General features: G+C 32.4%; 3 protein-coding genes and 3 long non-coding RNA genes across 10 annotated transcripts; 3 read left to right on the top strand and 3 right to left on the bottom strand.

The window, feature by feature from the left end:
- Positions 1-5177: 5177 nt before the first annotated feature.
- LOC149987999 (uncharacterized) lies at positions 5178-10058 on the bottom strand. Of its 5 annotated transcripts, none has more exons than XM_090254633.1 (7): positions 8964-10058; positions 8717-8806; positions 8352-8552; positions 7853-7980; positions 7600-7648; positions 7115-7307; positions 5178-6957 (listed from the first exon to the last, which is right to left on the bottom strand). In XM_090254633.1, the coding sequence occupies exons 1-7, from the start codon at positions 9694-9696 to the stop codon at positions 5625-5627; spliced, it is 2727 nt and encodes a 908-aa protein (XP_090110759.1). In that variant the 5' UTR covers positions 9697-10058; the 3' UTR covers positions 5178-5624. The 5 variants fall into 5 exon arrangements, with proteins under 5 accessions (XP_090110759.1, XP_090110758.1, XP_090110757.1 ...); XM_090254632.1 differs by having other exon boundaries at positions 5178-6969; positions 8964-10057; XM_090254631.1 differs by having other exon boundaries at positions 7559-7648; positions 8964-10056.
- On the bottom strand, positions 10019-11346 carry LOC149988000 (uncharacterized). The gene is made up of 2 exons (XR_016505704.1): positions 11150-11346; positions 10019-10197 (listed from the first exon to the last, which is right to left on the bottom strand). It is a non-coding gene; the product is annotated as an uncharacterized LOC149988000 (long non-coding RNA).
- A 13784-nt stretch (positions 11347-25130) lies between these two features.
- On the top strand, positions 25131-29244 carry LOC112289179 (protein SHOU4). The gene is made up of 4 exons (XM_024534172.3): positions 25131-26901; positions 27456-27611; positions 27888-28099; positions 28395-29244. Exons 1-4 carry the CDS (start codon positions 25831-25833, stop codon positions 28585-28587), a joined length of 1632 nt encoding a protein of 543 aa, XP_024389940.1. The 5' UTR covers positions 25131-25830; the 3' UTR covers positions 28588-29244.
- A 3922-nt stretch (positions 29245-33166) lies between these two features.
- Positions 33167-38931, bottom strand: LOC112289801 (uncharacterized). The gene is made up of 10 exons (XM_024535410.2): positions 38511-38931; positions 37630-37878; positions 37089-37213; positions 36777-36821; positions 36477-36555; positions 36056-36124; positions 35747-35917; positions 35452-35514; positions 35206-35277; positions 33167-34632 (listed from the first exon to the last, which is right to left on the bottom strand). The coding sequence occupies exons 1-10, from the start codon at positions 38724-38726 to the stop codon at positions 33607-33609; spliced, it is 2115 nt and encodes a 704-aa protein (XP_024391178.1). The 5' UTR covers positions 38727-38931; the 3' UTR covers positions 33167-33606.
- A 1368-nt stretch (positions 38932-40299) lies between these two features.
- On the top strand, positions 40300-41916 carry LOC149988001 (uncharacterized). Its single transcript, XR_016505705.1, has 2 exons — positions 40300-40564; positions 41166-41916. It is a non-coding gene; the product is annotated as an uncharacterized LOC149988001 (long non-coding RNA).
- A 414-nt stretch (positions 41917-42330) lies between these two features.
- Positions 42331-43687, top strand: LOC112289802 (uncharacterized). The gene is made up of 3 exons (XR_002971993.3): positions 42331-42473; positions 43147-43223; positions 43543-43687. It is a non-coding gene; the product is annotated as an uncharacterized LOC112289802 (long non-coding RNA).
- Positions 43688-72089: the final 28402 nt, after the last annotated feature.

Genomic DNA, 72089 nt, shown 5'->3' on the forward strand with positions numbered 1-72089 from the left:
TAATTATAAAATTTATATAAAAAAAAGACTTATTATTATTAAAAAAATGTTCTAAAATTGATATTTCTAACTAAAAATAAAATTTTATCTAATTATAATTTATATAAATTACAAGAACCTTAAATATTTCATATCAATATATGTTTTAAATTGTTGCCAAGTCCATTGGAATATTGTTCTTGTCATTATTAATATTTAATATTAAATATTATTTTTTAAGATAATAAGGTTTATTAGATGTCTTCTCTAGATGTTCCTATTTTGTACTAAAAACAATGCTACATAAAATGAATAATTAATCATTAATTTTAAAACAAAGCAATTTTATTTTTAAGCCATTAAGTCAAATAATTCTAGTTTATATTGAAAAAAAATAGTATTTGTTCAAGTAAATTTATAATCATATTTTTTCTTAATATCAATAATAATCTTCATAATATCTTTGCTAAATATGAATTTTAAGAACAACCTTCATTATTATAAAAAAATATTTATATATTCTACAAGATAAAAGCACAACTATGTATACCTCAAGTATGTCATGACTTTCTAATAGTAAGATGTTCTAGATACAAAAAAAATTAGGAGCTAATTTTTAAAGAAATTTAGTGGCATCAAATCCAAAAAATAAAACAAATCATTTGTTCTATCTTGTCACACTTGTTTTAGAGAAAAGACTCCATGTCAATAGTCCTATAGACTTTAACTTCTACCTATTCTAATGCAACATTTGTAATTTATATTAATATATTTTATTATAGATCTTCTAATTCTAAATTCTTATATTTTATTTTTATTTTTATGATGGTATAATTTTTAATCAAAATGGCATACTTTGTACTTTGTAAAAAAAACTATTATCAATGAAGAAACCACCAAACTTTACTTTAAAAATATCTATGATATCATAAATTTTTAAGTCACATTATATTCTATTGAGGGCCTGTAAGTATTTTAAGATTTTACATAGTACTCTTCAATATATTAAAGATTTATATCAAATTATTTTTAGATTTTTATCTCTGAATAAATAGACAAAAAAAAAAGATATAAATAAAGTATTCTAGCAACATTTGCAATATACTATTAACTGTCATCAATACACTTAAATAATTTTCTTCTAAATAGAAAAAATTTCACATAATAATATTGTATAATTTTCTAATAAAAAAAATCTATATTTTAAAATTATAGTTATTATCTAAAATATGACACTTATAACTTTTTAAAGTTTAAAATCCATTAACAAAGTATTTGGCATAGAATATAGTGAATATTTTATATAATAATAAAAATACAATTAAAAGAAGCTTAAAAAAAAAAAAAAAAAAAAAAAAAAAAACTAAATTTTGATACTTTTAGAAAAGAAAAACTTCTATTCAAAGTTAGTAATGAGCTGTGATTACTCTGTTTAATACCAAAACTAATTGACATTGTAAAAAATATAATTATTAAAGTTTTAATCTAATTATGATCCAAAAATATATTTATATAGTTGTATATGAAGAACAATTACTACAATCAATGAACATCCATCATATACTTTACATGCATCTTATTGGGTCTTATATTGAAATCAACATGGCAAAAAGAAAGCAATTAATATCACTTTTTATTAAAATAAATAAAAATCAAGAGTTTAAAGTAGAAGATGTCTTAGATTTAAGACACTACCTAAATAAATTAGAATGTCTTGTACATTGGTGCATATGTGACAACAATGAATGCACATGGGAGTTATATAAGAATCTTGTAAATGCATCAACAATATCTATCAAAACTAAGGATTAACTATTGACAATAAAATAGCATAAATGAAGGAGAAATCAGTTGAGGGATGAATTTGTAGAACTTTGCAACATAAAGAATTAATAACATGCATATTTATTTAAAGTTGTCATTTGTATTATATACAGTCAAATGTAGTATGTTTTGTATCATAATTTTAGAAGAAACTATTGATGCTTAATGATACTATTGGATATAAATACTATATTTAATGAAATATAAAATATATATTTTTAAAGTAACCATGAAAGCATTTATAATGATCAAATAATGGAATAGTCTTTTAAATTTAATATGGAACATTATTAGTGGTTAAAGAGATCCATCAACCACTTTTGTGCAAAACATGGATCAAAATTTGTTGCTAACTTCATTTAATACGTTTTGGACTTCATCAATTTGTAATATAATTTGGCCACTCTTTGTAGAACTTATTGCCTAAAATAAAGAAATAATCTAAAAAAATCCTATATTACTTAAATAATTAGAAGTAAATAGATGTATATATAAGTAAATAGAAACTTGTTGATGAAATATTATTTACCTTAAAAATATTTAAGAAAGATTTTTAGACAAAGATTAGATAATTAGATTTTTATGAACATGTCAAATGGCTTGCAAATGGATTCAAATCTGCAAGTTTCTTGCTTTTAAAAAGTTGTATGAGAAGTATTTTACAATATAACACTTTAGGCCAGAATCCTAATAGCCTCTAAAAAGCTTACATAAGACCTACTCTATATCTAGTATATATAGAGGCATGACTAAGTCCATCCTTAATCTTCTCAACACCTTTCTTGTATTTCAATCTTGGTTTAAGACTTTCTAATCACTTTGTGTTTAGCAATAGCCATTATAATTCTCATCTATTTTATAAATATCTCTTCTTTCTTTTCTTTCTCTCTTTTTGAGTGATACATAAGTGTATTATTTCTTCAAGGTTTTGGCATGATTCATGTTGTTAACAACTAATATGTATGAAGGTAAGAATGAGGCCATTCTACTTTAAGTCAATACCTTTCATATATTTTAGTCTTGGTTGAAGATTCTCAAGTTTCTTTATAATTAGTAAAAGTCATTCCAAATTCTTTTAATTTTAATTTTTTTTAATTTTAACTTTTTTAATTTTTAATTTTGTTTCATTTAGTAATATAAGACTATATTTATTTTCTTAGAATTTTATCATGATTCATGTCCTTAACAATCAAATAATTTCTTCAATTATTCAAGCCAATGTGATGATTCTTTAAATAACCTTAATCTAAAATATAAACTAAATACATATTTCTTAAAAATATAAAATTACCTATTTGGCAATTATTTTCTACTTAGGATATTTTTAAATGTCTTGTATAGAGAAACACCAAAGATTTATTAATATATATATTGAAAATAATAATTCATTAAATTTTATTAATAAACAAGACAACTTAATGTAACATTTATCTATTATAGTAATGAAGTTTTTTTTCAATTAAAGGTAAATGATGTTATTAAGAAATTAAAGATGTAAAAGAGACTAACATATAAACTAAATAAATCTTAATATTAAAAATATCTTGAAATACATTTTTTTTTTTTTGTTGGGATTAATTGAAGGATTTTATTTATTGCCTAGTTGAAAAGTCTTTTCAAAAATAAGTTCCAACCAAAACATATTGACAACATTATTATACAAAACAAATCCTATAAGAGGATCATTAGAGAAGGATCAAATTAATAATTGAAGATTTTACCTTATAACAACACTAATCACTTCTATAAAACAATATGTTAGAATCTACTTAATAACCAAGATAAAAACCACATAAGAAATCCTTTAATAGATGACTCTTGAAAAAATATTTTTACAAATAGGATGCAAAATTCTCCTATACTACTAAACTTTTAACTAACTACTTTGTTTTATTATTTTAAAATTAAATTTAAAAATTAAATAATTCAAAAGCATGCAAGAATATACTTCAAATAAAACAAGAACAATGTTGACTAAAAAAAGAAGTTAAATGACCTCACCTCATCTGATTTTGTTGACATAAAACATTCCTAAATACTGTAGTACATAAATCTCTACATTTTAGATACACCAAACCAGGTTCAATTACATTTTGATTACATTAAAAACAACTTTACTACTAATTCCAAACAAATGGTTGTGCATTTCTACAGAAAGTTTAATTTGCTTTAATGATTAAACGAATAGTAGTTATGTACTTTAAAAACATTTTGGTCATTAAATCATGTATTTCTGACTGGGTTATTTTCTTCTGATGGTAGCACGGGATTCAAATTTTCTACCGTTCTAATTTGACAAGCACAGGAAAGTGCATCATTGGGATTAAATGACCAAAGTAATGGCATCAGAAGCAGGTCAAATGCGTTCATGGGGGCCGCGGTCACAGCTTAAGGAGCAGTCCTGTCCCATAAAGAACCTCGATTGCCATCAGATCCACCCTGCAATAATTTCCCGTCCATGATCAGTGTCCGTTGCGGTGCCAGCAAGAATCACTGATGAGCTTTCAGGGGGTTTGATAGCTTGCTACAGTGTTGCTGTGAGCTGTGAGCTAAAGTTTGGTACGTTGGGTTTTAAGGAGTGCAAGTCGAGGTAGCCTTGCCATATAGAGGAACAGGATCTGAGAGCAAAAGCAGAGGAGAAGATGTTCATGGGTTCACATACGAGTCCTTGGAACCTATCTGTAGACATCCGATTCAATGTCCACTGAAAGGATTCAGAGTAATTGTGAAAAAAAATGGTCGGAAATTTGTCACCCGCTCTGGCTTCGCATAATCAATCTAGGAAGCAGAATAATGCCACAACGTTAGTATTAGATACCGTGCATGGTCAGGTTGTACATGCAGGAGTGAAGCGCAGATAGATTGTGGGAGGGTTTACTACACATTCACGAATGAGCAAACAGTAATTAAAATTTTAAAACTTTAAAAAGTAGCCGAGCGGGACCGAAGGCACGTCCGCTCACAAGCCTCGAATCAGCAACATACATACGGGTAACCGATTGTGGTAAAGGCCAAAACGAACACACCCAGAGTGAGGACTTAAAGACATCAGCGTCCAGAAAAAGAGGACTAGGCTGACAACCAATATTTAAATTATTCCACAAGCAGCCAACCTATATCGGTCCAGGCCTACCGTTGAACAATCTCTAAATATTACATAAAATCTTGAAATCGGATGAATGTTAGAAAAGCATCACTTCAAATAAAAACGTCGGGTAAACAGGCACCAAACATCATCGTCGAAATAATTCTCCAAAAATATAGAGGATAGGTCAACTGACCGGATTGAGATTAGCTTGAAGTCGAACCAAACCAAAGCCAAATTACACATAAACAACCAGCAATGCATAATATGGGTATTCCAGCTACTGATCAGTCATGCAAATCCTCGCAGAAGATCATAACACATCCCTTAAAAGAAAATGCACACGGCGAACAACTCACATTCACCGCAAACACGAAAACTAAATGTATAAACAATCGTAATAAGCTATAACAATAACCCATCCCCAAACAATTAAATTCCAAAACCCCAATGACTTTAGATCAAATCGAAGATCCAACCAACCCGAACTTCGTCAAAGATGCATAACCTTCCGAACTAACCGAGACATTAAAGAAACACCGATCAACACCAACGACACACAGGAAAAATATTACCCAAGAGTATACACATCCGTATAGAAATTTACGGGAGCCTAAACAAAACACTGAGAACAATATCCAAGAAAATGGTCGATTCGATGTGCATTACAGCAGACAAATGCAGTAAGACATCCAAGCCTCCGAACCAGCCTCCTCAGTCCACCAACCGGGGCTGCTCATGGTACGTGAATAACTGCGCCGCCGAAGGCTCGAAGCTCTGCTCCGGTGCTGCCTGCTCCCCCCCAAACTCTTCGCTCCCTCCCCCACCGCCCACGAACCCCGCCTCTGCTGCCGAGTGCAGCACCTCGTTCATCGACCGGTACGCCTTCTCCTTCGGTGGACATGCCGACCCTGACATGCTCTTCACCCCGTCCTTCGCCTGCAGCCGCTCCCGCAGTAACCCCTGCGCCAGCGACGGGAACCCTTCGTTCGCCAAAAACCGCGCATCCGTCGGAGAAAACCCGTGGTCGCTCGACACCAGAATTGGGTTCATCGACACCAGAAACGCGCCCGATGTTGACTCTCGCCCACCCCCCTGCTGCTGCTGCTGCGTCGACACCGTCCCTACCTCCTTCGCTCCCTTCCCGTCCATTCTCGCCATCTCCGCTCCTCCTGAAACTCGTACCCCTTTCTCGTTTGTCCCCGTGCTCGCATTCGTCCGCCTCGCCCCGCCCCTCCCTGTACTCGCTCCGCTCTTCTTCGTCCCAACCACCCTCGCCTTTCCCGATCCCCCCTCCGCCTGCCCTCCACCCCCCTTCCCACCACCGCCTCCGTTCGCCTTGCCTGCCCCGCTGTCGCTGCTCTCTCCTTGTGACCACGCCTCTCCGTTCGCGCGCTTCTGCTGCTGCCCGCTCTTCTCCTTCCCTCCCCCACACGGGCTCGCTCCGCACCCCATCGCCACCTTCCCACTCTCTCCACCTCCCGGTCGTCGCGACCTCAGATGCGGCCTCAACGCCGAATGCTCCGCCAGGTGCCCTTGGAACGGCGGAGCCCCTTGCAGCCACAGCATCGGCGTCAAGCTCGTCCCCGCCTCTGCCAGCGACTCCGCGGGTCTTCCTTCCATGGTCCGAACCAACCGCGCCCCCTGATCCGCCGTCGGAAGCTTGTGCGCGAACATCACCACGTCCTTCCCTTCTCCCATCGCCGTGTACTCCAGCCGGCTTTGTTGCTCGTCCGACGAGCTCGTGTCCCCGCCTGTTCCGTTCGACGGACACGCTCCCTCTCCCTCCTCCCCCTCCTCCTCTTCTTCCTCCTCTTCCGATGCCGACACCGACATCGCCGGCGACCCTCCCTGCCCCTCCACCCGTCTCTGCTCTCCCTCCACTTTCTTCAGCAGCCGCTCGATGCGGCTCAGCTCGAACGCTTCCCTCTCCTTCTCCTCCTCCAGCTCCGCAATTCTGCTCTCCCGAGCTTCCTTCATCGACTCCAGCTTCGACCGCTTCGCCTGCAGCGCAGCTACAACAGCACGTTTCTTCGCCGCTGCCGCGTCCCGCACGTTCGCCCCTGCAACTGACACCAAACCTTCAACAACAAACACCACACCCGAACCAAGTCAACACACACCATCCCGCCTCCTCCAACCTCCACACCATCACCACGCCCATCCCACAACTTGCCCCTCCGCACACACACACTCATCCCACCAAAAAGGTACCCCGGATCTTACCACCCCCGCCGTTGCCCACCACCTTCGCCAGCTTCTTCGTTCCCTTCCCGGACTTGTTGTGCTCCTTCACTATGTGCGCTCGCAGCTTGTACTCCTGGCAGTACCTCTTGTCGCACCCATCGTATGGACACTCGTGGTAGTCGCCCGTGTGCGTCTTCATGTGCGACCGCAAATTGAAATCCAACGAAAACGCCTGCGCTCCACACCACCATCGCGCCAGTCAGTATCATCATACCCCCTTCCGTCCACACCCACACCCACACCCACACCACCTCCAACACCGCACACTCTACCCACCCCGCTTCATGCCGGACCTGCTTCCACCACCCAACATCCACGCATCTCCGGACCACAAACACTCGCACTCTACACATCCCCCCGCCCCCCTCCTACACCCCAAACTCCACCAAAACCAACCACCAACAAACGGAACGAAATCATCACCTTGCCACACCCTTCGTAAACACACAGAAATGGTTTCTCGCCTGTATGAATCAGGAAGTGACGCTTCAACTTCGACCTCTCCGAAAAGCTCTGCCACCACAAAAAAACAGAAAACACCCCGGTAAGCCCACACCGTTCGCCTTCCCATAAACCCCCCACAACCACACGCTCACCCCATCACTCCGCATCCACAGCCTCCGCCGCACCACCACCAAAATCACAACCTGCCCCACCCAACCTCGCATCATCGCAATGCACTTCATACTCAAAAACTCCACAGTCCAAAGTCACCACCTTGATGCAACCGTCGTAATGACACACGTATGGCCGATCCCCGTGCACCCGCGCATGAGCATACAATGAAGCAGCTTCGACGAATCGCTTCTTGCATCCTTCCGCGTTGCACGCAAATATCGGGCCTGCTAACCACTCGCCATGTCATCACGTCAACACTTCCAGCTACGTCACACAAACACCCACACCCCATAAACCAAACATTTCTCACATCCACAACCCTCCTCCTCACCATACCACACGCTGCACCTAACTATCTCCCACCCCTACCATCCCCACACCACCGTCCCCACGCTGCGGGGAACGTCTTCCTACCCCACATTCCACCACCCCCATGGCCTCCATGCATCCCTCCCCTCGACATCCTAATCCATCCCACCACCGACCGACACTGCGCATCCATCGTCATCATCCAGTAACCCTCTTCCATCAGCCATTTTTCCCCACCCATCCACACGCCGCCAACCACAATGCACACTGTCTCCCACGTTTCCAGTACCGTTTCTCCCGTGACAAGCCCACTTCATGCTCTCCGAATCCAGAACCGCCTCGATCGTCTTCCTCTTCCCGCTGCTCGGAACTGCCGATACCTCCGCCTCGTCTGCCTTCGCCACACCCTCCACTCGATTCCCCCTTCTCGGCCTCCCTCGCTTCCTCGCTGGATTCGCCTCCACAGCTTCCTCCACGCTCATATCCTCACCTGCATCCCCACCGCCACACCATCACGTCAGTCCACCACACACCCCCCCCCCTTCCACTCCAAACCGCGCCAGCTCACACCCCGTCACGACCACCACCGACTCACCCTCCGCAAACCCCTACGCCCAACCCCCCCCCCCCCCAATTTCCAGCTCCGTCTCGAACCTTTAATCGGCTGTGCAAAGTCCCCGCATATATTCGTGATGCTCCGCACACGAACCCGTTTCGGCAAACTGTCGTCCTCCGATTCGTCACCTGCGCCATCCCGACACCACACACCGTCACCTCCCGCATCTCACACCCATTGCATTCCATGCTCAACGCTTCCTGCAATTCACCCCATTCCATCTCAACAATGCACGCAAGCCAGCTGTCCACAAACCGCCCACCAGTCCACGAACGGGCCCTATACCAGGATATCGTCGCTTCACCCCACGATTTATCCGCACAGACCTCGGCTCTTCTAGCTTAGGGGTGATAGGACCTGCCCGTATGCTCGTCTGCCTTTCACTCGATTTCAACGGCCGCCCCCTCTTCCGACGCAACGTTGGCCCTCCCTGCACTCCTCCGCCCTCGGGATCGCACTCGCTCTGCGTCACACTCTTCTCCGCTGCGTCCACCCTATCCCTCGTGCCCTCTGCGCTGTCCGTGTTCTCCCTCTCCACCGCCAATCCTTCCACTCCACCCGAGTAGCTCTCGCTGTTCGCCGCCTTCCCCTCATCTCTCTCATCCAGATTTGCGAACCCATTCTCCGCAACGCTCGCGCCACCGTGCCGCTGTTCCCCCTCTTCCCCCTCCTCCTCGTCGTCTCCATCCTCCTCCTCTTCCTCCCCCGAACTCCCCCCACCCTGCTCTTCGTCGCAGCTCTCCCCGGACGCCTCTCTCCTCTCACTCTCGTTCCCGCTGTGCCCCGCACTGTCTCTTACCTCCACGCCCACGCTCTCACCCAATCCATGCCGGCCCCCTCCCCCGTGCCCGCCTGGCGCTGCCGAATCCGCGCCGTTCTCCCTCCCCACGCCTTCCTCCTCGCCGCTGCAGTTCTCGCCGTCTTCTTCCTCCACGTAGTTGCTGGCTATCTGTTTCAAACAGTTCTCCCCCTGCACTGCCAAGTCCGCCCCACCGGACGCTTCATCCAACCGGTCCATCTCGCCGCACTTCCTCTCCGTCGCATCAATCACAACGTCCGCCACATCATCCCTTCCCGCAACCGGGGCCACTACCAACCGCACACCACCCACCTCCGCGAATCCGTCTACTATCCGCCTCGCTCGTACCCCTCATCACACAATCGTGTGTGCCACTCCTCCCACTTCGTACCGCTTGCTCTGAGCTCCCTCACCGGCGCGGCTTCCTCCGCCCACCCGCTCTGCACCCGTCCAGGCTTCCGCTCAATGTGCTCCGTGTGTACTCCGCTCGCTTTCCGTCCACGTTCCGCGCCAACCAGCGCAAACTTCCCAACTTATCCTCTTCGCCTCAATGTGCCCATTGCCTCTCATGCGCGTCCCTCTACTACGTGCACATCTCGCTCACAACTGCGGACGAGCTGCATCGACCACTCTCCCTCATAATCCACCGGGCTCGCGTCCCACGGGTACCGCGCTCCTCCACGCATCCCAGCTGGGCACAAAACGCCCGGACGATGCTGCCTGCACCAACCACCACATACCACCATCGTCAACATCAAGCGACCACCCTCTGCACCACCATTCCCCCTAATTTCCACCTCTGCACACCCCACCCCTGCGCCAAGAATACTCCTCAAAGCTTCTGCTTGCACACAAAACCACGCGCCAGACATCTCCGCATCCCAACACCCCAACCAGGCCCTCAAAATGCCTCCCAGTCCGCGCACCCCATCATGCTAAGCGATGACCGCAACACAGAAACTAAACAGCAAATCGCCTCTTTCTTCCTGCACACATCACCCCCCTGCTCTAGCACCACTGCTGCCGTGTTCCCTCACACGCCTTCCCGCGACATACTCCACCACGTCCAAGCCATCAAACAAGCCTCCAATCAACCATCTCACGATGCTGCAATTCCTCTCACACGCCAACAACGTCACCAGTTTCCGCACATTAGGTCACCGCAACCAATCAGACACTTCGCGTTCCGACTCTCTAGCGCAATCATGCAACCGCACCCACCCACCCGTACCAGCTCCATGCCAAATCGCCACCCTCCCACTCACATGACCATCAAGGACGCGTCCTAAGCTTGCATAACAACGTGCGCTCCTCACACAGCGAAACCGCATGTGCCCACTCACAACCCCTTCTCCGCGTGCTGCTTCGTCGACTGCGCTTTCACCAAATGTACCCGTTTGCCCCCGACTCTCGTCCCATCCTGCGCCTCTCCCACGCTCTCGCCCTCCACCATCCCAAATGCCAACCCCCCCTCGTAGCAATCCCAGCTCACTTCAACTCGCACACAACCGCTCCATCCCCCCTCACCCGTCCTACCCTCACTGCTTGCTCACCCTTCCTCTCAGAAACAGGACGTCCCCCACCACAATCCGTCGCAGGAACTACCAACACCACCCCGCCCTCGGTGCCCCTGGCAACCTTATCTACTCAAATCTCCTCAGCCGAAAATTACCCCCGCCCAGCCGTTGAAGCAGTCGCCCTACTCCCTTCCGTACACTGCCACACGCTAATCCTACTCCCGCAAGCACCCACCACGGCAGCCCTGATCATGGGAATCCGCCCCGCCCATGTAGCCATACAATTGCGCACAGAGCCCAGATCTGCGCGACAGCGGCAGCGACGCCCTGTGCGAGCATCGATGAGGAGTAGTAGTACCTGGCGCGCCGGAGTCGTTCTGGAGAGCAGCCCACACGCGATGCTCCTGCTGGACTCCCCAGCGTCATGCCCGACGGCGAACTCCCTTCTAAACCTGGTCCAGGCTTATGGGTTGGGCGCGCTCCCGAACACTCTGTGGTGCTGCCTACAGGCGACGCTAGGCGAGGCAAGCAGGGGGAGCAGACGGCGAGGAGTATAGATGCAGAGAGAGAGAAGCTCAAGGTCAGGCCCAGGCAGGGTAAGATGGAAGGCGAGGCACTGGGCGTGGAGGAGCATCGTCACTGCGGGTGACAATGCCACAGTGCCTGTGCACTCACTCAGTGTTGCTGTGAGACTGGTCTTCTTCTTCAGTGGACTCTCACTCGTTCTGTCACTTAATGGCCCCGATTCTGATCTTCGTTGGGGCTGGGGCCCTGTAGTACCTTTTCCATCCTGGTGTACGATAATGTCTTTTGATTTCACCTACCTTTCTGAATTCGTCTCTTTGTTGTTCATGCTTTTAATTATTGGTTTTTTAATATTGTTACCATTCATGTATCGATGTACGGATGTTTTTTCTTGTGCGTTTAATGTTTGTGTTCTGGGTAGTGATGATTTTTTATATATTTGATGTATTACTTATGTAAAGTATATTTAATTCTACAACTCAAAGAATTTGTTAAGATACTCTGCTGTAGATTTTTTTTTATAATATTAGATTCTTTAGCAATAATGATCTTTTGAAATTACTGTTATGGTAGTATTTAGGTTCTTTGGTCAAGATAATTTAGGAATGTTTTTTATTTTTTTGAATTTTTGGATCAGCTTATCTCTTTGCTATGGTTTATTTTATTGTTAGTATAGTCTTATCATGTACTTTTCAAATTTTCTAATGATTTTTTTTTAAAAGCTACAAGAATAATTAAATATATAGATTGTTTTATTATTAGCATCTTTTCTAATTATCTATATATATATATATATATATGTATGTGTGTATGTGTGTATGTGTATTTTGGAATTTTTTAAATGTTAATACTTGTAGTGATGCATGAAAAAATATATATATATTTATATATTTTTTCATTCTTCTTTAAGTGTATCATAGACATACATATTTATTTAGATAAGAAGTGCTAAGTAGAAGGTAAATGTAGATAGATTTGATATTATCTTGTGGCAAAGCTTTTTAAAAGATTTATAGTCACATATTTGATTTTATACATAATTATTGTTGATTGATAGATTAGAAACTTAGCCAATAAGTTAATTATGTATTACACATGTAAATAGCTTGTGGTACAAGCTAAAATTGTGGCGTGCAAAGAAGAAACTTGTTTTGTAAGTTAAGACATGTGTCTTGCAAATTGGACATATATTATAGATCTTATAGGACATCTCCACACAATTCTTAGTTGATAGTATATATAGAAGCAAGAGTAAAACCTTCTTCACTTTTGTCAATGCATTTTTAGTCTTTAATCTTTAGTCTTATTTCAAGTCTTTTTAGTCTTTTTGTCTTTGGCAATAGTCATTATAGTTTTAATATTATATTAGTTTTGAGTGAATATCTATTCTTTTAGAATTATACAAGAGTGTATTAAATTTTTGGATCTTCAAGATTCATATCCTTGATAATTTGACAAGAATTCTTATTAATTATTCTTGTCTTGTTTTTAGATGTGAGTGAACTGCCCTACTTCTATTGTTGTATTTTGAAGCTTGTGGACTATCCACCTTTAATTTAATGTTTTAGTTCCATAATAATAATTTTTTTCTAAAAGAGAGTAGATTATCCTTCTTTGTAGAAATTTCATTTTATTTTAGAAATTACGGATTATTTTCTTCTAATTTGACTTATAGATGTATTTAAGTTGTTTATGGAAGAAAACATTATTAATGCTACTCTCAACATAAGTGAAAATAGATCTACAGTTATTGTAGATGTTTACAAGCTTATCAACATTCTTACAATAGAAATCTCACATATCTCTAATGTCAACTATAGAAATAGTATTTTGATATCTATAGGAGAAATCAATAATAAAGTTTAAAATTTATGCCAAGATGTTGTGCAATTCAAAGAAGCAAGTATATCAAGTTGACAATTGAATCCAAGAAGTCTTGCTACCATAAGTATGAAAGAAATAAAGATAATTATGCCAAAGAATTTTGATGGAATAAAATCAAAGTTTTAAAGATTTTGACAATAAGTAAAGCTCAATCTAAGGTGGCAATATTTTTTAATATTCTAATGGATTTACTCAAATTTGATTCATAGTTATAATTTTATCTTAAAATATTTTTTCTTAATTTGCACCTTTGATGAAAAAAGAATTGAGTTTCTTTTATCATCTAAATTAATTCTTAGAAATATTATTGACCTTATTAAGAGAAAGTGATTGAAAAAAAGTAGTAGTGAACAAACTTGTATTTTTATGAGAAAGATCATATTCAACCACCATACATGATGTTGAATTCCAAAATCTTGCTTGCAACTTGGATTGGAATAATAAGAATTTTATCAATTAATTTTGATACATATTAAAAGATAATGTCAAAGATTTATTATTGATAATGCCAAAAGTAAAATCATTGGACTAATTTATTAATCAAGCCTTTGCATGTAATAATTGACTCTTTAAAAGATGCCAAAAATAAAGATTTAATTGGAGTGGTAGAAGTCAAGTCATGGCAATAACTTTTAATTTTTTTGAAGCTTATTCATCAAGGTTTAGAATCTATGCAAATTAACATAGTATATTTCGAATTTCTTTCTCAACAAGAAAAGACTTGATGCTATCAAGAAAGGTAGTGCCTATACTATGGAGAATCTAAACATATTACTCAATATTATCCAAAGAAGCAACACAACTACAAATAAAGAGCATGGTTGCCAAAAAAGATAATATATTAAAAAATTAGTTTCTCCAAGTACAATAGAGATTGTGCAATTGAAATTTTATACAATACCTAATAAAGATCTTATCCTCTCCTCAGATCCTTCACCTTAATTTATAATAGAAATTTATTTAGGACCAAAAAATCAAAAAGACTTAACTTTTTAAGATTCAAAAGTCTCAGCCTATTTTATAAATAAAGATTTTGTAAAAAAATAAGAAATATATTTAATTAAAAAAATCAAACATGTGCTCATAGAAATAATAGATGATCATTTGTTATCTTTTAAAGATGTCATCCATGAAACTATTTTTTTAGATGTAGCAATTAGTAGTCATAATAGCTTAGTAATATTTAATGTGATTAAATTTCCTTCTAATTCAATTATTTTAGGATTATTGTAGCAAAAAAAAATATAATCCTCAAATAAATTGGATTTTTCATAATCTAGATTTTTTTTTAGTTTAACTGAGGATTTTTTTAGTTAAATAAAAATCCATAAGTTTAATATATCCAAACCTTTATTGATAGGTGTGAGAACTTTTATGCATGTTGCAAAAAAAGGGTCAATTCTTGCTATATATGCTATACCTATTTTTGATAGAATTTTTTTTTCAAGTGGCATTCCAAGCCAATACCAAGATTATGAAGATGTTTTTGAGAAAAATAATATAGATATTCTTCCAAAGCATTGTTCTTATGATTGTTCTATTAATCTTTAAGAAAAAACTCAACTACTATTTGAACCAATCTATAGTTTTTCACAAAATAAGTTGACTATACTTAATAAGTATATTGATAAAAACTTAGCTAAAAACTTCATACACCATTCTAAATCTCTAGCATGAGCTTCCACCTTATTTGTAAAAAAAAAAAAAAAAAAGAAAAAAAAAAAGATAAATCTTTGTAAGTGTCTAGACTATCAAAGATTCAATTTGTATCAAGAATTTGGAAAATCCTTTTCAAGTTTTTAAAGATGGACATAAAACTAACTTTGGCATTTCATCTCTAAAATGATAGATAAACAAAGTATATAAACTAAGTTATGGAGCAATATTAGAAGTGGACCATCAATTATTAACAAAATAATTGGATAATTCTTTTATTATTGGCATAGTTTGCTTATAATAATATAGTATATTTTTTATACAAAAAATATATTTTTTTCTAATTATAATTATTATCTATAATTTAATACTTTTTATTTTTTAAAAGTTAATAATCCTTCAATAAAAGTTTTGGCAATTTTTTTATTTGAGCCATATATAATAATGAAGATACAATTAAAAGAAACTCAAAAAATGACAAAAGACCAATGCACATGTCTATTATAAGGAACAACTTTAATTTCATGTTGGTGACAAAGTGTAGATATTTTGTCAAAATATCAAGACTAGTTGCCCTTATGATAAGTTGGATTACCATAATCTTATAATATTTCTTATTTGTGAACAAATCAATCTAATTCCTTATCAAATATACCTATGAAAGTCTATGAAGATCCATCTTATATTCCATTTGCCTTTTTTTGAGTTATATAAGATAGTGAATATCTTGGAAAGAAGAGAAATGTTACCTCTTTTTATAGAAGTGAATAATAATTAAGAGTTTGAAGTCAAAGAAGTCTTAGACTCAAGGTGGCACCAAAATATGTTGAAATATCTTATTTACTAGCATGGATATAATATTAATAAATACACATAGGAGCCAACTAATAATCTTGCAAATATAGCAAAGAAGGTTCATGCTTTTTATTAATAACATCTATCAAAACTAAGATGAAGAATAACAAATCTTTGCTATAAAAGAAATATAATTTAAAAAAGATTACAATTTATCTTATATCTTTGTTTGTGGTTTATGTGTATTTGTAATCCTAAAGAGATAGAGAATGAACAACCAAAAAATTTAATTCAAGAGCTATCATTTGTTGACTTACCAAACAAGACATTTCAATTGTCATAAATTTTAAGATAATATAATCAAAATGAAGATCTTTAAGAGCAATAAAAAAAATCAATTATATAGTGAGATACAATGTATTTGGTATCACAACCTTGGAAGGAATCTCTAATATTTTGTGATTTTATTGGAAGAAAAAACAACTCTTAATGGTCTTAGAAATGTTTTGTTTGAAAGGAGTTATAAAAGCCTCAACAACGGCTAAATAATAATGTAGTCTTGTCATCCTAGAATGAGACATTATTGATGGTTGAGAAGACGAATCAACTATCTTCAAAGAGAACAAAGACTACAATATGTAACAAATACAATTTGCCGCATCTTAGACTTCTTCAATATATGAAAGTCCCTCCTTATAGAACTTGTTTTTAGAAGGGAGGATAATGTCATGGTGTCATATCATATAAAGTCTCGCTTAAAAATACATCAAGCACTTGATTATAGAAGGTAAAAACAATTACAATAATAAGTCTTAACAACTTTAATAGAATCATATATAAATAATAATTAAAGCTTAACAAATATAATCAAATATTGATTAAGTCCAATTAAATTTTCAAATAAATTATAAAAAAATATAAAAAAATCCTAAATAAATCTTTATTAGATTAAAATCAAAATTTAGAAAAATTTTAGAAAAATCCTAATCAAAATTTAAATAAATCCTAAACAATTCTAAACAAACTCTAGACAAATCTTAGAAAAATTCTAGTCAAATCTTAGAAAAACCTTAATCAAATCTTTAAAAAATCCTAAACAAATCCTAATCATATTTTAAATAAATATCATTTAAATCCTAAATAAATCCTATACAAATCCTAGATAAACCTTAATCAATTCCTAAATCTTAAATAAATACTTTATAAATCTTACAACAAATTGAAATATTAATAATTAATAATCAAAGTAAACACCAATATCCAAGCATATTTTAAGAATGCTTCTTTCTTCAATCTTGATGTTGATTTTTAAAGATCAAATCTTGATTTTAAGGCTAGCTTCCTTCTTCAATCTTGATGTTGATTTTTCTAAGCCAAAATTTCTTAATTCTATTATTAAATACCTCTCAGAATTCACATATATGTTGAAAATAAAATCTACTACGTATATATATAAATTTCACTTCAATTCAACTAGTGAATTGATAAAGGTCTTAGAAACCTTTATTAATTCTCAAAATCCTATTTTTAAACTCTTAATATACTTGAACTTCAATAATCTTAAATCTAATTAATTGATTATGCTCAAATTTATAAAACATGATAAGAACAATTATAATCACAAATCTACAAATTTTTACTTATAGATCTATTACCAAACTCACAAAATTCTTTCAAATGTAAATCTTTTTTTATTTCAAAAAAACTAGATTCATTAAAAAAAATCTTACCTTTGTAAAGATTTTATAAAGTCATTTCAAATTCAAATTATCCAAAATCAATGCTCAAAGAAATTATATAAAATCTTCTCTTAAATTTCACTCTTTGATTTGTAAAAGAATCTTGGAGTTTCCATAGGTACATGGTTTTGTTCTTTGGAATCTCATTTCAATCCAAGTTGACAATTGGTCCTCTCTAGATATTAATTTTTGGTAATTTGAGATAATTTTTATTTTAATCAACTCCTAATTCCTTCTTATATATGCTTATATTCTTTATATTTCTAATCTATCTTATTTTATCTTATTTAAGGTTCTATAAAGTAAATAGAATCTATTTTTATAAAAGATAATTTTATTACTAATAGATTTTATTACCTATTCATTATTTATCTATATTTTTATTATATTTTTTTAATTAGGTTCTTTTATAATAAAATATTCTCCTTCTTCTTTCATCTAATATCCATATTATTATATGAAAATGGACAAACATATTTATTTAGATAAGAAGTGTTAATTAGAAGATAAATATTGATAGATTTGATATTATCTTATGGCAAAGCTTCTTAGAAGTTTCATAGACATGTATTTGACTTTATACATATTTATAGTTGATTGGTAGCTTAGAAACTTAATCAATAACTTAGCCATTTATTGCATATGTAGATAGCTTATGCTACAAGCTAACAATGTGGTACATGTTGTCGGGGTAGAGAGAATTTTATCAAAATCCTAAAAATAGCTTCAAATCCTTGTTTACATATACCTATGTATAATTTTCTTTATATCTCACAAATTAAGTATTCAAATACCATAAAATTTTGATATTTTTTATCTAATAATACACACTTTTAAAAATTTTGAGCTAAAAATTCATTCAAAAACTCAAGATATGATTCCAATCATTACTATCAACAAAGTAACTCACTTATTGCTTTTGAACTACATGTGTTGTCTTTAACGCTCTATAACTCCTTCATACAAACTTTAAATGTAGAAATTCTCTCACAAAAGTCATAGATCTTAAAATCCTAAACCTCTTTGTATCTTCAAAAGCATAATAATATGTCTTAAAAAGACACCTTAACTTCAAATGGCTATAACTTCATCATCCTAACTCCAAATTCTCTAAAATTTGTACAAAAAATTTAACTCAAATTCTAAACCTTAAAATCTTTACTTTTGATTCTTAAATATCTCTTTTGAAGTCGCCAAAATTCATATTATCATCATATACAGCCTCCTAAGAGCCTATTATGTATAATTTTTTACCAATAAGGATGAAGATCTTCACTTTTTATCTTTGTCCATCCATACGTTGCTTTCATCCCTCCAAATAAGTTTTTTAGAGGTTTGGATCTTCATCTTTGAGTTCCAATATTTTCATTAAATTTTATATTAAATATCTAAATTTTATATAATTTAATACTATAATAAAAATAGATAAATCTCAAAATAAATTTTCTTACATCAATTCTCTTTAAATTAACTTACTAACCACTCTAATGCACATCAATAATTATAAATATATTATATGTTTTAATTAATTTTTAGATATTATGAATAATTATAATATAATACCATATAAGAAACTTGTCTTGTAAGTTAAGATACAAGTCTTGCAAATTGGACATGTATTAAAGGTCCTGTAGGACATTGCCACATAGTTCCTAATTGATAGTATATATGGAGGCAAGAGTAAAGCCTTCTTCACTCTTGTCAATGCCTTTCTAGTCCTTAGTCTTATTTCAATTTTTTTTTAGTTTTTTTGTCTTTAGCAATAATCATTATAATATCAATATTATACTAATTTTGAATGAGTATCTATTATTTTTGAATTATATAAGAGTGTATTGAATTTTTGGTTCTTTGACATTCATGTCTTTAACAAAGTGATGCATACATTTTATTCTTATGTGCAAACTTTGCTTATAATAATCTATAGTAATTCTAAGTATTACAATAATAGAAAATAATGCCAATACTTTACAAATTAATTTTAAATGAAATAAATGATATGATATAAAATCACAAGATCTATAATCAAAAGATATAATTTTTTTAAAACTTCAGCATTCAAAATTTGTATAACAAACCTAGAACCTCAAATTTAGGGTTTAGAAAAATAATCTTGTTTACATTTAGAAAGATGAAAACATATAAGATATGAACAAATATATGGGATAATTATAAAATTACTTATGAATACATTCATAATTATTATTGCCAAATTCTATGTTATTATATACTTAAAAGTAACACAATTAAATATTTTTTTATGAATCTAAAGATAAGTGGAATTATTTTAAAATAATCACAATTTTAATTTAATAAATTCAATCGGATGTTTCAAATTAAGTATTGCATTTATCAAGACTTAATTATTAGAAGTAATAATTAAATATATCTAAAGCAAAAATTAAAATTCTAAAATAATTTTCTAAAAACATGAAAAGTCTTTAAAATTTTATAAGAAAAGTCTAAATTAAAATTTGACATGATTTAGAATTACTTCGTATAAGGTTATTATTGATTATGATATTTATATTTAAGTATTGTTTATTTCATTGAACTTCACTAGAATATCTTTGAAAAAAACAAATTTTGAAATTTTTGTACCTTTTGTTTGAGAAATAAATTTAATATATATATAGTAAATATTAATGTAGCTTTTAAAAATATAATAATTGATGTTATATCACCTTTTTGATAAATATTTTAATACATATGTATTATTTATAAAAATTTAAAATCTTGGAAGTAAATATTTTTAAAGCATTTTTTGAAAATACTTGATATTAGATAGTATATAAGTATTTGAAAAACATGTGTAATAAGAGATTAAAAAAAAGTTACCATCAGATTTTAATTAAATTATACTTATTTCTTTTATATCAAATCCAATTTTTTTGAATTTATTTCAAATATTAATTTGATATCATAATTTGAATAAGTAATTAAAAAATTATGAATAATTTAAATATATATATATATATATATATATATATATAAACCATATGTAAATAAGATATCAATTCTTACTATTAAATTTGAAATATTTTTGACCAAATTATTTTTTATAAATTTAAGTAGACTTATGATTTTTTATTTAAAAATTATAAATATACACGTAAAAATATATATTTAAATTATTAAAATAATAAATTATCAATATAAAATTGTTTTCTAACATTTAATTATATCAGTTTTTGTAAGTATATTTACTACTTAAATTAATAGAAGTAGATAGAAGTAGGTTTTAATAGATTCGATATGGTAACACTTTATTAAAATAATTTAAAAAAAGCTTCTATGTACAAATTAGATCTATATATGTCCCATAAAGCTATAAAAAACTTTTTAAGAAGTTTTATGTTTCATTGAAGTGACATAAGAAATATCCTTTAACTTGAAAACTTTGCCTACAAGGATTGTTGTTTTTGAAGAAATTCCACGTTATTTTTTTATTATTGTTATTTTTTTTCTATTTAATATATATAGAAGCAACACTCAGGTCATATTTAAACTTATCAATTCATTTTTTGTACTCTAGTATTAATTGAAGTTTCTTTAGACTTTTATACTTGGTAATAGTCATTTCTATATGTTATTTTCTTATAAATATGTTTCCTCTTAGCAATGTATTTGATAAAATTTCTATATATATATATATATATATATATATATATATATATAAATATATATATTTCTTTTTTTCATAAAAATTCATATTTTTGATTAAAATGTGAAAAAAAGAAGATGAAGTATATCATGTTTAGATACCATTAAGTAGAATCTTGTTTTATTGGTATATTTAAATAACTTATTTCTTAAATACCAATCTACTTCCACTCCAAATAATTAGTCTTATATTATAAGCATATCTTGTAAAAAATACTATTAAAAAATATAATTCTATAAATTTTACATATTTAATATTATTCTAATATTTACTCAATTTTTAAGTTCTAAAAATTATTCTTCTTTAAAAGATTGGTATATTCTAAATCATTTTTTGTTTAAGATTTTAAATTATATTTTATTTTATTGTATTTAATATTTTCATTTTTTATTAAGAAGAATAAAATTACATCAATATTTGCAACAAAATTTAAAATAAACTAATAAACAAATCTAATAACTTATTTGTACCATATTTATATCTTACTAACATAATTTGATATTAGTGGAACATTTTTTTGTACTTTTCTTTAAAACATTATCAGATGAATATATAGAAAATGTATATAAAACACATTTCAAAGATATACTTTTTAAACTCAAAAATAATTTTTGGTATTTTAAAAATTTACTTATTTTAGAAAAATATTAAATTAAGCAAATAGTAGATATTATTACTATTGAAAAAATTATTATTAACACTATGTGCCTTATTTGACCAAAAAACATTTGACAACATCCAATTCTAAAAATAACAAACCCACCATGCTTTGGATTAAGTATTGATATTTTTAGCTATGTACATGAGTCAACATAATAAGTTTTGATTGTTAGTATCTATGTTTGAAAAATATCAGTTAAATATAGCATTTACTACTTGATGTCTGTAACTGTTTTAAAGCTTTACAAAAATATTCAAAAACAAAAAAATTGTTTTGTTTAATGTATATATATATACACCTGTCAAACTTCTTGTTAAATTTAATGTGTATTGCATAATTATTTTATATTTATTAGTTTTACTAGGAATGTTTTAGGATAAAATGTAATAATTCAATAAAAAAATAATTGATTTAAAATAAAATAATCCATTGTAATAAGTGATCTGATTTTATTTAGAACAATTAGATAATGGCATCTCCTTATAAAGTGCATGCAATATATATATTTAAAAATTTAATTCACATAAATTTTTATTAAATGAGTTTTTGAAGCCCAAACAAAATCAATAGTAATTTTTTTAAAAAAATATTTTTAATTACAATCATTTAAATTATTTACGTAATTATTAATTATGAAAATATAATCAGTTACTTGTGTATATGAAAACTTGCATATATACAAGAACCATAATTAAAAAATAAAAATTTTATTTAATTATTCATTATCAAATATATTACAAAATATAATTAAGAATATAGTGATTTTAAAACAATCAAAGTTTTCAAAAATAATTATGATTTAAAATTTTAAAATTTTAAAATAATACCCTTTCTCTCATGATTATTTATTTTAAACCTTTATAGTTTTATGGTACATATTTGAGTTTTTTTCCAACAGTTTTAAAATATCTTATAAAATTATTTGTCTAATCTTAACTTCAAAAATATATATCAATAACTTAAATATGTATAAAATATTTCTTAAAATATTTCTAACTATAAAAGAGTAAACCAATTTATATCTAAACCACAATTATAGACTAAGAACAAATAACATAATAAATAGAATAAAATATAATAAAATACTAGATTGGAATCAAGGTTAGGTAATAATAGATGATTGAGGCATTTCTTCGATTGTTCATATTTTGCCTAAGCAAAACAAAATTACATTTATTTTTCCCCTTAATTGTATATAATGACAACCAAGTTCTAAATTTGTTTCAAATGAGATTGCTAAATCCATGGAATGTCCTGTGAGTTTTAAGAATTTCTATGAAAGACTTGGAATAACTACAGGAGAGTATGAAAGTTTCCAAATGAGTAGAAAAGTTATCAGTAGTCTATCAAAAGTCTTGGAATCTTATAGAAATTTTCATCACGTGCAAAATCTTCTAGTTCTAAATTTGTTTTTGTTTTTGTTTTTTTGTTTTTTTTTGTTTTCTTTTTCTTTTTCTTTTTCTAAAAGTAATATGAGCATTTCTGAGGATATATAAGTTTTATTAAACTTTTGATTAAAAAAAGATGATTTAAGTTTTATTTTTTAAAAAAGTTTATAAAAAAAAATCAATTATTTTATTATAGTATAATGTTTCACAGATTATTTATTAATAATCCAATATTAAAACTTTTTATTTATTAAAAAATATGTAATTCTCTTTCAAACTATTAAACACAAACCTATTAGAGATTTTTAAAATTACACATAAGCATTAAAAACATCATTTGATATATATATATATATATATATATTCATACATACATACATACATACATAGTGTTATTATATCATAATTTAAAAAAAAAAAAATTCTGTAATATATTTTAGCATGAAAGATTTAAAAAATATGAACATTTTCTTATAATTTTTAAAGTTCAATACACAATTAGATGTATGAATATATATATATATATATATATATACACATCCATACATACATATATAAAAATATATATAATTATATGTATAAATTTTTAGATTCTACTAATTTTTTTTATGTTTCTCTAATTATAAATATATTGTTTCTAGAGTAATCTCCACTAGTTTAGAATTTCCAGTACATTATTTTAATAATTATTTTATTTTTGTATTGTTTCAGGATATTACAATTCTTTCAGGAGTGCTCTAATAGCAGACATACCAATGTAATAATCTTGTTTAAAATATGCTTTTGAAAAATAATACAATTTGCAATTAAACATGAACATGGTTTCAAAGAAGACTTGTAAAGATTTATGCAAACATAATCCAATTACATTGAATGCATATTGAATTTTAGCTCACATGATAAACTATTGAAATCAAAACCAAGCCACTAAAAACCTTGCTATTAAGTGATTCTTTCGTAATAAACATGATTTAAAAGAAAAACCCATATGCCTAAATGAAAGGTAAATGATTTTATGATAAATCAACGTCATTGTTGAATTTTATGCAATTGTGGAAAAATAATCCTACCCTTTAGGAATCTAGTCAAAGTTTTTGCCCTAAAAAACTCATCAATTCGTATTAATCCACGCAAACAATTTCATTCGAATTTAATTCACCATATTCGAATGCCCCTAACCGCTCTGAAACTAAGCCAGCCAAAGGGGAACACTTGTCCAACCAGAGCATGTACACCCAGCATAGATTCTTCACCGATAGATTCGACTTTGAGAGCCGTGCGCATAGGCGCTATTATTTAGAGGGCCCTTTTGGGAGGGGCGCTGATTGTGTCCGGTGGGGCCGGTGAGGAGGAAGAAATCATTGCCGGGCTAGGGGGAAGCTGCCCGCGTTGATTACCGGCGGGCATGACCCCATGACCGCGGGAACCGCGAAGGATAAAACAGCGGGAATGTCGCTAGATTTAGCGGGAATAAATTCGTGAGGTGACCAGAGCAGATCCTCCGCCAGGCATGCAGCGCTAGACCCCCAGCAGAGATTCGTCACCACCAATAGCGGAGGAGGTGGGTTTCGCAATCCCGTGGAGGCTACCGGCTAAACCAGTCTCCGCAATGCGTCGGCCATCGTTTGTGTCAACTTGGAACGGAAGGGGGGGGGGTGTGTGCGTGTGAGCGAAGATTTTTAAATTTAGCCGAAGGCCAGCGTGCGGAGGAGATCGACGATGCCGAAGGCGGCGATGAAAAGGTGTAGAAAAGGTGTCGCGGCGGAGCATTACCAAATTAAGAGCGAACGAGATCACAGGCGAGGAGAACAATAGACAGGGATAGTGCGCGGCTCATGTCATTATTGCTTGGAGGATGGAGGGATGGCTTAGTGTACAATGTATGTATGTAAGCAAGCTCTGGTGTGTACGATCCGCTTGTTCACTCGCGTCGTCTGCCTCTGCCGTCTGACTTACTTGCGTTCGTCTTGCTTGGTATCATCAGTGCGCCGTTGCGGTGCCGGGAGAGAGCATTTTTGGACGTGGAGGGGGGGAGGGGGCTAGCTGGAGGTGCGATGTGAGGTTACATTTTTGGTTTGGTACGTTGGGCTTCAGAGCGGCGCAGTGCAGAGCGCGGCAGGTTCGCAGCAGGGTAGTGCCAGAGCGAGAGCAGAGGAGAACGTGTGCTCTGTGGGGCGGTCTGTGTGAGGCTCTGCGAGGGCCGTGCCTGTTGCTTGCCCCCCCACCCCTCCTATCGTTCTCTGGCTGGGTTCGTCATGGGTGAGCGAAGTGAGTTGGAGGAATGTTGTCATAGCCATGGTTCCTTCGTCTGCTGTAGGTTTTGATGTGCGTAAAGGAGGGTATGATAGTGGTGGGAATCTGGGAGGTGGGAAACAGCATGGCTTCGCGACAGATCCTGCATTGTTGTTTTGATAGCTACTGAGGGTAAGGGGAGAGTCTAAGAAGGAGGCCTAGGGGGGTTGCGAGTGTGGAAGCGCCTTTTTGTGGATTGTCCGTGGCGGCTCTGAATAACAATCCGACAGGGATGAGGGGGAGCAAGGGGGTGTCCGCGCATCAGCTTAGCAATGGGTTGTTTGTATCGGGGCAGCCGGATCGGGGTAGGGATAAGGGGTCGATCATGGGTGTGCCGCAAATGCCCTACACGGGTGGTGACATCAAGAAGTCGGGGGAGCTAGGAAAAATGCTCAACATTCCGGTGGAATCGACTGCGTCAGCCAAAGCTGGGGGACGGAGGTCTGGCGGGCCGCTCACCGGCTCCTCGTCGCAGCGGTCATCCAACACAGGTGCAGCGTCGTCTACTCATTCTGGCCCGCTTCCTGGTAATGGGACCGCTCGCAATGCATTTTCATCGTCGGGTCCTTTGAACTCATCCGGCACGCCAGCGCCCTGGGTTCCGGGGAAATCTGCGGGCACCTTCTCGGGTCCATTCATGGGAGCTGCTACTCAAGCACAGCAGCAGCATGGTCATGGTAGTACTGGGGGTTCTCAATCCGGGCCATTGGGACGCAGTGCAGACTTGAGCGGCAAAGTTGGTGTAACGGTGGCGAAGCCCGTGTCAGGGCCTTTGCAAGTATCCAATTCTCTGAAAACGTCGGGGCCGCAGCAACAGGCACCAGTGCTTCCAGCTACAGGCCTCATTACTTCGGGTCCTATTATAACGTCTGGCCCATTGACATCCACAGGCGCTCCGCGGAAAGGTCCCTTGTCTGGACCGCAAGACGCTTCGGCGTCGATCTTAGCAGCAGGGGGCGGTTCAGTGAAGGTTGGGGAGAGTGGCCGTCCTAGCGGCAACTCCCTTGCCATTAACAGCTTAAGCAACGCCCATGAGTATTCTTTTCCGAAAAACTTTCCACGAATGATCATATACACCCTCATACCTTTATTCGTCATCGGTTTCATTGCGGGAGCCTTTATATTTGCGGCTGTCAAGAACGCCATTCTTCTCTTTGTAGTGGCTGCGCTGTTTGGCGTGGTGGTAATTCTTCTTGCATGGAACACTTTTTGGGGTAAGCAGGCCATTTACGGATTTATGGCTAAATTTCCCCATTCTGACCTTTCCACAGCTAAAGATGGTCAATTGGTGAAGATAACAGGGGTGAGCCTTTCAACTTAAATCAATGATCCATCTCTTCTTTCATGTATGTACTTTTACCATGTTCTAATCTACAAGTTGGTTTCATTTTCAAAACTTGATCCCGATCTCGATTTTAAAGGAGAGAGGGTTTTCTTTGGCAACCTGCATGTTGGTTTAGTGAATATAGAACCAATTCCTGAAGTCGTGAACAACCTGGAATCTTGATAATCTGAACGAACGTAGTATTTTGAAGCCATATTTTAGCGTTTTCTGTTGATGTTCCTACCTCTCTATGTGAGGATGAGCTCAAGCATGCACCTCGTTCTTATTTTCGTTCGATGTCATGATCAGCTCTTACAGAGCGTAATGTTTGTGGGTTAAGTGTTGATTTTTCCTCCCCATTGGAAACTTAGAATGGAGTTGCGGATAATTGGTCTAATCTGCCCAGGTGGTCGCTCTGGTGTACATTAAACGAATCTCTCTTTGAGGTTAATGATATATGCTGATCAAGACTTTTGAAGCAGGCACAAAGTAGTAGCCAAGAGAGTGGTAATTGACTTTTGTAAGCTTGGCAGGTTGTGACCTGTGGAAGTGTTCCGCTGGAGTCATCTTATCAGAAGATATCCCGATGTGTATATACATCTACGGGTCTCTTCGAGTATCGACATTATTCTTCCAAGAAAGCTAGTGAGAAACATCGGCGGTTTACTTGGGGACTGCGGCATGGAGAGGTATGTCAATTGGATGTGGAATGTACTAGATACGTCAAGGATCACCAGAGGTTAAAGGAGGGTGAATTAATCAAGACTTATTCAACGAGAATTTGCTTAACTCTGCAACTTAGTGGTGGCTGTGAAAGACAGGAAATAAGATAGGATGCTCACTCTTGCAGTCCGACGTCAATTTGAAAGGGAACTAAAGCTTCTTTATTTCTTGAACTGCTCCAATGACTGAACCGTATCCAGATTAGCTGACATTCTTTCAATGTAACAATATCTTGTTCTCAGAGATATGTCGTAGATTTCTACATTTCCGATTTTCAGACAGGTCTTAGAGCCCTGGTGAAAGCTGGCTATGGAGCTCGGGTGATTTCTTATGTTGACGAAAGTCCAATTTTAGATCTCCTTCCATCGATTAAGGAGTTTCCAACTGATTTCTTGCGATGGTTGACTGAGCGAAACCTTTCTGCTGATGGTCGTGTAATGCGACTTAAAGAAGGGTAAGGACGCTTTTTTAAGTTTTAAATTTACTTATTTATTCATTGGATTATGCATGATTCTAACCATTGACAGTTAATTGTTTTCTGACGGGACTGTCGTGTGTTGCTCGTGCTTAGTAATTATGGGTCGCTTATATATATATATATATATTGTTTCACTATATTTTTCTATAATTGGTTTTACTATTTTATTGTAAAGTTCTGCTTCCGCATGTGGTTAATTCGTTATGTAGGGTGCAATGGGATTTGCATTCTATCTAAATTCCCAGTAATTTGGAACTCTTTTATCTGACAGTTATGTTAAGGAAGGGAGCACAGTGACGGTGATGGGTGTTGTTCAAAGGCATGAGAATATTTTGATGTTGGTATCACCCCCTGATCCCATGTCAACGGGTTGCCAGTGGTCAAAATTCATACTACCAGCCACTTTAGAGGGTATTATCTTGAGAAGTGAAGAACCTTCTAAGGCGGATGGGATACCTGTGTAATGAAGTTTTGGTCTTCAAGAGAAAGTTTTTTGTTATTGCTTATCGGACCTTTTGTGAAGTATCGGCAAGAGTATGCGAGGCATGAAGTTTAAGTAGGTTAGATTACCAGCGCACGTGGATCACCTAAGTTAAATACATACCCTGAAAGATATGGGGTCAAGAGTGATCGAATCTACCGATACTGCTCAGTCCTGGAGTAATTCTTTGATCTTTCTGCGGAGCCCAAGCTATGCACTTTCATTCCTCGCGGTAGTGGCACGAAGAGGTACCAGTCATTGTCATTGCATGTTGTTGGAAGTGGATCAATGGTTCCAATTATTTTCTTAGCTGGTGTAGCTTCTAAGCCTATTGCCAAGGTTCTGTGATAAGTCGGGATATGAGTAGCTGTCATGAGCAAGTCGTGACGTTTAGGCAACCTTCATAACGTAGTGGCTACGAACATTGACTAAAATCTAGTTGCACAGAGGGGGAACCTAGTGTTGGTATACACCGTTGATGCAGAACGATGTGTTGCCTTGATCCTGCCTTTGCTGTACATAAGGTAGTAGTGGTAGTAGTACGATGTACTCCATGGCTTCTATTGACTTTTGGACTAACAAGGAGCCTTTGTAGTCTACCTGCAATGTAATTTTTGTTGGCGGCAGTTTGCCATTTGTATTGGATGGTCCAGAGGTCTAGATCAACCTCATCTTTTAGGAGGGATGATCTCGAGTTGGAGACGTTCGGCGAAAGATCTTAACATTTTGGTGTTCATGCTTGCCCTTAGCAAGTCTCAAGTGTGGAGTTTATTTTTGGCATGACATACGTCTATGTTTCACCTTGATATTTCGTAGTTGTATGGACCTCGACTTTAGCCTTGCCTTCAAGCGTCTGAGCGAGTGAATTCATCACGTCCAATCTGGATCAACAACCCATACAGTTAAATGTAACTTCAGTCTCCTTCAAACAGTGATAGTGTGTAGATAATTCTTTGACTAGTGGGATGGTCACTGTAAAAATTTTGTGCATAGTGATTCTGGTCATTTTTACACCAGAATGTGCTCCTGTATCGACGGTTTGTCTTTGCGTTGATGAGCATGAGGTGAGTTGAGTGAGCTCCTTTTATGGGTGTCATGTAGGCCATCCAGGACTTGAATGCTGAGCTACTCGAAAGTCATTTGGATTATGCAATTGAACTTTTGTGAAGGTACACAGCTTCTATTTGGGCCTGTAGGTACTTGCAAAATGTGTTTTTTAATATTTTTGAAAACAAGAGAAATATTCATCTTCATTTCCCTTTTTAAAAAAGAACAATAGTAAATAAATGATCAATCCAAACAAATGTTTATTGTTCTGCTCTCTCAATCAAAGATTTGATAGCTAATATTTACAAAAATAATTTAGGGAATAGTTAGTGCTATATCTCCAATTGATATTGTTGCACTCCACATGACCTCCACACAACTTAAATTGACTACAAAGTGTGCTTCTATGCCTAAGGTGCATTTGGCAGCTTGATATTTAACTCCAATACTAATTCAAAAATAGAGTAAATTATTATTGTTATTTTATTTATTTATTTATTTATTTTTGTGTTTTTGATAGCCAGATATAAAAAAACAAAAAATAACTTGTTTTTCTTCAAAATAGTTTGCAATCAATTATTTCATAAAATATTCATTGTCTTTTTGAACTACCACCCTTTCTTAAAGGAAAAAATGTGCAAAAGAAAGAGGCTATTATTAACTAGTTGTTTATGATGAAGTCAAGTGTAACAATATCATGTGGTATGTAGCAATATCAATTGAGGATGTAGCTTTAACACTTCTAAAAAAATAATGTGAAGATTGTTGTGGTTGTTATAACTTTTGAATTAGTATTGTTAAAATTTATAAAAATAATCTTGCACTTGATTAAAGAATCATCAAATAAATATTGATTCCTATAATCACTTTTAAAGGAATGAAGAAAGATACTTTTGATAGCTTAAAATTTAAATGAAATTAGCAATCTTAAATGTATTTATATAGATATTAGGATTTTTCTTGTGCATAATGCACAAATTCCTAAAAATTAAAAATAAATCCCAAAGAAATTAGTAATGTATTCTTAAACTTGAAAAAACTGTCACTCATGTAGTGATTCTTAGTCTTGTTGCAACCCTTGTGCTTCACTCCAATTGTAACTTCTAGTCTAATCACAACCTATTTTCTTCATTTCTGTAGCCTCTTCTATTCTTGTCATGACTTTTAATCCTAGTGCAAGCCCTTTTCACATTACACACTTTACTAAAGAAACTTGGGACTTGGGACCTAATAAGACCCCTAACCAAGTTTTAGGCGGACAATTGTTCATTGCATTATATATTACAATGCTATAATTTATGTATGTAATTATTTTATTTTATTTTATTTTATTTTAGTAAAAAGACATGATACTAGGTGTAAAAATGTATATTATATTTATAAGCTAGCATTCAAAAATCTCAAAGATTTACAAAATTATTTTGCAATCTATAGATTTTAAATAATAGATTAAAAGTGGAAAATAAATAAATAAATAAATGACAAGAGTTTTGAGGGTCTAGTTTCAAAGAAGAATTTATTTGAGATAAAAAATTAAAATAAATAAACCTTTTAGAAAATTTTGGTTTATATTAAAAATTCTGAGTTTTTAATTTTTACTAAACTTCTAATTATTATTTTCAAAAAAAGAGATAAAAACACCAATTTATTCTAACCTTATAAATAATAGTCAAATCTCTACTTTAAAAAATATTTTATTATATGTGATTAAAAAAAGATATTTAATAAATATTTTAGTGGATTCTTTTAAAATTTTAGAATGTTGGCATTTATTATAAGTTCTTTTTTTACAATTCATTAATATAAAAGAAAATAATGTATATGATGTTAATTAATTGTTCTTTGTAGACAATTTCATTTTCTTCTAGATTCTTTTAGATTTATTTTATATGTAACTGTCTCTTTATTTGGAAAATAATTAGAAATAATCAAAATCAGTCAACTTTTTAATACTAACTTCTAGTTAGTTTAAAAAAGTGAAAATATAAATAAAATCGGAAAATTAAAAACTTAGACACCAAAACTTAAGCTAAACTTAGACAACAAAACAATCCAAAATTTAAGATAGTATGAGGTGAAATTAAGTTAAATTTTAATTTAATAAATGTTTTGGTTGAATATTTTGTATTTTTTGGCTTGCATGTCTTCTTATATTTTACCATGATTATTACATCTTCTTTTCTCTCTCTCTCTCTCTCTCTCTCTCTCTCTATATATATATATATATATAATACATATCTTTTTATCTATTTTAATTTTGTTACATAAAAACATTTATTATATGTGTTCAAACATTAAGTTGTGTCCTCACAAACATTCACCAAAATTCAGTTCAATTTTAAATAAGTTGAATATCAATAATTATACATGTAGTTTTTATGAGTTATAAAAAGAAGAAAAAACAATTTTTTTAAAAAATTTGAATTAGAAATATTTTCAAAACATCAACAACAAAAAATTGAACAATCAAATAAAAACAATCATTTAGTTTATAATAACAATGCAATGTTCTAGAATTACACACATCAATATTTTTCTTAAGTGAAATGTTGGTCACTTGATCTATGTTGCTATTTAAATGCATAGAAATGATCCTGTGAATGTTTTAATGACTTCTATTACAGGTTTGCAAGAGGCAATGAAATTAAAGCTCCAACGTACAGAAGGTCACCTTCAAGAATAAGAGGTAGAGATAGGGACAACTTGCCATCTGATGATGTAGACATGAAGAGTAATGGGCATCTAGCCACTTAGTTCTAACGCTAGCAAAGGAAACGCTTGAATAAGATGATTGAAACAACAGCTTTCCTTAATTAACTTTCTTAGAAGATGAACACATCTCATGGAGCACGAATGTAAGTCTCTGCAGCTGAAGAGCAACTTTCGCAGAAGAAAGAGAGCATCATTTCCCTTTTGCCACATTCTGCAAGATAGTACTGCCAACCCATGCTAGACTGACTGGATTCTCTGGACCAAGTTTGATACGAGTCTTGATACTACATGATCATCACCGTTTCGGGTGGATATTCGTCAAATTCCAAAACCTCAATAGAAAACCTAACCTCGGTACAAACTGGTTTTAAATATTGGGAATCTACTGAGAGCATCGGTTTTTAAGTTAGTAAGATTATATTTTACACAAAGACTCGTATAATCTAACTTATCCAAGAGAATCAACTCAATCTTAGCGAATTTCATTCCCGAGCAGAAGATTCACATTGACCTATACGGATGGACTAGTGCATTGACCTATGCGCATGGACTAGTGTTCCCGTGAGATTGTAAAAAACATGGATTGCATGTTGTGAGATTGATCGGGTATGAAAATTTTAGTGAGAATGAGAGGGTGAGGAGATTTTCATATACAACCACAGAGATCTATAACAAAGAAAAAGAACAAAAAAAGAAAAAAGAAAAAAGAAACCCACTGAATAAGCGGAATTAAGTAGCGAATATTGAAAGCTGTCCCAAAATATTTATCGTCAAACTTTCAAATATTCAACAGAAACATCTCGTTCGTTCAAGGTTTGACACCAATAAAGTGCCACAAATTCAGTATAAAATCAAGCCAGTTGTAATACTCATCCTTCAATTCCAGTAGACAAGACAGGTGAGAAAACACAAAATGCGATCTTCCTATGGTTCAGTTTCGTGCGGACAGGGTTTAACTGGATACTAACTTGTAACTACTTGGAAACAAACACAGTAACTATACAGACTCCAGTGGCTGTGGTATCTCTAGGTCAGGGTCAAATCCATTGCTCTGGAGAACCCAAATGTACATAATCTAATAAGCTTGACACGCTGTCAAGAGTGTGAGGATCCTCGAGCACTAGGCTTGGACCTAATTAAGTTCCACACCTAGTTAAACTGACTAAAAGAGAGATCCAAGATTAACTACAAAGCTCACCAAATGCCATGTGAAAGGTCACAAAAAGTATTTCGCTAGACCAGATTAGCGCAGAGTAACATACCGATTAGTACCATGCTTGGCCCAATGCTCCCTAAGATCGACCGGTAGATTGATGTTGACACCTTCGGACACTAGCTTCTCCAGAAGCTTGTCAAAGGCTCCAGCACTCATCTTCCGCCCTGCCAAGCGTGAGCCTCTCTTCTTGGGGTTCAGAGGCAAGGGAAACATAGAGATTAACGTTGTGCAACAGGCTGATTGCCAGCCACCATTTCCCCACCTATAGCACTGCTGGTTCATACCCGTGCAAGAACAGTACGGAATGGGAGTGGGTACAGTCTGAGATCGAAATATTCTACTGCTTACAAGCTCTGGCTCCCTAATCTGACCTCCCTCTTCTTCATTAGCAACCTGGGCCTGACTCTCCCGTTCTTGCACTGGTTGCTGACCTTGGTGTGTTACAGGCCAATTCCGTGATTTCTTAGGTGCTGCTCGGGGATGTTTACCCCTATGAGTGGCTTCTGCCATTTCGGTCGCCTTCCTTTTCGTTCGTACAAAAATCTCTATTTGTGACTCCTTGTCCCTACTAAATCTGTGTACACCTTGCAAATGTGCAGAATCAGGATCTAAAAGCATGATACCTGAATGTGATGGATTGGCTGCAGTCGGGTGGAATTCAGATGAAAATGCGCTATGTTCTGCAAGGTCCATCCGCTGTAATAGTTTAGATCCGTGCATCGATTCGTCCAATGCCGTCTGGGATGGTCTTCGACCACGTCCAGAAGACTTCCTTTCGAGTCTAGCCAGGGCAGCCAAGGCAGCGTCTCGGGTCAAAATTGCTGCGTCTCTATCTGCAGAAGCGATGTCTCGCTGCAAGATTGCAGCGTCCCGCTCAGCATATGCTGCCATCTTCTCTGCTAAAGCTGTGCTCTTTTCCATTAATGCTGCGTCCCGTTCGGCAATGATGTCCATGATCTCAATGGAGCTGGCGCTCTTGGAATGAAGACAAGAACTTTCCCAATCGACATCCATTTGAGCTGCTAAATCAGCGGGACCTCCTTTGAAAATTGCCTACATCAGAATACCAATACCATGTATATCAAACACAGATGCTGAATAGAGATGAGTGCTACGCTCATTGTGACGAAAGGGAGTAGATATGATTGTGAACCCGTTAAAAGTAGTTCTACAGGATTGCCAAACCTCTATTAAAAAAATAAATTAAAAAACTTTAAAGTTAAGTTCTTAAGATCACGACAGAAATATGATTGGAACATACTAATACCTGCTCAATCAACAAAACCCAAACAGGAACAACACAGAGCCCGTTACAAGAAAACGCTTCAAAGTAAACAGTAACACTGGGTACGGTACCAACTGCTTAAATTAAAAGCCTGACATGTCGGAAGCATGTCCAAAAGTGCAACAGGTTGCAGTACATCTGACAAAAAGTAAATTATAGCCTGATGTCTTACCTTGTGCCCTAATTCTTACATTGGCAATTCTGACCACGAAGTTTAACACACCAAAATTACCCACGAAACCGAATGCTATTGTAATGAAATTTATTATACACAACATGTAACTTTGAATATGTACATACACACACACACATATTAAATCTCCATATATTCACCAACTTACCACTTCAGTCTCTGTCTTTCTGATATCATGTGCATTGCATATCCAATTGTGTAGTCCTCTTAAGTATTCCCCCTGCAAGGTAATATAGCCATAAACCAACATGTAAATCAATTGGAGGAGATTTTATAAGAAAAACACTGTAAAACATTAAAAATAATGTTTATAAATATATTCTAACTTCCTACTACTTAGTAACACGTGCGGGCATCTGACAATTAAAACCAAATTCTTCATCAGCTTACAAACCTGGGATAGTTTTTCTTTACTGTGAGGGCTTTTCTTCAGAGCGAGTTGAGCAGCTTCAATGATCTGTAACACAGGTTTCAAACTTAACTACTACACAAATTAAACATGCCTGCTGTACCTTCAGGATCTTAAGGCCTACGATGTCGCAATGTGAATATTATCCGTAGTGTACTAGCAAGTGGAGACTGCGATTAAGACACAAATAGTTCACCTATGCAAAGAACTCAGCAGAAAAGAAATACTGCTAGGTTTTAGCGGCTGTCAACAAGACCTGTCAGAGAAAGATTGTAAATACCTTGAGATTTTTGGAACGTTCACCTAATGATGACAAGCCATCTAGAACATGTTGGTAGATATACTCAGGACTGCGCGCTTGCTTGAAAAACGGATGTCTCAGCAGCTGTTCTGTTGTTGGACGTCTTGAGGGGTCCTTGGCAAGGCAAATTGCAATCATGTCTTTGAAGGACTGCACATAGTAGATTGAGCTATCAACATACTTGCCAAAACACCCAAAACATTCAACCGATTAAGTACATTAAGTGCAGCGAATCGTTCAAGGTATTGTAGTGAATTGAAAAATATAATGCTGTGTGCATGTGTTTACCTTAGAGAACATTTTGAAGCATGCACAATTCATCTCTGAGATCTTATTCTGTAAAGTATTGAAGAAAACCTGATCCATAACATTGGGATATAATTAAGTTGATAAGACTGACGGCCCTTGGACAATTCATACGTGTAACCTGGTTGAAACATAAAAGAAAATGAAAGTCTCACAACATTTCCTTCAGGTTCAAATGCATATTAATTCTAATGCTCCTGAACAATTTAGCTTAAACCATCTGTTCTATGTATGCTACAGTTTTCAAAGAAAATATCTGAATAAATTACGTCTGTCAGACTAACTTGTGACAATAAACTAGAATGCAATGCGGTATTCGTAATGAACTTTCCATTATATTTCAAGATGTGATGAGTAGACCGATTCCTAAAACGCTGAACGAGTACAATTAATTATGAATCACCTTCATAGGATACTTCGAGAAGGGGACAATCCCATGCACAAGCTCCAATGCCGTAATTCCAAAAGACCATATATCAGCTCTGCAAAGACAAGACAACACCCCCAACAACATAAACACCTTGAACTATCAACACTGGCTTCCAGCTGGCTGCTCCTTCAAATCCACTAAAATTTACACAATGTTGTTCCTCAGTGGTTGCCTTACTGTAGAACCGAGCGCTACTAGGAATAGTTGCGATGATGAAAAATTCAATCTATGGATGTTCACACTTAGGAAATTGAATATGGTTACACAACTTACTTGGAATCGTACAAATGAACTTGCTCAATCATCTCTGGAGCCATCCTGTAAAATACATCCAACAAAGCGATTAGCGTACTTAGCTTAGGGATCATTTCCGAGCATCAATTTAGAAAGACAGAATACAAGACCCTAATCAATCCAAAATAATTATTAAATATCTAATGTGACGTAGCTGCACAAAGTTACAAGTATAAATCAAGGGATCTGACAAGCGACCAGGAGAACTCCATCAAATTAAGCCGCTAAAGAAACTCAATGATATTAACAAATACTATGCTCGAAATCAATGAAAAGGTAAAAAGTGCACACCAGTAACAAGACCTCAGTAAACTGCTTCTTGACTGTTGTTGATCACCTGCATTCAATATACAGGTGGAAATACCAAAATCCGCGAGCTTGACTCGTCCATTCCCATCCACAAAGATATTTCCCGCCTAGCAAACAGAGAAATAAAAGTATGAGGAAGATTGTGATAATCTCAGCGTACTAAACACAAAACAGCTCATACACCGACCAGAGGTGAAGCACTCAGAGCAAGTCCAACTTCTCCAGAAAAATAATGTCATGTTCTCTTTTCTAAGGGGGCCTAGATGGCAAATCAGGAAGCTATAAAAGTTTGAAGAAGCTGAAAACTACTCTAGCCTTTCGAAGGAAGAAGATATGTCCTGCCACTGAAAGAATGTGACTAAGATAAGAACCAGCATGAGCATGAGATCATACAGCTGCAGAGAGCAAAGAAACCTCACATGCCAACAAATTGTGTGCTACCAAAACAACATAACAACATTCTAAACTCCTTACTCATAAAGAGCACACAGTTGAACTGCTCGATGCTTGATCAATGCAATACCTTCACATCCTGATGAATACGGCCATGGTGATGAAGGTAATTGAGACCCATCAACGACTCTTTTAAAAAAGTACACACCACACTCTCGTCAAAACCATTTGAGAAGGCAGCTTTCATAATATCCAAACATGATCCACCAGCCATGAACGGCATCACAACCCAGACATTGTGACTGGTAGTGAAGGAGCAGTAAGCCGTCAGAACATTGGGGTGCTGAATTCGGCTTTTCGACGCCGTCCAGAAGTCGCTCTGCACTCAGAATTTTCGTTTAAAAGATATTCTTATTGAGCATAGAAAACAAGCCAAATGCAGCTAACCAGTTCCTCGAAACCTACAGAAGTCACCAGTGCTAGTATGTCAAGAATAATCAAAGTCCCTACATTCTTCAGCAAGCCCAAATTAAATATATTAAAATTTAAGTGCATTCAATGGACTATAAATTTCTGAACACAAAAAACAACGGCATGTGTTTGGCGAATCCGAAGTGGTATTTTAGGAAGAATCTTCGAATTTCAAAGTACTAGGTTATAAAGCCGTAGATTCAATACGAGATAGGAATGGAGCTGAGTAAATTACTGAAACCCTAATATATTTCTATGTATTTTTTGGTGCAAGTTTCAGTTGACTTGAGGGCATAGGAACTGCACATGGAACTACCCAAACTAACAACATGAAGACATTCATCGCTAACACACAGAGAGTATACTAAAGAGCCAATCAACTTGTGGTTGCTACATATTCCCAACAGCTAAAAGTAGCAAATAGACAACACGGATCCAGAAGAAGGTGGTCTAACAAGAGCAAAACTAAAAAGAATAACAAGAATCACAATAGGCAACCTCAAATGCCTCATAGAATTGAACGACCGAGAACATAAGTACCGAAATTCGGGTGCCCTCGTCAAGCTGCAGCACTTTGATCGCCACCAATTCATTGTAGGGCAAGCACAGAGCACTATACACAGTACAACTAGCGCCACGCCCTAGTTCCTCCATTATCCTGTAATCACTCGCAGACAGAGGATAACCTCTTCTCCCTTCCTCATCACCGCCCTCCTCCCCAACCCCATTCTTCTGCTCCTTCCCCTGCCCCTCCATTGGTGCCCCCAACTTCCAAGAGTAAGCCAATTAACAAACCTACGGCGGTGAGGCCATTTTGCAGCGATACCCCACTAGAGCGTCACGTGACAAGCATCCCTGAAGCTGCTAGACAATCCCTTAAACTCTGAAAATACAAGTTCGTGCAACTAAGAGGGATGTCGTCGACTTGGTGCATGTGTGCAAAGCATTTGCATCAAAGACCAGGCCTTACAGAGCGAGAGCAGGCGCATTAGCCAAGCCTACACGTTCCTCATTCATCCTATTGGCTCATCCATCCATCTTGTCTCGTCCATCTCCTCTGAGAGTCCTTTCGATGAACAGGCTGATTATTGTGTTGCTTCAGTTTGGGGTTTCTGTTTCTCGCTAAATGTGGTAGTAACTGTGAGATGCTGGATATGTTATCGATTATGCTGTGTAACTTTCAACTCTTTTGAAATAGCTTACTATTAAACACTTTTCAAAGATGGCACAACAAATTGTGTGCAAGTGCAGAGAGACTTCCAATTCAAGGAAAATTAGGGTTTGCAGTAAAAGAAGATTGTAGTCGATCGCAATATGGAAGCTGCTCCTTGCAGAGGAATTATTGTTGTCATTGATTGAAGGTTTGGATAACGAAGTTTTAGTAGTTGAGTGGGAGTCTGAGTGGAGCACATTCATGAAGAGCTGGTGTGGAGTCAGTCTGAAAAGCCTGAACGTGACCACCACCACAGTATGGACCTTACCGGCTACAGGTCTTACAAAGTCACTGGACCTCGATGACCAGATAATTTGTCTTCATGCCTACTATCTACGCTAGGAATGGACATGACTGTTGTGAAGATTCAGCTGGACCACATCACCCAGCTAGAGCATATCATTCAGCAAGAACGCAGGGGATTACCAAGGAGCTTGTATGCATCAATCCTGCGTGATGGAGACGGAGTACACTCATCTATGTATCAATACAAATAATTCGCACACACACACAACCTCAGCATTATGCATGTGTTTTATGAACTGATTGTATTTGATGGTTACAAGAGGCCAGAATATTGTTCACCGAAAAAGAAAGAAAAGAAGAAGGAAGGAAGAAAGAAAGACAGAAAGAGAAGAATGAAGACGAATAAGAAGAAGAAGCTAGCAGCGAGAGATACAGATCACCGAGTTCGATCGTGTTTTGACAGGGATTGAGTGCAGATAGAGCTGATCTCTCATTTTTGTCTAGGAAAATCCATCAATTGAAAGTAATTGAAGTAATGGACATGAATGAAAGACTACTTTGTCCACAATTCTGAATGAAAAATCACAATCGGTAAACTCCTTAGCTATTGCGTTTCACAGGATTTTGCAAGTAGGCAGAGGCACAACGCCAAAACCTTTCGACTGTCTGTTGGGTCCTGAAAATCATCGTCCTTGAGACACGCAATTGAATAGTTCTTGATCTCATTACTTCAAAGTTACCGAACACTCAACAATGGTGGATACCTTCACTCTTGTATGTGAATTATCCTCAAAGAAAGAAAACCGAGAAGAGTCAACTGGGACCTTGATCTGAGTAACACTTCTTTCAACTTTTCTTATAAACGGCATGCCACCAAGGTCAACCTACACATCATCCTCTCGTTGCTGCCATTTCTCTCATTCTCGAATTGAAGACACATCACCGAGACTACCTTGCTCATACCGATCATTCCATGTTTCGATGCTTCGATTCCCTTGCCACTTTCTAATGGCTGACTCTCCAGCCACCGCACATTCTGCATCTCCCGTTGAAAGTCTTCGAGCTTTGTGGCAGATTTTGCTTCTGTGGTATATTTTCTGTAACGGTTCGGAGATTTTCCTGGTTTAGTTCATCGGTAGTCACCGATACCTTACTTTCCTCTAGCAAGAGATTGATTAGGAAAATGAATGCGATCAGATTTTCTTTGGAACTAGGAGTACAATGTGAACTGAAGTAGCAGGTTGATAATCTGGCATTCGAGCATAGGATGGTGGGGTGATTCCAACAGTTTCAATCTAAAGCTTTGTTCAAGCTTTTCCTGGAATGCTGTGTTAATTGAAGGGCAATCAGATTGAACACTGCAATCTGCCAGTTGTATTCCCGAATAAATTAGGTTCTCCAGTTTTCATTTAGCTTTCAAAGGTTTTCGAATGCCACTTCAGTTTTAATGAATTCAATGAAGAAGTGTCACATGTTTTCCATGAAGTTAGATTGCAAAGTACAGGTGTCTCAATATTTACTTTGAAGGGTTTCACTCAAGTCTGATTGTCTTGTATTGTTTTGTTGGACACAAATTGTGACTTTCTTTACTAATACTCTGCTCACTGTGCTTGGAAGCATGTTGATTCTGCAGCGAACAATGAGAGCATCATGATAACGGAAACTAATTGCAGTTTTCTGTAGTCGTCCAACCTGTTGAAATGCGATGCTGAGGAATTTTGGTTTCTTGGTTGCAGATTCTTTTCACTGTTGGCTTTGAGTGGGAATTAGTAATGAATGCATGTGGGCGCCAACATCGTAGAATCAGAGCACTATGAAATGATTACGACGTAGTGTCAATGACCTTTCGTCAAGAGCGAGTAGGTCCTGGAAGAAATGAGCTATGGCCAGAGCCAATGGTCCCATTATAACGCGTTCCACCGTTAAGCTTTAGGGAGGTTGCTTGCGACAGGAGAAACTATCCTCTCGAAGGAGACATCGTCCTAGCAATCCAAAGTGCACTTTAGTTTCGACGTTGGACAATTTTTCTTCGTAGTGTTGTGTGGGTTGTGATAGATTTTAACATTACTCAGGTAGGGACAAGATCAGAGAAGTGACAGCAGGTTTTTGCAAATGGTATGAGAGACATGAGTAGAGAAATTAGGTTTTTTCTGAGGCTGAGAATCTCACTAGCCCCAAAAATGAGAACAAATTTGTCGAACACAGTGGAGGACCGAAGAATTGCAGGGAAGGAGATGGGTCAATTACTTGTAGTAACGGGATCAAGCTAGAGCAAGAGGACAGTGACTCTAAGGCGAGGAGCATCATGAGAGTGCTGGGTCCTTGGACAGCCTGGTTTCAACCAATCCTCATCCAGTGACGTTTCTTGTCAGAGGAGTTTGACTTCTGGTGTGCATATTTTACCCCTTGTCAACGTTGACAGAATAGATGAGACGTCGTTTCTCAAGATTTGGCTGTCACGTTGACAGTTACAGAAACCCAATTTAATTTCCTGAACCACAATTTTTGTACGTACGCCATTTAAAGATTAAACAGGGCCTGCTTTTACAAGAACTTCATGCGGCTACTTCAGACTGTGGAGCTGATAACTCATTTTAATGTGCTTCCATTGTTACGGAACACATTTATGAAATGCTGATAATCTTGCTGCTGGTTGCAGTCATTCGTATGCATGAAGGATTTTCTAATTTAACTATTTGGTACCTGCATGTGTAGAAAGATGAGTGACATACGAATCTATGTTTGTTCACTAACAAGCAGGTGGCAACTGGTGGTCTTCAGCGAGAAGAGCATGATGTAGACAAAATGAATAGTGCTGATAGATAATATTATGCTTTCTTTGTGCTTCAGTCAAAGCATGATTACCTTCACTTGTGTCTGAGCTGAAAGCTATTTTTTCAGGATCTTATGTGCGTCATGGACACCCCGGGATACTACTGTTTGAGGGTGAATGACTTTGGTTCGAATGGATTCTGTTTGAGTAGGGGTATTTGAGCAACAATTGCTGTCTTCGTGGACAATGGCTTACTGCCAGCTCCATCCAAGTAAGTGAGATATTACTGTCATATCATAATGGGTGACGGCTCCCTCTTGGCTTGTGTGGCAGCAGTGTTCAGAATTGGCTGTGAGATAATTGAATTGCTTTCGTGAACTCTTAATTACAATGAGTACTGGTGTCGGTATCATCTCAACAGGATTCTGATAAGATATCACCCTGTGTTTTTGGAGAATTATATATGAGATGGCAGCGGGATATCTTGTCTCTTTCTCTTTTTTTGTTTGTTCAGGTCACTGTGATAGAACTCCGTGTTTAAATAAGCATTCTGGAATCAAATACTTACAATCGTTCTTCCATTGGCACCATCATCAAGATTCTGTACACTCAAATTTTGAAGTTTTTTTCTGTCTGCATAACAAAGTTTTGTTCGCATTAAATAGTTTTGAACTAAGTTCTGAACTCGCTGCGTCATACACTCCTCAGTAGTATACTATATTATTCTTTATTTACATTCTCAAACCTGGATTTGATGTGGAGATTGGTCATTGATCTAATTCGACAGAAATCGTCTGCTGTTACCGATATGAACGATTTTCACAGCCTCGGGAAAATTCTGTGACGTTTGATAGAATACAAGATGTTTATCTTCCTCAATGTTCTCTGTTATCTTTGCTTCGTAGACAACTTTTCTAATGTATTTTTCATTGTACATACTCCAGGATGGTGGTGGAAGGTCGTTTTGATTTGCAATCTACACCTACTGTGGATCTTGCAAATTGAATTCTATAATACAAAGGTAGCCTTCTTTTTCCCTACATGGACGACCTCGACAGAACTCCGATGGAATGTGCTGCTGGTTTTTCAATTGTTACATGCTCATGCAAAATGGATACAGTACCTTTTGCCTTTATGAAAGCCATTTGTTTAGATTCCTAGTTGGTAACAAGACATTGGTAGAAGGTTCAATTTAAGAGTTAAAAGTTCTTTACAATTTAATGAGATCCCCGTTTAGTTTGCCTGGTAAGCAGATTGTTGACTCGTCTGTTTCAAAGTTTTTATTTGGTTCATTTCTACAATGGAAAACCCATGTGACAAAATTATGTTGATATATGCAGGAATCTAGGTTTGGATGAAGATAGATATATTTTGACGAAAAGAATCATGCTAAGGTTCCTCCAAGTCTACAAAAGTCCAAAGTTGGTAAAATTATGCAGTGTTTCATTAATTTCACTACGTTTATCTGACAACAACTATTTGTGATGGACATGTGTTGAACACCCACAAGTCAAAAGTATCTTGCTGTTAGGAAAATTGCTCTAGCCACACATGTGTGGCAAATTTGTTCTGTAGTATTTACTGGGAAAGATGATGCAAGGTAGAAAACATTGGGGGCGGTTGGAGTTACTGATTAGGGAATCTCTTGTACAATTTACTTCAGCCTACCAAGACTAGTTATACTCTCTACTATTTTCCAAAATGGTTTGGTGTTAAGGGAGATTTTATATTTAAAATCTGACCTTAAAAGGCCATGGTTTATAAACATTAACAAGGTTTTTTCTTGGTAAAGAAAAGTTCTTCTATAGAAGCCTTGGCCTTTGGATGTAGTATAAAGTGAGAAGAGGTATGAAGTGAACCAAACCATTTTTTCATTACAAGTTATTTTTTTATTTTATTTTGAACTTAAATCTCCATTCTAACAAATATGAGTATAGATTATTATTTTTAATTTTTAAATAATTATTTAAAGCATTTTCTATCACAAATTTTTAATTTCTTTTAAAAAATCTCTTCTTTGAAACAACCTTAATAGAAATTTTGAAAGATAATATTATTTATATAATATAGAAAAAATATATTATTTATTTATTTATTTATTTTTAGGATCTTTGGATTTTTTTTTTTTTTTTTTTTTTTTTTTAAAGTATAAAGCAAATACAAAGAAGCTTCTTGATTCCAACCAACCAAAACATTTAAAAGTAATAGCCTCTCACCCAATCATTTAAATATAAAGTGCCTTTAACTAGTGCTAAAAATTTAAGATGAAAAAAAATTTCTATCAAATACATTTTGTATCTATAGTAAACTAACATTACATGTAATTGGAGGATATATAATCTCTTAGATGCTTTAATTAATAACAAACTTCTATGCAATCGATTTTTTATTTGAATATTTAAAAATCAATTAAAAAAAATATGTAGATTTTTTTTTCTTGCAACAACAATTGAAAGACTTTCATTTATTTATATTTATATTTATATTTATTTATTTATTTATTTATTTATTTATTTTAATACATATATATATATATATATATATATATATATATATATATATATTAATCTTGAAATTTTAGTACTTAGATCAAATAATTTTTAAAAAATAAGAAAGTCCTAAAAAGTCATTGAACAAATAATGTATATAATCAACATAAACAAAATTACACAAACTCATCTCAATATAAGCTAATTCATTTTTTTTTTAATAATTATCAATTTAACTCTTTTTAAAAATTATATCTAATCAAAGTGTATTTTTGAATGAATTATGCTATTGTAATGCCTAATTAAGTATCTCAATTTATCCTAAATAATGTTAGGATTCAAAAAATAAATTGATCTTGAGCAAATGTTACATGATTGTATAAATTCTTTGACTACCTTCTATATTTGAAGCAACCAAAAATATTTGCATATTAGTTTCAAAGTCTTGTTGTATCTAAAATATTATGCTATAAGAAAGTCATGATGAGCTTGAAGAATACATAATTATGTTTTGTCCTTTTGAACATATTGTCATGGAAATACATATTTATTCTGATATTTACCTACATGATTAAGTAGAAGTAGGTAAAAGTAGATTTATTTCATAATATTTCTTATAAAAGCTACCTAACAGCTTCAAAGATGCTGCTTTGACTTTATATGTATTTGTGTCAAGAACAAAAATTCAATGAAAGAAAATAAACAAGTAAGATTCTTTTAAAGAAATAAAAATAAAGAAGTATGTATATTAAAAGAAAAATTAGAATGGCTATTGTCAAAAGACAAGAAAATTAGAGACTCTTGAAACTTCACTAGAAACAGGGAAGAAGTTGACAAGAGTGAAGAAGGCTTTAGTCTTGCCTCTATATATACTATTTATCTAGGATCTATGTGGCGACATTCTATAGAGTCTCTTAAAATAAGTTGACTTTATATTATACATATTTTTATTTGTAAGATAATTTTTTTATAAAGATGCAACATAGTTAGCTTATTCCGCAAGCTACCAATATATGTGGTATATGGATAGCTTATTGACCAAGTTTCTAACCTATCAATCATATACAAAGTCGAAACAATATCTAAGCAGCTTCTAAAAAGCTTTTCTAGAAGTTATAATGAAATTAATCTATTTTTACCTAATTCTACTTATTCATATTATCGAAGTAATAATTATAGTAGATATATCTATGACATTATCCCCATGTCTAAGGACAAGTTCTATGAAGAGTGGTGATCATATGTTGAGGAAGTCTAAGATGTAATGAATTATATTTACTACATACTTTGATCTTTATTACCTTTGAAGGTAATTGATAAGTCTTCTCAGCTATTAGTAATGTCCTATTTTAAAGAAGAAGATTATCCTATAATTTAATTATTGTTGAAACCTTTATAACTTCGTTCAAATAAAATATTTATAATACCATCAAGAGTTGTCTTACTTTCAATAAAATCACCAAACATCAAGAGTCTTTTTTCAAGTTGTGATATTAAATGCGTTGTATCTTGCCATCTATTCAAAGAAGAACATATCGTTCTTAAAGATCTTTATCTCTATTATGTCATCTTAAAGGTTGTGATAATTACAATGTCTAATTTAATAAGTAAGCAAATAATGACTCTTGACTTGAATTTGCCGACAATTGGTTCTCCATCTCCTTAACACTACAATTATTCACAAACTATAAACAAGGATATAACATAGAATGCAATCTTTTTTGAATTTTGTTTCTTTTATATCAAAGGTTTGCTATCCTTCATCTTGATTTTGATGGATGTTGTTGATGAAAAGTCTCTACTATCTTTAATGCATTTGTAAGATTCTTTACTGGCTCTCATGTGCGTTCATTAATATTATATCTGTGCCAATGGACAGGATATTCCAACTTATTTTGGCACTGCCTTTATTCTAGAATTTCTTCTATTTCAAACTCTTCATTGTTATCTACTTCTATAGAAGGAGGTGGAACTTATATTCTTCTTGATATGTTTATAGTCTTGTATAGTTCAAGAAGAGATATGTAGAATACATGATGGATTTTCATTGACTTTCATGGATGTAATTAATAAGCAAGTAGATTGATTTGTCTACAAATAAGAAAAGGTCCAAGCTTGCAATAGTTTAACTTGTTACAAAGATAGGAAGACTTAATACTACAACAAAGTAATTATACCTTATCACCTATATTGAATTATGTTTGTTCTTTTTGATAGTCATCCGAGTTGCTCTTTTGTCCTTCTTGAGCTTCTTTTAATTACACCTTCATTGTTGCATGTAGCTTTGACAAATAATTTGCCAAATCTTTTGTTCCAAGTTTATCAAATTTTAAAAAGTCAAAAATATAATTTATGGATTATAACCATAATTGATAAAAAAAGATATTTTTTGCATAGAAGAATACATCATATTATTATAAGCAAACTCTGCCAATGGCAAGAAGGTTTTTCAATTGTCTTATTGATAATTGATGGTATATCTTAAGTATTACTCAAAAACTTGATTTATGAACTATGTTTATCCATCAATTTAAGGATGAAAGGCCAAAGAAAGTTTTATATCCATCTTTAGAATCTTAAAAAGGATTTTCTAAAATATTAATATAAATTGAGTTGTCCTATCCAATATAATATCTTTCGACAATCTACAATACTGATAGATATTGTTAAAGAAAAGCTTACAAGTTTCTTCACTTGTGATAGAATTTGTGCATAATATAAAATATGTCATTTTGATAAAAAAAATATAATATTATAAATATAAAATCACAAAAACCTAAAACTAAAAGATCCATAATAAAATCAATTGAAATAAAAGACCATGGTTTTTTTGGAATAGGTAATGACTGAAGAAGTCTATAAAGTCGATGACAAGGAGTTTTTGACCTTAAAAAAATGTAACATGATTGAAAAAAGTCTTTTATAGCCTTTTATATTTGTAGCCACTAAACATATTTAGATATTAGCTCTAAAGACTTATTGTATCAAAAATATCTTGCCGCTAGAAAATCATGACGTGCTTGAAAAATATGTAAACATGCTTCTCTTTTTGGAATATATAGGCATCTTTTAAAATAAAGTAGGTTGTTCTTGAACTTAAACTTGGAAGTATTATAAGATTTAGAAGAAGTATTCTTGGTATTATAAACAAGAAGATTTGAAGATATACTTGATTGAATTTGCTTGAAAAAAGTTGAATCAACAATCAATATTAATTTCACTGCTCAAAGATGAAATTATTCTAGCTTCAATAAAATTATTCTTTGTTAATCAAAAGCTACATCTCCTTCTTTTGATACAAGATAAGAATGTCTAAAAAGGACATTAAATAAAATTTATTATATTTCTGGTTGATAAGTAATATTGAACTCAAATCTTGATGAAGATATGCTCCAACAAGCTTAACAACAATTCAAAATACGTACTAATATTAAATATTTGAGGTTTTTTTGATCTATATATATATGATGACTAGACTAAAAGTACCTTCTAATTAATGATGCCATTCTTGATAAGAATCCACAATTATAAAAAATTCTTTGTAGTGGATTTCATAGTTAATCTCAACTGTTGAGGATTTTTTGGAATGGAAAGCTACTAGGTAGAGCTTGTCAACTTCTCCTATTTGTGACAAAACAACACCTATAGTAAAATCTGATGTATATATTTTTATAAAAAAATTACTTTAAAAAGTTGACTTGATACAAGATTGATACAAAAATAAATGTTAATTTTAAAGCTTCAAAAGATTCTTCAGCTTCTTTATTCTAATCAAGTTTGTCTTTGCATGTAAGATATGGATTCATAATTTGAAAAAAATTCTTAATGAAGATTTGATAATAATTTGCAAAGGCCAAAAAAACATTATACATCTCTTACTCTTCTTAGAATCTTTCAATCTATAATAATTCGAACCTTCTTTAGATCCATCATAAATCTTTCATTAGAAATGATATATCTTAGGAAGTCAAGTTGAGTAGTGATAAATACACACTTTTTTAACTTGGCATACAATCTTGCATCTCAAAGTTTTTATAACACACAATACATATAAACTTTATGTTCTTTTATATTCTTAGAATAGATTAAAATATTATATAAATGACAAACAACAAAATCATCTAGAAATTCATAAAAAATAACATTCATAAGATGTTGAAAAATAGCTCGTGTATTTGTAAGTCCGAAAGATATGACATTATATTCAAAGTGCCCACACTTTATTTGAAATGCACTCTTTCATTCATCTCCTTCTTTAATGTGGACCAAATTGTACATTTTTCATAAATCTAGTTTTATATAGATCTTAGCTTGATTTAATTGATCAAAAAGTCTAGATATCAAAGATAAAGAATACCTATTCTTGATGGTCATTTTATAGAGTCCTCAATGATCTATGCACATTTGTAGTGATCTATCTTTTTTCTTTACAAATAAGATAGAAGCTTCAGTAGTAGATTTTGAATGGCATATGAAATTCGTGGCCAAGTTCTTGTCAATATACTTCTTGAGTTTTGTCAATTCATTTTGTGATAAATTATAAATTAGACCAAATGGTAGATGACTTCTCTCTTTAAGATTGATTGACCAATCATATGGACAATGCTCTGAGTGAATATCTACATTTTTTTTTCAAAAATATTTTGAAAATCTTGATATTGACTTGGAATATGACTTGAAGTTTTTTTATCATTAAAAATAGATGTGGCATAAATAACAAAAGGAGATCCTTCTTTTGTAGCATACAAGAAAGCTTTTGCACCTACAAGTATGAATTTGGCTACATTAGACTCATGGCTTTCTTTAAAACTCTTAATAATACTCTAAAAAAAGTTAAGTTTACAAAAAATCCAATCTATTAGAGGATTATACTTTTCTAGCCATGATAAATCTAAAATGACTAAATTAGAGAAAAATCTAATTATATTAAAAATTATATAACTATTATGATCATTTATTGCTATATCTATAAGAAGTATTTTATAAATAATATCTCCAAAAGATAATAGAGAGCTATCTATGATTTTTATGTATATAAATTTAGTTTTTTATACTAACAATATTCTATGGCTTTTAACAAACTCTTCATCTAAGAAATAAGGTGAGACTCTTGAATCTATCAAGGCAAAGGCTTTGTGATTATTAGATACTAAATACATATCTATTATAAAATAAGGAGAAGGTTTTGAAGAGAGGATATGATCTTCATTTATACAAGATTCTAGCCACACGGTCCCTATTATAGCTAAACAAATTTGTTTTCCAACATTTTCTCATCTTTGATAGTTATACTTCTCATTTTGTAGTTGCATCATTTCTTTCTTAGAATAAAAAGCTATGATATGGAACTTATTATTTCATTCCATTCTTGACAAAATTATCACTATAACAAAGTTTGATGTGTTTTCTTTTCTCAAAGAATGCCTTCAAAAAGTTAATATGATACAAAATTGGTGAAGAAATAAATATTATCTTTAATGCTTCTAAAGATGTTTTAGCTTCTTTGCTCTACTCAAATTTGTCTTTACATGTTAGTTATGTAAGCAGAGCCACAACTTAAAAAAAATTCTTAATAAAGATCTAATAGTAATTGGTAAATTTTAAAAATATTAGACATGTTTTATTGTTTTTGGAATCTTTTAATCTATGATAGTAACGACCTTCTTAAGATCCATCATAAGGCTATTATTTGAAATGATATATCATACGAAATCAACTTAAGTAGTGTGAAATATATACTTTTCTATCTTGGCATATAATCTTGTATCTCTAAGTTTTTGTGAGACATGAAGTTCATATTTTTTTGTATTTTTGAAATAAATTAAGATGCCATAAATATAGAAAAAAATAAAATTATTAAAAATCCACAAAAGACATCATTCATTAGATATTGAAAAGCATCTAGTATATTTGTGAATCCAAAAGGCTTGACATTATATTTGAAATATATATATTTGATTCAAAATATAATCTTTTATTTATTTTTTTAATTTTAAATACATACCTAGTTATTACTTTTCATATATTTATATTTATATAGATCTTTGCTTGATTGAATTAATCAAGGAGTCTTAAAATCAAAAATAAAGGATACTTCTTCTTAACAATAATCTTATTGAGCTATCAATAGTCTACACATATTTACAAAGATATATATATATATATATATATATATATATATATATATATATTTTACAAATAAGATAGGAATTCCTATTAAAAATTTAAAATGGCATATGAAGTATTTAGCCAAGTTTTTAGTAATATATTCCTTAAGTATAGCCAACTCATTTTGTATTAAGCTATAGATTGGTCTAAATAATGGTTGAACTTCTTCTTGAAAATAATTGAAATAGTCATAGAAATAATATTTTGAAAGAATATATGCATTTTGTTATCAAATATATCTTGAAAATCTTAATACTAACTTGAAATACCACTTGAAATCTTTTTCTATCAAAAATAGATGTGGTATAAATAGCAGAAGCTTATCTTTCTTTTGTAGCAAGCATGAAAGTTCTTACACTTACTTATAAGGATTTGAATATATTAGACTTATAGATTTTTATTTAATTAGCAGATTTTGGAATAAACTATGAAAAAAATCAAGATTATAAAAAATTCAACTTATTTAAGAATCATACTTTTTTAGCCATGGTAATCCTAAAATAACTATATTAGATAGATATTTATTTATATTAAGTATTATTAAGCTATTATAATCTTTAGTTACTACAACTAAGAGAATTTGTTTATAGATAATTTTTCTACAAGACAATAAACAACCATCTATGACTTCTATATGGATGAGCTTGATTTTCTTATCAAAAAATATTAATTATTTTTTTGATAAAAGCTTTGTTTATAAAATAAGGTGAAGCTCTTGAATCTACATGTCACAAATATATATATATATATATATATATATATATATATATTTATTCTAATATTTTGCTATATGATTAAGTAGAAATAAGTAAAAATAGATTAATTTCATAATATTTTCTAAAATAGCTTCTTAGTAGCTTCATAGACGTGGCTTTGACTTTTTAACTCTTTGTAATTGATTTGTAGGTTAGAAATTTTGTCAATAAGTTAACCATATATTGATAACTTGTAAAATAAGTTAACTATGTAACACACATATAGAAAAATTATCTTCTAAGTTAAAATATGTATCCTACAAAGTCAATATGTTTTGGAGGTCCTATAGAATATCACCATATAATTCCTAATTAAGAATAAATATGGAGGCAAGAATGAAGCCTTCATTCTTATCAACAAATTTTTACTCTTTAATCTTATTTCAAGACTTTTTAGTCTTTTTGTCTTTAGCAATAGTCATTCTAGTTTAATACTACATTATCTTTGAATGATTTTTTAGTCTTTTTAAGTGACACAATATGGTATTAATATTTTAATTATTTGAAGTTTCTATCTTTAATAATTTGATAAGAGTCCTAATTCATTATTTATATCTTATTTTAGAAGTGAGAGGATTATCCCACTTTTATTATTGTATTTTGAAGGTTGTAGATTATCTACCTTAAAATAAATTATTTAATATTCTAAAAATATTTTTTTTCTTAAAGAGAGTAGATTTTCTTTCTTTGAAGAAATTTTTATTTGACATTAGAAGTTGTAGATTATCTTTCTCTAATTTGACTTGTAGATTTTTCAAGTTATTTAAAATGAAAGGATATTATACTTAGCAATAGAATGGATGTTACATTCGACAAAAGTGAGAATAGATTTGTAACTATTGCAAATCTTTATGAACTTGTCAACACTCTTAGGATGAAAACTTCACACATCACCAATGCCAATAAAAAAATTACTAATGCTACACCTATAGAAGAAGTTCAAAATCTATATCAAAAAATTGAATAATTAAAAGAAGCAAGTAAATCAACCTCACAACCAAATCTAAGAAGTTTTGCTTCTATAAGTATAATAGAGACAAAGATTAGTATACCTAAGAAGTTTGATGGAACAAGATAAAAATTTCAAGGATTTTTGCAATAAGTCAAGTTCTAGCTAAAGATGCATTGCTTCCAATATCCTGATGGATTTATTCAAGTTGGATTCATAGGTGCACTTCTATTTGGAAGTACTCTCTCTTAGTTTGTACCTTTGATGAAAAAAGATTCATAATTTCTATATGATTTGGATTCATTCCTAGAAGTGTTTACAGCCACATTTGGAAAAAATAATTGAAAAAGAATAGAAAAAATTAAGATCTTATTTTTACAATAAGAATCACAATTAGCCACCATATATACTATTGAATTCCAAAACCTCACTAACGATATGGATTCGAATGACAAAGCCCTTATCTATCAATTATAACATAGATTGAAGGACAATGTTAAAGTTTTGTTATTGACAATGTTAAAGGCAAGGTCTTTAGAACAATTTATTGCTTAATTCATTGCATACAATAATTGATTATTTAAAACGCATCAAGGATAAAAATTTGGTTAAAGAAGAACAAATCAAATAATGATGATAGTTCCAAAGTTTTTAAAAACTTATTCATTAAGATAAAAATCAATGCAAATTGATATGGTATATGAAAAAAATCACAAATTCTTAGCCTTATTGAATTTAGGAGCCTCAGCTTGTTATATAGACAAAGATTCTGTCAAAAAATAAAATATATCTTTAATTAAGAAAATCAAACCTATACATATAGAAGTAATAGATGGTCATTTATTATCTTTTGAAGATGTTACACATAAAACTATTCTTATAAAAGTAACAACTAGTGGTTATAATAATTTAATAATATTTAATATGATTAAATCTTCTTTTAATCCAATTATTATAAGATTATTGTGGTTAAAAAGGTATAATCTTTAGATAGACTAAATTTCTCACAATCTTGATTTTTTTCATAATTTAATCCAAGATTTTGCTCAATAAGTAAAAATCCATATGATCGATACATCCAAACCATTATTAATAGATGTAAAAACTTTCATTCATGCTTCAAAAAAAGAGTCAATTTTTGTTATATATGCTATATCTATTATTGATAGAGAAAAGATTTCAAGTTGCATTCTAAGCTAATACTTAGATTATTAAGATATCTTTGAAAAGAAGAATGTAAATATTCTTTTAGATTATCATTTTTATAGTTGTTCCATCAATTTTCAAGAAGGACCTCAACCACTATTTGGACCAATCTATAGCCTATTACAAAACGAGTTGGCTGCACTCAAGGAATATATTGATGAAAATTTGGCTAAAAACTTCACACACTATTATAAATCTTAAGTAATGACTCCTATCTTATTTGTGAAAAAAAAATAGATTTCTATGGATATGTGTAGACTATCAAGGATTCAAAATCATCATCAAGAACATGTATCTTCTATCTTTGATTTTAAGACTTCTTGATCAACTAAATCAAGTATAAATCTGTATAAAAATAGATTTATGAAGAACATATAATGTGATATGCAATAAAAAAAGAGACAAATGGAAATTTTGATTTTGAACTAGGTATGGATATTTTGAATATAATGTCGTGCCTTTTAAACTCACAAATGTCCCAATTGCTTTTCAATATTTAATGAATGATATTTTTTGCAAGTTTTTTGATAATTTTATTGTCTGTTATTTTGAAAACATCTTGAACTACTCTAAGAATATAAAAAAGTATGAATTTCATATTTGTTGTATATTAAAAAATTAAAAGATGTAAGATTTCATGCTAAGATAAAAAAGTATATATTTTACACTACTCAAGTTGACTTTTTAGGATACGTTATCGTATTACGTACTTTCCTGCTCAAGAACGCGTCGGGCATCTGGCTATAGAAGGTAGTATGAAGATTCACTAATATTCAAGCAGTCTATCGATTTTTGACTGTTGGAATACAAACGATTGCAAGAATATACCGTAAATCTATACGGATGTCCTTCGACTGATCGCCGAAATCTTTTTTGCCCCAATCGGTAGGTCTCTAGACGTTACAAAGAACCCCGAACAACCCGATCTGCTAATCTCTGATACCACTTTATATTCACGACCTTGTATCCACTGACTGTCTTGTTAGATTAACCCAATAAATTTCATTCACTCCGCATACTCAATCCTATAGATACCTTTTTAATTCTTCAATCATAGACGTAACTTTGATTTCACAAAACAGTCAAGAGTAATTACACCTACTTCATTAAAACTCCAATTCACTAATACAGCACTGACTTCAGCAACGATTGTCTCACTCTTCCCAAAATCCTATGATAAAAAACCCCAATTCTCTGTCTTTTTTTCTTGCCCAAAGCATGAAGCTAGCTCTCCGACTCTTAAAAAACTTATTCTCCCTCCTTCATTTCTTAACCTGTCCTCCCCTTTAACCCTAATTCTCTCCTCTTTCAAATCCTAGCCTCTGAATTTCTTCAATCTTCCGTCTTAGATCCGGAATTGGCTCCGTCGTCAGAGCTTTTTCCTCCGTTTTTACCTTTAAGAGATCCTTTTACTGAAAGGACGTTCCCAAAACGGCACAAAGGACGGAACAACCTGAAACGAAATCGGAGCCTCGTAATCGGGACCACATTGAGTCGCTCGACCAATTCAGGTCTCATATTGGCTAAGAGGCCAGTAGTAAGACTTGGATGTTCCCGTAATTGGACCGCATTGGGTTGCCCGACCAAGTCAAGTCTCATATTGGATAAGAGGCCCGTAATAGGACTTGGATTGGATGTCTTGAAATTGGATCCAATTGGCTCTTCGAACTAGGTTCACCCATCGTTGAATTGGTCCTTTTCCTTTCTGCTGACTCCAGTTATTGGAATCGAACAGAGCATTTCAGTATGCCCCGACTGACTGTAACGGGGTGACTGAACCTGGCCTCTCAGTATTTGCACTGGAATTGGTCGTTGCTCCCAATATTCGAGGTAACTGAAGATTAATAAAAGTCCCATTTCTTTATATTTTCACGGTATACTCGTGTTACAACACGACAACGTCATTTCAAATAATGGTCTTATAATAGATTTTAAAAACATCCAATGTATCATATGTTAGAAGATTCTAAAAATATTTAGAAATGTGCAATTTTTTTTGGAATTTCCTAATTATTATCAAATCTTTATTTAAAACTTTTCTCAAGTTGTAGCTCGTCTTATATGCTTGACATGTAAAGACAAATTTGAGTAGAATAAAAAAGTTAAAGCATCTTTTGAAGCCTTTAAGATAGTATTTATTTTTACACCGATCTTCTATTGTATTGATTTTTGAAGGTATTTTTCATTAAAAAAATACAACTATAATTAACTACTATAAGCAACTATAAGCAACTAAAATTAACTATGAGATCCATAATAAAGAACTTCTTGTAGTCATAGATTAATTTTAAGAATGAGGTTATTATTTAGAAGGCGCTTCAAGTCTAATCACTATATATATAGATTATAAGAACCTCGAGTACTTTATGTTAGCAAGTATTTTGAATCATTACGAAGGCCATTGAAGCATGTCTTTATTAAGATTTGATTTCAAGATTATTTATCAATTCAAAAAATAGCAAGGTTTGTTAGATGTCTTTTCTAAATATTCTTATCTTATACCAAAAGAAAGAGACACAACTTTTAATCATTAAAGAATGATCATCTTGACGCTAGAGCATTTTTATCTTTGAATAATAAAATCAACATTGACTATTTATTCAACCTTTGTCAAGCAAATTCAATCAAGTATGTCTTATGATCTTCTTATTTATGATATCAAGAATAATTCTTCTAAGTCTCCTGATACTTCCAAGTTTGATTTCAAGAATAATCTATTTTATACTGAGGGATAATCATATATTCTAGATGACAAAATACAAATATATGTTCTTCAAGCTTGTAATGATTTTTCAACAATCAGATATTTTAGATACAATTAGACTTTGAAGCTAATATCAAGAGATTTTTGGTGGCTTCAAATAAAAAAGACAATTAAAGACTTTGTATAATCATGTGATATTTATTCAAGATCAAAAATTTCTTATCATCAACCTTATGGACTTCTTTAGCCATTATCTATTTTAGAACAACTATGATCTTTCATTTCTATGGATTTTATTATAGAACTTTTAGTCACAAATTCATATAATTTTTTATTTATGATAATATATTTTTTTATTTAAGATTGCATATTTTATACCATATAAAAAATATACTCCAAGTAAAAACACAGCTAAGCTTTTTTTTTAACAATTTTTATTGCTATTATGGATTGTTTAAAGATATTATATTAAATAGGAGGATTCAATTAAATTAAGATCCTAAAAAATTATTTTTAAGATTCTAAAGATGGATGTAAAGCTCTCTTCAAGTTTTTATCTTTAAATTAATGGACAAATAAAATGAATAAATTAAGTTTTAGAGTAATATTTGAAGTATACTATCAACTATCATAAAGATAATTGAACAATTCTTTTGCTATTGGTAAAGTTTGCATACAATGATTTGGTACACTTTTCTAATCAATAAATACCTTTCTTTACTAATTATATTTATCATTTTTGACTTTATGTTTTTGACTTTTGAAAAGTTGATAATCCTACAGTAAAAGATTTAAAAAATCATATATCAAAGCTACATGCAATAATGAAGGCAAAATTAAAAGAAGCTCAAGAAGAACAAAAGACCAATACAGATACCAACTATAAGAAATAGCTGTAATTCACCATAGATAATAAGATATGGCTGTTTCATTATAAATTCAAGACTATTCATCCTTCTGAAAAGTTAGACTATTATAGGCTTAGATCTTTTTCTATTTGTAAATAAATCAATTTTGTTGCTTATTGATTATATTTATTGGAGTCTATGAAGATCCATCATATATTCTATATATCTCTTTTTGAGCCATATAAAATAATAAATATCTTGGAAAAAAGACAAATTTTACTTCCTGTTATAAAAATGGATAATAATTAAGAATTCAAGATAGAAAAAGTCTTAGATTTAAGGTGGCATCAAAATAGATTAAAATATCTTATTCATTGGTGTAGATATGATATTACTAAATATACATGATAGTCAATAAAGAATCTTACAAATGCAATAAAAAAAGTTAAATGCTGCAAATTATATTTATTACATATTCTAATTTTTATTTTCTTTGAAAATAGTTGATAGGTCCTCTTAGCCATCAATAGTGTCTCATACCAAAGCAAAAAAACCACCTTGTTATTTGATTATTGTTGAGGCCTTTGTAACTCCCTCTAATTAAAATATTTGAAATACCATCAAAAGTCATTCCTACCTTTAATGAAATCATTAAACATTAGAAGTCTCTTCGAAAGTTGTGATACCAAACACATTTTATTTTACCATCTATTCAAGAAAGGACATGTTTTTTTTGAGAATATATATATCTATGACATCACCTTCCCTTCTAGAGAAATATTTTTCTTCAGAATAAATATGTATATCTATGACATCACCTTCCTTTCTAGAGACAAATTTTATGATGAGATATAGAAATTTTTTTATAACTGCTTGTAGAATAGATATTAGTTCGTTTTTGATAGATATTGATAAAATAGACTAATAGTCCATAGAATACTCAGTTTAGGAAGACGGATGGTTAACTTAGTTATTAAAAGTGGTTAATTACAGTATTACAGTTAGAATCTGGGAATATAGAGTAAGTATATAGGAGTTATAGAAGTTAGTCTGAGGGCCAGACTGTGATAGTCATGAGTCGAGGTAAGCTTGGTGCTACCTCTTTGTTTCTTTGTGTTGAAGAGTAATGGATAGTTTTTGAATACTAAGAAGTGAGTCTGTAGAATAAATCAAAGATTGATTTATGAGTTATTGATTATGTAATAGGAATATTGTATGATTGAATTATATGAGAAGTTATTGAAAGATTGATTATGGATGAAAGATTATGATTGTTGTTTATTGAGAGTTGTATGTGTGTTTCGACAGAGGAAATTTGTGATTATAGAAATTGTGTGAATCTAGATTGGTTGGAGTGAAGTCTGTTATTTGTGGTATTAGATGAAATTTATGTGTTTTGAATGGTCTTTTAAGAGTGCAAGTTGCACATTGTGGTTATCAATTGATAAAAGAGTATTATTACTGGAAGAAAGTATTGTAGTGTTTTTTAGTGTTTTAATAGTTTGGATTACGGTTAATTGAGTGATCCTAACTTGTAAGCCCATGCGCTTAGTCTTTCCTTGAGTTCAAATTTCCATCTACAAGTTTATTCTAAAAGAAATTTGTAGAATAAGTAAAATGATAATTACACTGCTCATCATAAAATTTATTCCTAGAAGAAAAGGTGATGTCATATTTTGCTATATGATTAAATAGAAGTAGGTAAAAATAGATTAATTTCATAATATTTTTTAGAAAAGCTTCTTAAAAGCTTCATAGATGTGGTTTTGACTTTAAATGTGTTTGTAGTTGATTGATAGATTAGAAACTTTGTCAACAAGTTAACTACATATTGATAGCTTGGAAAAAAAGCTAACTATGTGGTATACATATTAAAAACTTGCCTTCTAAGTTAAGATATGTGACTTACAAAGTCAACATGTTCTAGAGGTCCTATAGGATATCGCCATGTAGCTCCTAGTTAAGAATATATATGAAGGCAAGAATGAAACCTTCTTCACTCTTGTCAATGTCTTTTTAGTCCTTAATTTTGTTTCAAGATTTTCTAATCTTCTTATCTTTGGTAATAGCTATTTTAATTTAATTCTATATCATCTTTAAGTGATTTTTTAGTCTTATTAAGTAACAAAAGAGTGTGTTAATATTTTAGTTCTTTGAGGTTCATATCTTTGATACTATTATGACAAAGACTTTGTAATTTTTTATTTCTAAATAAACTATTATTATAAATAAGAAAAGAAATTTGATAAAAGAATAAGATCTTTATTAGATGTTACGCAAGACTCTAGCTACACAATTTTTATTGTAACTAGAAAAATTTATTTTTTGACACATCAACTTTTTTTGACAATTATGCTTCATATTTTGTAATTATATTGCTTCTTTGGATAATATTGAGTAATATGCTTAGTTTTTCTACTATATAAGTACAATCTTTTTTAATAACATTGAGTCTTTTCTTGCTCAATAAGAGATTTGAAAGATATTGTGTCAATTTACATAGGTTTCAGCTTTAATGAATAAGTATTTGAAAGTTGATAAGATGTCATCATGACTTGACTTATATCTCTTTAATCAAACCTTTATTCTTTACAATTCTTAATGAATTGATTTTCACATGTAATAGCTTGAGCAAAAACTTAATTCAATGAATTTGCTCTTGGCATGTTTAATAATAAATCTTTAATATTGTCTTTCAATTCATATCAAAATTGATTGATAAGGACTTTTTTCATTAAAATCTATGTTTTAAGTAAGATTTTAGAATTTAACAATATATATATGGTTATTGAACATGATCTTTGTTGTAAAGATAAGAGTTTGGTCTTTACTATCTTTTCTTAATTATTTTTTCAAAAGTATTTGTAAAGACTTCTAAGAATGAATTCAAATCATAAAAAAATCATGAATTCAAATCATAAAAAAATCATGAATTCTTTTCTATTAAAGGTACAAATTAAGAAAGAACACTTTTACATAAAATTATATCTATGAATCTAATTTGAATAAATCCATGAAGATATTGAAAAGAATATAATTTTAGATAGAAATCTACTTGTAAAAAATCTTAAAACTTTGATCTTCTTCCATCAAATTTTTCTAGCATACTTATTTTTGCACCTATTATAATTCTAAAAGCAAGACTTCTTACATTCAATTAATTACTCAATCTACTTGCCTCTCTTAATTACAATTGTTTTGGATTAGAATCTAAAATTTATTATTAACTTCTTTTATAGGCATAGAAATAATACTTTTATGATTGATATTAGAAATATATGAGATTTTGATCATAAGAGTATTAATAAGCTCATGAAGATCTATAATATTTGTAAATCTATTCTCACTTCCACCAAGAATAGAATCCATAATTTTTTCTTGTATAGACAATTCAAATAAATTCACAAGTCAAATTAGAAGAAGATAATCTATAACTTTTAATATCAAATAAAAATTTCTATAAAGAAAGATAGTCTACTCTTTTTAAGAAAAAAATTAATATTAGAAAAATAAATTATTAATTTAAAGATAGGTAGTCTACAATCTTCAAAATACAATAATAGAAGTCGGATAATGCATTCACTTTTTTTTAAAAAAATATTAACAATGAATTAGCATTCTTTTTAAACTAACAAGATATAAATCTCAAAAGACTAAAAGATCAATACACTATTGTGTTACGAAAAAAGACTAGAAATTCACTCAAAGATGGTATGATATTAAGCTAAAATGACTATTGTTAAAAATAAGAAGACTAAAGAGTCTTGAAATAGGAGTAAAGACTAGAGAGACATTCACAAGAGTGATAAAGGCTTTATTCTTGCCTCCATATATATCATTTAACTAGGAGCTATGTAGTGACATTTTGAAAGAACTCAAATATGTATTTAACTTTGTGAGACAAGTACCTTAACTTATAAGGTAAGTTTTTATATGTGCGCTACATATTTACCTTGTATCATAAGCTATTAATATAAACAATATATGATTGATTTGTTGGCCAAGTTTTTAACCTATCAATCAATTATAAACATGTATAAAATCAAAGTTGCATCTACAAAGCTTTTAAAAAATATTTCTATAAGATATTATTAAGTTTATTTATTTTAATTTATTTATATTTATTCAAATTATCTAAATAATTATTGAAATATATATATATATATATATATATATATATATATTGGTGGCATCAAGGTATAAATTTTATAAATAAAATAATCAAATAATTTGTAGATATATTCATCAGCAAGTATTGCACATCGACAACCTACTACTTGCAAGCCAATGGCTTTGCCAAATCTACCATCAAAACTATTTAAATATGTTACAATGCTTTATTTGTGAAAATAAGATTGTTTAGAATGAATATTTACTAGCTTATCTTTAAACTCATTGTATGATTCAAAAAATTGCAACAAACCATTCTTTGTTTGAATCTATATTTGGTTTTTAATTTCTACTATCTATGGAGTACATTGTGCCTATATTTGATGAATTCATACCTTTGTAAGACTTGGTACTAAAGCATTCACAACCTATGTGGAAGATATTAAATAAGTAGATAAATTATAATACCATATCGTGATTAAAATCAAATATAGTAAAGAAAAAATGTTAAATACCACCAAAAAAAAATATAAATCTTGAAAATTCAATAGAAGTGACTTGGTCATTTTGTGCGTTAAAGATCCAAAAATTTGAATTGCCAAATTTGATCCATTATGATATAAGCCATATAGAATTTAGCTTGCACTATCAAACAATATAATTTTATTAATTGATTATGACAACTACAATCTACATACTACTATTGTAAATATAAATAAGCTTTATTAATATAAGCTCATGAGCTCGATTCTTATGTACCTATAGGCTATCTTTTTGAAAGATGTTAATTAGATCTTTGAAACCAATGAAAATTTAGAATCATTATACAATCATAATTTTGAGCCATACTTAATATATCTCTTTAAAATTATTATTACTTATATAACCTTTTCATCTTTTAAGTATAATATAATTATAAAGCAACATGTCTTGTCAATAATAAAAATGAAAACTAATATATTAACATTTGGAAACCTTTACATTAGTGTGGATCTTTATACAATATCTTGCAATGAAAATTTGTTATTCTAGAATATACTTGTCTTACCATCTTACTCCTACATCTTTTTGTTTCTTTATCTTTTTATTTTTTGTCTTTATTTTCAATTTTTTTTCTTTATAATAATATCTTCTTCGTATGTATTTTTTTCTATTACACATAAGATCCAAGTATGGATTGACATGTAATATAACAAAAATATCAATAATTTAGGATTAAGGAGTTACTATCTTCAGTTTTTTACTACCATAGATAAAAATTAGTATTAAAAATTTATTCAAAGCATGGTACAACACAAATCCTTGGACAATCAATATTTGGGCATAATTAAGGCAAAGAGATCTTATGGAATATGAATTATCTTGAGATAATATTTGGATTTGATTGTTTAGGAGTCATTGGCAATCAATCCAAGCATGTGTGGCCATATCCTAATTACAAAATTATTGTCAGCAATAAAATTCATGTAATTGACAAATACAATACATATATTGTAAAGATTAAGTACAACATCAACAAATAGATTTGCATTTGTAGCATAGTATTATTAATATTTTTTTTGCAAGTAAGTCAACATCATATTGGATGTTATTGTGGATATGTATCTTTTAGCAAAGAATGATAAAATAATAGAATCGAGAACAATTATCAACAATGCCTTTACACAAGAACTAAGATATCTTTACAAAAACTAATATTCTTGTATTATCATTGAATTCTTTCTTTTCAATATATATAATCAAATATTGATAATATGTCATCTAATTTGGAGGAATACCACCTCAAAGATCAATCAAGAATATTCAAAGAAAGACAAATGAGGATGCTAAAAGAAAATACATATTAGAATATCATGATGAAAAATTATGCCAAAAGAAATTATATATTGATGTTGACGTCTACATCATTGCAGTACATTTACAATTCCACAATCTAAGGAAAATATCCTGAAAAGTAGTAGCCTAAGAAACCTGATTATAGCACAAAATCTAAGTTGTATATTAAATAAATGCAGTGTCGTGCTGTGGTTCGGCTACTATATGAAAATAATGTAATTATGTACTTAATATATAATTTACTAAGTAACATGGTGAGAGCCATGTTAGTATATTTTAGTTGGTTGTAGAATATAATTTGATTATTACTTTGAGAAGAGGTTATTTAAAAAGATTACTATAGAATTTGTATAACTTTAATTTCTTTTTGATAGTGGCTTTTAAGATTGGTTTTGGTTGATAGTAACTTCTAAATATTTAGAGTCCCCTTTTTTAGACATTGGTGATCTTTAGAAACTTATTTTGGTTCATTTATTTGGTGTTTAGAGCATAAATTATATAAATCTTATAAGAAAAAGGATTGAAGAAGGGTTTTGGTAGCAAAGGGAGTAATTAAGGCACCAATATAGATGAATGGAGATGGATGATGAAAATCTCCATTCCTATTGATCAAAAATCATGACCAATGGGCTTTGAGGAGGCTGCCCGAGGCCATATTAGAGATTAGGGTTAGTTTTTGAGGGCATTCGAGCTTTGAAGGTTAAGATCAAAAAGTTTAGATTTTTGGCTATGGTTTTGGTACAAATCTTGTATGATTTGAAGTTTATATGAAGGAGATATAGGCGCTCAAAGTTAAGGTATTGATTTGGGAGCTACTGTCATTCTTTTTGACACAACGCACGCGTACGGATGGCAATTGAGGATTGGCAACTACGATTGGATAGAACACTTGTGCAGATACACTTTTTACATATTACTTACTGGATTCCAAGTTGAAATAAAGGTGTTATTGAATTTTGAAGTCAGCACATGCAATCTAAAGGTAGTAAGTGACCCGATTTACTAGTGGTTGTGCCTTGAGCTATATCTTGAGCAATTTGACAAGGTTTTGGCTCAAAATTTCAAAAAATGTGTAAAGTCATGTTAATAAGTTTTTTACATAAGTTTGATGACATTTGAGTATTAGATTCTTGAAATATTAATAAAATAGTGCTCGGATACTTGTAAATTAGGATTTAGAGCATGTGCTAGGATTTCTTAGATGCCAAAAGATTGGGATTGAATTTGCAGCTGATTTTTTTGTAGTAAAAGTTAAGGGTGATTTCTACCTATTCTATAAATTTGAAACAAATTGAATAACTAGATCAAAAGTTATGAATTTTTAAAGTTCAGGACAAGAAAACCCTTCCGAGAAAAAATATGTTTTAAAGGGATTTTGTTATATTTTGAGTTTTATGCAAATCAAAGGAGTTTTGGAGGCTAAGATCAGATTCATATAAAGGTTTAAGCTAAATTCTCTATGGCTAGATATCTAGTGTATTTCCAGATAGCAAATCACTCCATATGACAATAGTGACTAACAAAGCAACTATGAGGTTATAGTATTATGAAAACTATGCTTAAGATACAATTCACAAGTATCATAAAGTTAATAAGATTTTGTAATTATAGACTAAGTAGTTGAACCAAGATATAATCTAATTGTATAATATTCTATCAACATCTATAAGTGATATCTAACATAAGTTTAAAAGCTTATAATCTCAACTCAAAAAAAATAATTGTATGATTTTCTAACAATAAGACAAATTCATAGTAAAAAAGTACAATCATACTATAATGCATGACAAGCTATAAGAATTGTGAGACAAAATTCACAAGGCTCAACAAAAACAAGATTTTTTTCAGGCCTTAAAAAATATTGCTTAAATTCGAGTCAAGAAATTGCAAGCTTATAATACCATGCACCAAGAAGCATCATTATTTACGTTCTATAAATTACAAAAGCATCTTAAAGACATAATATAGAAAATAAAGATAGAATGTAAAAAAAATCTACTTCTACCAAAAGAACAAGATCAAGATACATCCATCTTAACTTAGACACACCTATTGAAGATAAAAGAAAATATGGTATTTAAAATATTGGTAGCATTTTTGGTAATTCTATATTCTAAGTAAATAAACAAAGGCACAAATATACCTTGCACATCACTTATATATACAATCAACTATAAGAATTGATTATAATTCTTCAATAGGACATCAAATGACAAGTTTGACATATTTTTTGCTTATAGGTATTGACTAATGCTAGTATTATGATACAAAGTATAACTTGCGGAGCTAGCCATGAAGTATAGATTTAATAACAATGATCCACATAATAGTAGCTTAAATAGTAATAGTCATAAGCTTAAACCGAATGTTGCTACATAGCTTCTAGTTAGATGGTATATATGGAGGCAAAAGTAAAGCCTTCTTCATTCTTGTCAATGTCTTTTTAGACCTTGGTCTTGTTTCAAGACCTTTTAATCTTCTTATCTTTGAAAATATCCATTCTAATTTAATATTATAACATTTTTTAGATAATTTTTAGAATTTTTGAGAGATAAAAGAATATATTGATTTTTTAGTTCTTTAAGACTCATATCTTTGATAATTTGAAAAGAATGCTGACTCATTGTTCTTATTTTGTTTTTAAAATTGAGTAAATTATTCTACTTCTATTGTTGTACTTTAAAGTTTGTAAACTATCCACTTTTAAATCAATAATTTAATTTTCTAACACTATTTTTTTTTTAAAGAGAATAGATTATCTTTTTTATAGAAATTTTTATTTGATATTAGATGTTTTGGATTATCCTCTTTTAATTTGCCTTTTGAATTTATTCTAATTATCTATGAAGGAAAAAATTATGGATATTAAACTTGATAGAAGTGAGAATAGGTTTACAACTATTGCAAATCTTTATGAGCTTAACAATATTCTTAGGATAGAAATCTTATATATTTCCAATATGAATCATAGAGGTACTAATATCTTGATGGGTTTACTCAACTTAGATTCATTGGTGCAATTCTATATAAGAGCATTCTTTCTTAGTTTGCACCTTTGATTGAAAAGAATTCACGATTATTTTATAATTTAAATTTATTCTTCAAAAATTTTAAAGTGACATTTGGAAAAAAAAATTAACAAGAGGTAGAAAAGACAATACTTGTATTTTTACAATAAAGATCATGCTCAGGTACTATATATGTTGCTAAATTCTAAAATCTTATCTATAATGTAGATTGGAATGAAAAAGTCCTTATTAATCAATTTTAATATAGATTAAAAGATTATATTAAGGATTTATCATTGATAATGCAAAGAGTAAATTCATTAGAGTAATTTATTGCTCAAGCCATTGCATGCATAAATTTATTCTTTCAAAGGCACCAAAAATAAAGATTTGATTTGAAATATACAATTCAAGTCATAGTGACACCTTATAAACTTTCAAAAGCTTATTCATCAAGGCCATAACCTATACAAATTGACATGGTATCTTAAAAATTTCTCATTGATTAAGAAAAGATTTAACATTGTCAAAAAGGATTGTGTCTATATTGTAGAAAATCTAAGCACATTACTTAATATTATCCGAAAAAAAACATAATCACAAAATAATGAGCATAATTGCCAAAGAAGATAATGTATCAAAAAATAAATTTTTAGCTACAATAAGGATTGCATGGCTAACACCTTATATAATACCTTATGCATGCCCTATTCTCTCTTTAAATCCTTTATCATGCTTTATAATAGAATTTTTTTAGGACCAAAGAATCACAAAGTCTTTCTCTTGTTAGATTCAATAGTCTTAGAATATTTTTTAGACAAATTTTTTTTCAAAAAATAAAAAAAATTTATCATGTAAAGGTAATTGATGGTCATTTGTTATCTTCTTAAGATGTTATCTATGAAACTATTCTTTTTGATATAACAACTAATGGTTATAATAGCTTAGTAATATTTAATATCAATAGATCTCCTTTCAATGCAATTGTTTTATGATTAATATGGCTAGAAAAATATAATCTTCAAATAGATAAAAAAAAATTATAACCTTGATTTTTCTTGTAATCTAATTTAAAATTTTGCTAAAAAAAAAAAATAAAATAAATAAAAAAAAAAAAAAAAATCTATAAATCCAATTCAACAAAATCTTAATTAATAGATGTATGTCAAAGATAAGAACTTGATGAAAGCAAATAAAAAAGTAAGACCTTTTCAAAAAAAATAGAATAAAATAAAAATAGAGAAGTATATGTATTGAAAAGGAAACTAGAATGGCTATTATCAAAAGACAAAGAAATTAAAGCCTCTTGAAATTAGATTAAAGCAAGAAAGGAGTTGAAAAGAGTAAAGAAAGCTTTACTCTTATCTCTTTATATACTGTTTACTTAGGATCTATATAGCAATATTCTATAAGACTTCCAAAAACGTGTTGACTTTATATGACATATATCTTAACTTGTAAGGTAAGTATTCCTTATAGACACCACATAGCTAACTTCTGTTATAAGCTATCAACATATGTAATACATGGTTAACTTGTTGACCAAGTTTCTAAACTACCAATCAACTACAAATACATGTAAAATCAAAATAATTTTTAGAAGATTTTTTAGAAGATATTATGAAATTAATCTATTTTTATCTATTTCTATTTATTTATATTACTTAGATAAAAATTATAACAAAAATATATCCATGAAATTATCTTCTTTTCTATAGATGAATTCCACAAGGAGTAGTAATTACATGTTGATAAAGTCTAAGATGTGACAATTTTATTTGCCATATATTCTAATCTTTGCTCCCTTTGAAGGTAGTTGATAGGTCCTCTCAGCCATTGATAATGTTCCATTCTAAGATAGAAAGACTACCATATTATTTGAAGTAACAAAGGTTTATAATACTATTAGGAATCATTCTTACTTCTAGTAAAATCACCAAACATTGAGAGTCTCTTTCTAGGTCCTGTTTCCAAATACATTGTATCTTGCCATCTATTAAAGGAAAAACATGTCATTCTTGAAGGTCTTCATTCCTATTATGTTATCTTGAAGGTAGTGATAATTACAATGTCTCATCCATTACATCAAAAAATAATAGTTCTTGGATTGAAACCACTCTTTGTTGATTTTCTATTTATTTAACACCACAATTATATAAAAATTACAAACAAAGATAGAAGGTAGAATGCAAACTTTTTTACATTGTATTTTTTTATAGCAAAGATTTTTTAACCTTTATCTTTATTTTGATAGATTTCATTGATAAAAAATTTAGACCTTCTCACCTATAATTTTAAGATTTTTTGTTGGCTTCCATGTACATTTTCTAATATTATATCCATGCCAATAAATAAGATATTCTAACCAATGTTCTTGCTCCTTTGAGTCTAAGTCTTCTTCCACCTTGAATTCTTGATTATTGTCTACTTCTATAGGAAGTGATGGTATTTGTCTTCTTCCTAGGATATTTACTATCTTATATGGCTTTCAAAGAGATATATTATCATGTGGCATGGTTTTCTATTTGGAAATACTCCAAGTACCTAGTTGTAGAGAATTTAGCTTAAACAACTTATTAGTCAAGTTTCAATAAATAATATTTTTTTATTATAAAATTCAAAGAAATATAATAATATTTAAAAATATTCTATTAATAAAATATTTTTATATTTAAGAAGTATTATACATAAGACTTTCTAAAAATTTTGAAAATTTCTTAATATCCTTTGCCTTACCAAATCAAAACTAACTATTTGTCAGTAAGTTTGATTTTTCATAAGTTTAAAGATAATCCAAAATAATCTCTTAATCCAAATATTCAATTTTTTTCAAATTTTAAGAAAATATATGCTATATCCTTAAGCTTTATTAAAAAAAACTAAACTATAAATCTACTATAAATCGTTTGACATCATAGAAATCCTAGCAAGTACTTTAAATCCTAATTTACAAGTACATGAATATTATTTTCTCTATATCTCAAAATCCAAAATTTAAATACTACAAAATTTATGTATGAAGTTTATTAACAAGATAATATATATTTTAAGAAATTTTTAGCTAAAATCTTAACAAATTACTGAAGATATGGCTAAAAACACAACTATTAGTAAATCAGACAAAAGACATACTCAAGGAAGTTGCTTAAGGCCTTACTAGGAACTAGGGTTATTTATTTGAAGTCATTTAAACTTAAAAGGCTAAGATCAAAGAATATAGATTTTTGGTTATAATTTTGGTACAAATTTTAGATGATTTGGAGTTTTTATGAAAAAGATATAAGTACTTAATGTCACGGACATATGCATGTAAGCCAATAATTACATGTATAAATAGATAGAAGTAAGTAAAAGTAGGTAAAAATAAATTAATTCTATAGTATTTGATATGAAAGCTTCCTAGAAGCTTTATAGATGCTGCTTTGACTTTATAGGTGTGTTTAATTTACTTTTTGGGATTAGAAACGAGATCAACAAGTTGGCCATGTGCCACACATGTTGAAGACCAAGCTAACTATGTGGCCCACACGTAGAAAAACTTGCCTTGTAAGTCAAGACATATGTCCTACAAAGTCAACACATATTGGAGGTCCTATAGAACATCACTACATAGCCCCTAGTTAGATAGTATATATAGAGATAAGAGTGAAGCCTTCTTCACTCTTATCAACTCCTTTCTTCCTTCCACTTTAGTTTCAAGGGTCTCTACTTTTCTTGGCTTTTGAAAATAGCTATTCCAATTTCTTTCTTAATATATATATATATATATATATATATATATATATATATATATATATATCAGGTTATTTCTATTTTTTCATCTTTTTATAAGAGAAGTCTCACTTGTTTATTTGTCTTTATCATGTTCTTGTCCTTGACAGATTGACAAGAGTACACCTACAATATCAAAACTTTGTCTAATCTTGATTAAGACTGGATTACCCTTTTTTCTTGATAAGACACAAGCTTATTAGAAGTTGCGGATTATCCTCTTCTAAACTGATATTGTCCTTAGTATTTTTTTTGTTCTCAAGTCCTTCTTTCTATTTGTCTTGAGCGATATTAGATATCTTCTCTTTTTTAAGTGTTATCATGGCAAAACTTGCTGAAATGAAGAGTGCAATGGTACAAATGCAAGAGCAATTGAGGGAGTTATTGCTTGCGATGAATCAACTCAATTTACCACCACAAGGAGCAACAAGATTGGCAGGAAGTGAAGATATAGAAATGATTGGAGCTGCTTCAACAAGTGTACCAAATCATATCCCTTCTGCTATGGTGGAACGTCCTTCCAATGTTAGAGAACCAAGAATTGCCCTATCCAAGAAGTTTCATAGTATCAGATTCAAGTTTCGAGGATTTCTCAATCAAGTACAACTTGTGATTGAACTTCAACCGCAAAGCTATCCAACTCCAAGATCGCAAGTTAGATTCATTGGTATACTTCTTTCAAGTTCAATACTATCACGGTTTTCATTTTTTTTTGAACGATGAGATCCAATATTGGATAATCTAGAGGCTTTTCTGGCGGAGTTTCGATCCATGTATGGAGAACATGATGTAATTCATGTTACAACCAATAAGATCCATAATTTACAATAAGGCAATTGATCAGTAACGTTGTATGCTTCACAATTTTGACAACTTGTAACTGATATCAAGTGGGATGATGCTGCACTTATTAGCCAATTTTTCTACAGAATAGAATATGAGATAAAAAAAATTAATGCTCAACTTACGTGATCCTCAAACATTGAGTCAAGCAATTGACTTTGTTGTGAAGTATGAAAATTGCCTTTTTGAATTCCGATCTGAGAACCGTATAAGAGAACCTCAACGTTACTATAATTCAATAGCAACACCAAGACTTCTTCAACACATACATTCGGAAGTAGAGGATATGCAAATTGATGCAGTACATTTCAAACTTCTTATTGAGCAATAAAAGACTCGCCATCGTCAAAAAAGATTGTGCTTATATTATAGAGAATCTTAGCACAATGCTCAATATTATCCAAAGAAGCGACGCAACTATAAAATGAAGAATACTTCGATCAAAGAAGATAGCATGTTGGTATTGTAATGTATGAAGTCTTGCTTGAGAATGCTCCGCGCACTTGGCTGTAGAAAGAAGAATAAAAATTGCGATAACAAAATCTTAAATAGAATACTAACAATACTCTAATTAGACTATAATAATAGTAAACAAACGTAATCAAATTCAAAACAACTCAAAAAAATTTCAAACAAACAATAAAATTCTTAAAGAAATATTAGAATGATCACAAATTTTACTCAAATATATGTCAATTCAACCTTAATTTAATTCTAGTTAAAATCCTATTGAATTTCACTCAACTTTAGACCAAACCTAATTAAATCTTAAACCCTAATAATTCCTAAATCCTAAGTCAAATCCTAAACAAATCTTAAATTAAATCCTATTTCAAACCCTAAATCAAACCCTAAACCAAACCCTAATCCAACCTTAAACTCTAATCCAAATCCTAAATTCTAAACCAAACCTTAAATCAAACCCTAACCAAACCCTAGTCCAAACTCTAATCCAAATCCTAATCCAAATCCTAATCCAAATCCTAAACTCTAAACCAAACCTTAAATCAAACCCTAATCAAATCCTAATCCAAACCCTGAATCAAATCATAACCAAACCCTAAATCCTAATCCAAACCCTAAATCAAATCATAACCAAACCCTAAACCCTAATCCAAACCCTAATCCAAACCCTAAACCGAACCCTAGCCAAACCCTAATCCAAATCCTAATAATTCCTATGACAGATTGAAACCTCAA

The sequence above is a fragment of the Physcomitrium patens genome, chromosome 12 (assembly GCF_059467195.1).
Source record: "Physcomitrium patens ecotype Gransden chromosome 12, ASM5946719v1, whole genome shotgun sequence".
In the NCBI taxonomy this organism is placed as follows: Eukaryota; Viridiplantae; Streptophyta; class Bryopsida; order Funariales; family Funariaceae; genus Physcomitrium; species Physcomitrium patens.

What these genes read in the sequence shown, in the direction of transcription:
- LOC149987999 (XM_090254628.1), bottom strand. Translation starts at nt 9,696, where the DNA reads ATGGACCGGTTGGATGAAGCGTCCGGTGGGGCGGACTTGGCAGTGCAG. An exon ending in GGTGAAGCGACGATATCCTG is followed by an intron (nt 8,807 to 8,963) that starts GTATAGGGCCCG and finishes GGGATGGCGCAG; the next exon opens with GTGACGAATCGGAGGACGAC. An exon ending in GGCTTGTCACGGGAGAAACG is followed by an intron (nt 7,981 to 8,351) that starts GTACTGGAAACG and finishes GCGAGTGGTTAG; the next exon opens with CAGGCCCGATATTTGCGTGC.
- LOC112289179 (XM_024534172.3), top strand. Translation starts at nt 25,831, where the DNA reads ATGAGGGGGAGCAAGGGGGTGTCCGCGCATCAGCTTAGCAATGGGTTG. An exon ending in AATTGGTGAAGATAACAGGG is followed by an intron (nt 26,902 to 27,455) that starts GTGAGCCTTTCA and finishes TAAGCTTGGCAG; the next exon opens with GTTGTGACCTGTGGAAGTGT. An exon ending in GGGGACTGCGGCATGGAGAG is followed by an intron (nt 27,612 to 27,887) that starts GTATGTCAATTG and finishes TCTTGTTCTCAG; the next exon opens with AGATATGTCGTAGATTTCTA.
- LOC112289801 (XM_024535410.2), bottom strand. Translation starts at nt 38,726, where the DNA reads ATGGAGGGGCAGGGGAAGGAGCAGAAGAATGGGGTTGGGGAGGAGGGC. An exon ending in GTATTCATCAGGATGTGAAG is followed by an intron (nt 37,214 to 37,629) that starts GTATTGCATTGA and finishes TCTGTTTGCTAG; the next exon opens with GCGGGAAATATCTTTGTGGA. An exon ending in TCTCGAAGTATCCTATGAAG is followed by an intron (nt 36,125 to 36,476) that starts GTGATTCATAAT and finishes GTTATGGATCAG; the next exon opens with GTTTTCTTCAATACTTTACA.